The sequence below is a fragment of the Sinohyriopsis cumingii genome, chromosome 18, assembly GCF_028554795.1.
Source record: "Sinohyriopsis cumingii isolate HCF-2022 chromosome 18, ASM2855479v2, whole genome shotgun sequence".
Taxonomy (NCBI): domain Eukaryota; kingdom Metazoa; phylum Mollusca; class Bivalvia; order Unionida; family Unionidae; genus Sinohyriopsis; species Sinohyriopsis cumingii.
In genome coordinates, this window is record NC_142978.1 from 18,153,224 (window position 1) to 18,225,312 (window position 72,089).

The following is a 72,089-nucleotide window of genomic DNA, read 5'->3' on the forward strand; positions in this document are numbered from 1 at the left end:
CTGTCTCTTCTAAGACCAGTCTATCTATTCACAAATAGATGAGCTATTACTCACTTATATCTTTAAGAAATGTGTTCCAGATAACAAATACGATCTGCAACAAGTTAAAATTAATTAGTTGAAATATAATAAATTTAAAGGTTTAATTCCCATAGAAATAGCTTTGTAAAGTTTTGCAAACGCAACGGTTTTTTCGGTTTTATTTGTCTGTCTTGTTGTTTTTCTTGTATTTGTCTTTGAAAAACTCATTAAGTCATAAAGGTCATGCTAGTTAGATGCTAGTTTTACACTGTTCGTTGTCACTTTTTTGCGCGTATATATATATATATATATATATATATATATATATATATATATATATATATATGATGTGTTCTTACGCATGTAGAAAATGTGTGCGAGGTACTAACAGAAAGAAATTTTAAGAAAACAGGGAAACAGGGTTGTGTATTATTAACGTGTTTGGTGAGATTATAAAATTAAATGTGCATACATCAACCTACTCTTAGTGACATCGATATAATCGACATAAAGATAGAAAGTGAAAAGACATACTTCCCCAGGTCAGTCGTGCAAATATTACAAAGTTAAAGTATACGGGTACATACTTAAAAGAATGACAAACATTGTGTTTGATGCTGGCCACTTTCATGACATTGTATTGTGCATATATTATATTAGTAAACCAAACATTTGCTATGTATATACAGCAGAACATTACTATTTGGACAAAGTCTATAGAGTAAACGTGCTAAGAAACTGAAAAATGAGACATATCGTATAATGCATAACGTTTTTGAGGCTGCAACCACCGTAAACATGAATGTTATATACTGAGCACACTCAAACCTAAACTTTGTATTTACAGCAATATAACTGTTCGAACAAAATATATAAAGTAAAGGCGCTAACAACTGAAACACTGAAACAAGCGGCACTATAAAATAATGTGCATGTAGAAGCCGTAAAACCTTGCAAGAGATTACTGCAGTTGCAACCACCCTAAATCTGAACAAATAGAACGAGAAAAAAACTATATCATTAACAACAAGATAGCATGTAACAATTATATACAGGGAGGTGATGGGTGGAGGTGTTAAAAGATTCTACAGAAAATAATCACGTCTGCAGCCGGTGTGAAAGCATTGCGACTGGATTGGCAGAACTCGTGATTAAAAGCTTTAAATATATTGGCCCTTGACAGCAAGTTACATAAAAAATCTAGCCGGAAATTATAGACCCAAACACACCTCGAAAAAAATGTCCTAACGAAAGCATAAAGACATACATACATACATACATACTTATTGGTACACAGTACACATTACAAATGTTAGCATAACTTAGGTCGACTAACTCGTGGTTGTCCAACACAAAGCACATTGTGTAATTATATTCCAAAAAGACAGGTCAATTTGCAAAACATTTATATACTAATCTGTATGATGTTAGCTATTGAATACATTAAAATCTAAAGTATTATTTGTATCCTCCTCCATCACACATATCATCATAATGAGAACGTAATAATGTTGTTTTCATCAACATTAGCCAGAGTGAAAAATAGGTAAAAATAAGCAGTTTTCAATTGTATAGAATGCAATTTTCCTGTCAACGATATCGACAATGTTAAACACAATAGATCGTTGGCTAGGATTATAATGTTGAAGCCATGGTCAATGATACATTTCTTTCCGTCATTTTACATTCAAAATGATTGTAATCCCAATTTACATGTATTGGATAGTGATTGTTATACTGAATTGTTAATGACTGCAAATTAATTGAAAGTAGGTGAATAATATATCTCACTCATTCTCGTGTCAACATTTTTTAATCTTCAGTAAGTTGACATTTTTTAGGGTGTTTTCTTCCATTTCCTTCCATCTTTTTAAACTTATATTTGTATATATTTTAACTCGCTTACTAAATACAGTCACAGACTTAATACAAGTCACAAGCAACTATAGTTAGTCATTATGTCAACAGAGGTTTAAGATAAAGTAATCCTTTTCTGTGTGTTTCTTAGTTGGAGGCTTCTTCGAAACCAGTGTGGAAAATATATAAGTAAAATAAAATCATGCACTATTGCCATTCGTAACGTTACATCGGCAACTTTGATCTACCATTGGCAAACAGGGAATAACCAAGCCTACTTTGATTTACAATTTTTTCTCACACACAGGTATCATTTTGTGGTGAGTATCAGGCAGTTGTGACTTTGCGCTACAATCGTGCACATTCCCTTCCCACTGAATAGATACTCTGCACCTGTAATGTCATATTTGGATTGAAAAAGGCAGATAATGGGGACAAATAATTCTAGTCCCACATATGAATAGTAGACATAGTGTATTTAAACAAAATGTAGATTGCTTTGGCAGTTTATTGTGACTACGAAAGCTTGAAAAGTAATCAGAACTTTAGCAATACTTGTAAAATATTATGAACAAATGACGTGTATACGTTCTTGTTAAAACATCACTATATATTTTTCGTCTCATTTAGTACAAAGTTTCACTACGATGTCCTTATTTTTCATCTAACACGAATTTACACTTTGCCTACGCTCCAATGCCAACAGCATGAAAATGTGCTGATAAAATGTATCACTTGACTCTTCATTTTGTGTCTGTATGTATGTGTTCTTGTGTTTTATCTTCCACATACCTTCCCTTTTCTTAGACTTATAGCAACACATTTCTAATTATCTTTTTAAAGAGGAACAAATTTCTAATTATCTTTTCAAAGAGAAAGTCATTGCATATTAGTACACCCGTTTACGGAGGGAACATTTAAAAAAAACAGAATGTTAATTCACTAAAATGTTTCTTCATTGTGATAAGTTAGAAGAGCAGACTTAACTACTTTATAATGTAAAACTTGCAAATATTACTTTATTCACTTTAATGACTTATTTTAAAGAATACGTTTCTAAGGATCTGACTTAGGATTAGATTTAGGGGCTTTCGGGATAGGTAGACACATATTAGACACTTAAAGTTAAAAAAATAAATATTTTCCGGATCAGTTTTTCTGCATTTAAACTAAGACCAGAGAATGTGGAATATTGATACAATAAACGTTAAGCGGATATTTGAGATTTCTCTAAATCATTTAATGTTACGTGTCGTCAGCAATAACGAGAAAGAACATATGTTATTTTAACTATGTTAAGTACCACAATATGTTTATTTTTCTTATCATATGGGATAAAAGTCGCAACACATGATACAAATGTATAGGAGAGTGGATCTCCCTGTCTACATCATTTTTCGATATTGAACCAATTAGAGACTTCCGAAGAATAATTACAGTTGGCTTGATGTTTCGATAAAGTAAACATTTATCATCGGTTCATCAAAAATTAAAACATGCATAACTCTATCAATAAATGACCATGCAAAAGAGCTAAATGCTTTATCAAAATCAATCAGAACAAAGAGTCCAGGAATATTTTGTTTTGGAATTGTTTCTTTAAATAAAAAAAAAACATTAAATCAAATTAGTTTGTAACGTTTTCTCTAATGTATCTTCCGTTTAGCATCTTTGTATGGTAAATTTAACAGTAAAATGGGCCTCAAATTTGAAGTATAGTACTTAGTATTACCGACCTTTAATATACTCCTCCTTCTGCGTTATGATAATTCACCACGTTCATGTTCTAAGTTAATTGTTATCAATATGTACATTCGAATACCTTTCATAACAATGTATAACACTGTAGCGTGAATCGATCAGAGCCTTGGATTTTTTCATCATTCATTGTTTTGCAGAACATTTGTAGCTTCGTTAGATAGGACCATTTATGGAATGCTTCCGTGAATCATTCAGTATATAAATGTCTTGGTAATTGAGATAAGTTTCGAGATTGATTTAACAACTTTTATATAAAGTCATATATTAAATAGGTTTGCTTCCTCAACACCTTCTTGCAGACAGTTGCTCTAGACAAGTAGTAGCACGTTAATATTTGCACATGCATACATTGATGCCCGTAAATGAATTTATTGTGGAGATTCGTGTTCACTGCAGGAAACTATATCCCCAACATTCTCATCAGTGAGCGTCATGGTGAATTTATAAATAAAAATGTACCAGCTTGTTACTGTGTCAATAATGAGAAAATAAAGTTCAGCCTGGTCAATAACAAGTTTGTTACTACGACGTTTACAATTCATAGATGCCCCCGTGGTAAATTTACCTATGATTCTTCGACCCAGGTCGTTAGAGTAGGAAATTTTGTTACGCGTCACTCAGGAAATCCGACATGTTTTTGCAGCTTATATGCTGTGATAGCTTCAGGCGCGGATAAACTTGTTAGTATGCCGTTCGACTATGAAGCTTAAGACAAAAATAGGAGCCCATAACAAGTGCATTTCTGGAATTTTCATCGCTTGGCAATGTATCGCCGCTAAGTGCATTAAAGTGTCTTCTAAACCATGATAGAATAACAACATGAATAACTCCATTAAACTGGAAACTGTTGATCTCGGCAAATCCAATCAAGTTATTGTCATGTAGTGGCTGGGTAACACACGGCCCTCTCCACGGAAACAATGTCGTCGTGGCAGTAATCGGTATTCCAAAGACCGCCATGCCTGTATTACACATGGGATCGTTGCACGTCATCCAGAAAACATACTGCAGTTGGTTTCCATTTTTTTGTGCATACTAGTAGGATGTATCTGTACAAGGAGTCGTCCCCCCCCCTCCGGCAATTTATTTCCTATATGCAGTTTGGATGATTCATACCAGTTTTCATCACAGTTCGCTACCACCGTGATCGCTACACAATGGTGTTTTAACCCTCATACCAGCATGCATACTTCACAGGGAACAGGGCCACCGCCCTTTCTCAAACGACCTGCCTGTATCCAATTGTTTGCACTGAAACATTGCTGAACCCAATAAGTAGTCTACCCCATGTTGAGCCATTTGCATTGATTCATCCCAATCATCTGTATCTATCTATCTATATTGTAATGATTCGAAAATATTTACGCGAGTGAAGGGTCCCCTTCAATGTTTTCTTTTCACTGTACCATGACGGGGTGGGGTCCTTTGCAAAAAGATTTATTTCCCTGTCGTGGTTTAGTGTTGTTATACCCGGATCTATGACAACCATGAACAGCTTACCCAGGGATAGGTTCTTTCCTGAAGGATCAGTCCTTTTTGTCAATAGACCATTACAAAAATCATTTAGAGATGGTCTCCCCACCCTTCTGCTAACTGCCTTTTCATAGTTGCCATTTTTTATTGAAAGTTTCTAATATGCACTTTGTGTACACAGAATACTTTTCTGACTGAAGCTGTTGTTTCTGTTTTATCTTAAAATGATGTAAATATTTCAAAATTTGTATGCACACACCAAGACACACACACACACACACACACACACACACACATATATATATATATATATATATATATATATATATATATATATATATATATATATATATATATATAGTTAGAGAAATAGTCGACAGATATTCGAACATGGATCCGCAGGTAAAGGCACCAGTCGGCTTTCCAGCACGCACTCACACCTATACGCTCTTGACCATTCATACATCACCAAACAATTATGCTAAAAAGTGGCTAGCATAGGCATTCGTGCATAGCGGACACACCCACATATCTAGACAGTACTAATTCTAATCAAAGTCACTCCGGATTTTGGTCGATATGCGGATCTGTCTTCTTGATAGATCGATTGTTAGACATATGTACGGACCTGAACAGAAACATCCGGTTCTCTGTGTAGAGTCTATTCCACACAATCGTAGCTCAACAGAGCCTTGCTGAAGAACTCAACATACTATACAAATATTACGATATAAAGAGAAGGAAGTATTCCTTTTCGGAAATGATAAACAGAGCCATTTTTAACAATATCTCAGTCAGGTAAGAAACAAACCCGTTTTCTGTCTTTCATATCTTATGAAAAGAAACAGTTTTCTCTCAAGTAAACCAACTGTCAGGACTTTCTAACAATGTTCTCAGAGATAGGATTTTATTACTGATTTAATGTGATATGACTGGTATTCAAACATTTTTTCTGACCATAGTTTGAAACTGTAGAAAGAATTCTAACGGTAATTTAAAAATATGTCCTGCATCCCATCCCACAGAACTCTGACTTTCCACCTCGAAATAGAAAACAACCTCCTTGCATCAGATAAAGTATAGACTTTAGATGCAACTCATCAGTTTTTGTCTACGAGAGAAGCGAAGGTACAAACTCACCTTTGAAGTCGTCTGCTATCAACATAAAGCTCCATTTTCACCAACATGATTACATTTTCATGAAAAATGGAAAACTGAATCAGTAAAATGATTGGCATGTCAAACAGGATCCTTCTATGATCACCACCTTTCGATTCGCACCTACGCCCCGCCGATATTTGTCTCCAGAACTCGCGATTTGAACCGATTAATAATCATCTGCCAAAACAAAATTCGTAGTGATTAAATATTAAAGGCTGTAACAATCATGGCCCAAATATTACCTTAGTGGGGACGGAAGCGGACCATGAAAATCACTCATTTTAGAAAATCATAAACAGAGCTATGACAACTTTCAACTTTCGCTAAAAAGCATTGTAAGCTAAAACTGTCATGAACCGAGATATTCCAAATTTAATTCCGCATAAAAAAATGTCCCCTTGTGCATAGAGTCATCTATTCTTAACACCAGTGTAAATAATATGCGAGAAACATGATTATAATGAAAAAATTCTCTTACACTTAGATTTTACATCATTCTAAGCTGGTCCTGTTACCCTTTGATATGACTTCGATAAGACAATGGTTGACTGATCGGTTGGTTGTTGGGTTGTTCGGGTATTAACGGCACTTTCATCACGGCATTCAATATATATTGCAGTGTAAATGGGAGGCTAATACCTGTCGTAAGGACACACTGAGGCAGCCGATCTTGTCAGCTTAGACAAGTATCGAATCCGCGACACAAGAGTGTACCGCGCAAACAACTGAATTCCAGTTTCTCCCTCTCGGTAAGCTGAAAAATAGGCAGCATAAGTCATTATATATATATATATATATATATATATATATATATATATATATATATATATATATATATATAGCTATGTAACACGAACTGTAAAAACAATTATTAGTATCCTCAGTATTCATTTTCTTTTCTTTGTTCGTAATAGGGGCTTGAAACGGAAAACTGAGAAGCAATATAAGTACTTATATTATTCTAAAGATGAGTACTCCGGCGGACAAGCGAAATTCTGATTTTCAGTTTTAGATATTAAAGGGAAGGAGATGCAGACAAGTGGATATTCGTGAGTTTTTAGACCCAAATTTAACTGCAATACATATAGTTGTTTAAGTTGTAATTGTACATGACTGTATAATACAGCTCGGTAAGCATAGACATGTGAACAAGCAAGTAAATTGTGCTCAAACTCCTTTGAAGAATGTCAAAACAACTAAGTCTAATGGTTACCGATTAGAATATACCTTTGTTTATCTGTGTCAACCTTGCAGTCAGAGGTAATTCACAACAGAGTAATATTAAGGAACAGTACGCGGCAATTCTCTTGTCATTTCAGCACATGTTTACAACCTGACATTCCGTCGTACAACCACAAGCTTTTGTGGCGTCAAATGACATCAAATAAGAGTTACATGCTGGTGTGCTATAAATAAACATTGCCGATTAATTCAGCAAATAAGACAATTAAAGGCGTGTGTGATTTGGCAACTGAAAGTTTCTACCACAGCAAAAGACATTAAGCTCATCAGTCTGAACTAATTTATTGATGTCTTTCTCTTGTATTATCTCTCTAATCTTGTTCAATTGTCTTGAGTTAAAATTATAATAGGTGCACTTTTGGTTATATTGAGATGATAACTTTGGGATAAATAATTTTTCATAACCAAAGATATTCATAACACTTCTAATGCAAACACCCCTAAAAATAATGTATATAATACAAAAAATACTATCATACAGGTTAGATAATATTTAATTCGTACTCTACGGAGATTCGAACCCAGGTCCGTGGGTAAACGGCACCCATCGCCTTGCCTGCACACACGAGCCCATATGCCCTCACGACTAAGCACACATCACCAAAAAATGATGGTACTCAATCGGTGTTATATGTATTCGTGTGTAGTAGACACACTCGCATGAAGACCTAGTAATTAAGTCTCATGTATCTACACAGTCATTCCGGATTCCTATGAAAGAAATCAAGGTATTATAAATATACAACAGACAGAATGGAAAGTGCTATCCCTGGATTCCTAAAGAAGAATGCTTGATAATAGTAGGCAGAATAAATATTTAATACAAATAATGCTATCATACAGGTCTAACATGTATGATAGTATTATTTGTATTAAAATAGTAATTCTGACGAGTGGAGTTATATGCACTCGTGTGTAGCAGACACACTTGCATGACAACCTGTGTTGTATGCACCACGTTGCATGTGCAACGTATTTTCTTAAGTGACCGTCTCAATTACACACTTTCATTGCACATAGATAAAAAATATAAAGAAATATCGAGTAACGTGAATCAGTTATTTCATGTAAAACGTGGATTTCCTAATATGGGAAAGACAGATTTTCATTTCTTAATATTTATTAATATTTTAAAGGATACACATGACTAGTCTCTTTGTTAAAGACAGGAAGAATTCTTGAATGTGTAGAAACATTATTGAATTTGTACACTAGCAAATGCAAGTAGCAACTCACTTACTCACATAAACTAATGAGTGTTTTCGGTGACTCTTTCTGATACGACACATTTTCCTTCATCTCTTTTAAAAAAGTTTATACATCACATCTTCTTATCTATCCAACTAGAAAACTCAGATATGGTACATGAATGTGCTGCTACCTATATAATACACACGAGCATGCAGGCGCATAACTTCTTTAAATTCTAAGTTTATAGAATGAAAGGTAGATGTCAAATACCTTAAAATACTAAAGTGTACCTACATTAAAAGTATTATCAATTTCGAAGTCATTGTGTCTTTTTATCTATCAGTCTGTTCATTCGTTCATCCATACACGTACAAACCTAATGTAATATTTACATTTTCATCAATATCTCTATCAGTCTCGACTTAATATAAGATGCCATATAATTTGGAATTAGAAATGCACCAGAATTTGAAATCATTAACGGATGTGTAATTTTGATTAAAGAAAAGTAAAATTGCTTTCCAAGTCTGGGGTTGCATAGCTAAAAATCGAGTTGTATAAATATTTAGATTTAGATTAGATAAGATGACTGGTTGGTTATATGTTAAGAAGACTTTTTTAATCAATCTCTATCATCATTCTGTGTGTGTGTGTGTGTATATATATATATATATATATATATATATATATATATATATATATATATATATATATATAGATATATATAGATAGATAGATAGATATAGATATAAAACTTTTTCAATAACGTGCAAATTAGGCTTTGATAAGCTTGATTAAAATTAACATAAAGAAAAGATGTATATAATAAATAACTGGTGAAAATCGGAATTTGGTACTATATTGTGATGTTGTCTTTTTGCGGGTCTAATAAGTGTTTCCTGATGTGGAAAAGTACCAACTTGTTTGTATGTTTCTTTACACTGTTTCAATTTAATTTTCAAATCCTGCTGAGTGCACTGAAAAACGTCTATTACATCATTGTAAACGGCAGGTTTTCAAATGTAAGCAAATCAGTTTTACGTCATGTCATGCATTGGTACCTAGTGTCCTACTATGAGCCATAAAAAATAAGCCATAAAAATAAGCCCAACACCTCCCCATCCTATACTATACTTAGTCTGATCAATAGCATGTTACCGCGATAAAAATATTAGTGTAGTCTTCGATAAACAAAAAATAACATTTACTTTGCGCCTCTTTAATTAGGATACATTGTATGTGGTTTAAAATCACGTGTTTGCCTTCTTGATAAAGTATATATATATATATATATATATATATATATATATATATATATATATATATATATATATATATATTTACTGCATGCATAGAGAGAGAGAGATTATTTTATTATTTTGTATCACATTTGTCTAGTTAAGAGACGATCATACAAGGTACGAGATGCGAATGCATTGTTACATCAAAAAAATAAATCTGCACGGAAATTAGGTAAATAGCCAATAGGAAAGTGGCAGTATTTATCGAAATATCTCTTGCTTTATCTACGAGAAGTGTCTCTACTGAACGCCTAACAAGTGGATTTTAAAAGTGCATACACGGAAACTATGAAAAGACTGATAGGCTGTAATTGAAAGGTAAAGATGGTATTATATACTCTACAATGATTTTCAAGACAGATAACATTCCTCAGTAAACAAACATTATATATTTCCTCACTTGCCTTTTTGAGTCACTTGTTTGCAAGAGAAGTTTTTGCATAAAGAGCAGATGCGTTATTGATGCGTAAAATACATACATATAATATGTTTGTACCAATGTATTCGTTGGTTGCGTTCATCGTTATCAGCAAGCAGGTCCAAACGATTTCATACCCAGAATCAAATGACGGCACGAGGCTTGACTTTGAGTACAGGCTTTTAGAAAGAATCCAAAGGATGGAAGTCAAAGTTCAGAGACTTTTGGAGAGTACCACAAAAGGTGAGTTTCATAACTTTTACTATTCTCAACGTGCATTCAAATGAAAAGCACGAATGATTAATGTGGATGTTATCAGCCGCTGCGCGAACAATATGGACACACGAACACTGTTATCATTGCAGAATTTTATTTGGTATAGTTATGTTGTATTTTCACATGCTCCGTTTTTAATAGTCAATAACTTTACTTAAAGTACGCTCTTTCTTAGGCAATTTTGGGACTGCACATAAATTATTTGGCTGAGAAATTCGTGAAAGATAAACATAATTTCCTTCGTTGCATCTTTTGCAAGATGCAAAATTGTGTCTTTTATCATAAAACAATACTTTATTTAGATTTAGACATTATATATATATATATATATATATATATATATATATATATATATATATATATATATATATATATATATATAAGTAGAATAAAACCATTTCTGGAAGATTTGTAACTGAAACAAACTTTTACCTGCATTAAAAGGTTTACTATATGTGATATTTGCACAAGTGTACAAAATCTGGGTTCTGTGCATCAAGAAACGTATTGAGCTCGAAGTTTAAACCTTAGATTTTCACAAAGCCGAATGCAATGAGCAGTGCTTTCAAAACATCCATTTTGTCGCGCTGAGCTTTATGATTTCCAGTCCTGCATACCTGTCAAACTGTTTAAATTTGTTTTACATGCTTTTCCCAAATTCAAGAACTATGCTATTTCATAAACGAAACACACAAATATTATACAGAATTGTGTGATAAAACTACAGCAGTATTATTAAAAATTATAGAAGGCACTGCTTACTATGATAATTAAAAGGTTCAGAAGATTAGTATAAACTGATAATTTAGAAATAACGATCAAAAGCCCTTGCCCTTAAGGAATTAATTGTTTCTTGTGTGACTAAAATAGAACGAATTACCCACTTATCGTCAATCATATGCATCAAAAATGTTTTTGACCCCAACCTTGTAAGCGTTATACTGTTACTGAAGGTGTCTCAAGTATCTTGTTCATATAGAAATGATGAAAATTGGGCACAAAGAAGTATTCCTAACTGTCCCACTTAGTTCGTTCTTTACAAGATTGACCGTATAAATTATGCATGCCGTTCAAGATTAATTCTACTTCACCTACCAATTAGGATGAGCAGCAGAGGGGGCCAATCCCACAACTTTTAGAAGCCTCCAAACGTCGAAATAAGCCCTTTATAAAACCCACGCTTCATTGTAAACGCAATTGTCGCCGTTTTGTTGTCGTTTCCCCCAGAAGGGCTGAATCCCACAACTTCCAAACGCCGAAATAAAACCGCGAGGGTGCTTCGTTGTAAACGTAATTGTCGCCGTTGTTGCTGCGCGCTGTTGTCGTCGCCCCCTCTGCTGCTCTCTAGCTGAAAATCGTATCTAACCCGACTCGATACCGTGTTCGAGGATCATGTAAATTTATCGTTACAAACCCATGTGGTTTTGCCTGAGCACGACTAAAGAAATGTCTAAACTTATTTATATCCATATCGCCGCTTCATCAAGTCTGATGTATATTTCGTAACGTGTGTGTGTCAACGCCGTTGAACAGCGCAAGAATGTTACAGTTGTCCCTGATCACTTTCGGGATTTGTGTATATCGTTGAGTTACATAAATCACATCCACGCTTTTATGTCTGCCGCGTGAGAATATCCTGGCAGGATTTGATTGTTTTTCCAACATCACATCGTCGTACACGACTAAATAATTAATTCTCCCATCAATATCATCTATACTTGGTGATTCATCAATACTAGTAATAAATTCAACAACATCATCACCGTCGTTTAACGACTTTGCACGCTCATTAAAATCTTTTAACACGCTTTTGCATCGCTGATCGTCCACAGATGGAGCTACCATATACAACTTATCCCACTTCATCCACTTCATTATTAAATTAAGTAACAACTGCGTCTTACCACTCCCAGATGGGCCTATAATTATCATTCGAATTGAATTTGGTAGCACCGAGTTATGTTTGATTGGCTCTCGTCGTTTTGTAGCAGAAAAGTCAGTGATCTCCATTAGATATATTATAAAAGAATATGGATTTATATTGTGTGAAATGTAGAGCACGTACACCAACTACAGACATAAGAACCACTACAACAACAAATAATCGACAAGTGCTTACAGGCAAGTGTTGTCGATGCGGCACAAAAAAGTTTAAATTTATTCCGTCAGGTGGAGCGCCAAAACCAAAGTCGAAACCAAAGCCGAAACCAAAGTCAGCGCCAAAATCAAAGCCAAAATCAAAGTCAAGTAAAAAAAAGGAGGTGATATCGCAGCCAAGTTAGGAAAGTTACCAGGAGCTCCGTGGGTTAAATACCCAGGAGAAAAACATCTTCCAGGATATAATTAATGTGGTCCTGGAATCCGACTTGATATCAGACTTGATGACCAGAATCAACCAAACCCCAGAGAAGAACCAGTAAATGCCATCTATAGCGCATGCCATGTCCATGATGTAGCTTACCGAAGTAAGGATTTGCAACAGCGCCATCTCGCGGATGTGAAATTAATTCACTCGTTAAATTCCATTACTGATAAATCTTTCAAGGAGAGGTTAGCTAGCTGGTTAATAAAATCTGCAATGAAATCTAAGATTGTATTAGGCGCTGGTAATTAATTATAATGGAGTCGATTTATTATTCCCCAAGAGGATACTGGAGGGGTAACGCAGCAATTAGTAAACTTGCCAGTGCAGCAAAAGTCACACATGATGCTGCTAAAAATTGGTTATCCAAACAGGCAATATGACAAATTTACCAACCGCCGCCTAAACAAAATCACTTTGCACATTTTGATGTTAGTGTGCCAAATGAAATTCGTCAAGCTGATACATTATTTCTGCCACATGATACCATTCGTCGCCGAACATACAAGTACGCGTTAACTGTAGTTCATCTTGCAAGTAGATACAAAGATGCGGAACCTTTAGCGACTAAAACAGCATCCGAGGTTGCTTCTGCGTTTGAACGAATTTATTAACGAGGTGGTCTACGATGGCCAAATCTATTACAAGTTGATCCTGGCAAAGAATTTCAAGGCGCAGTATCATCACTGATGAAGCAACATAACGTCTCCATCAGACGAGGACATACTGCATTTCATCGTCATCAGGCAAGTGTTGAGCGATTTAATCGAACACTTGCTGAGCGGTTATTTGAATATCAGTACGCGAAGGAATTCATTCAGGACAAGAGATCGCGCGAATGGGTTGCAAGATTACCAAGCGTGATAGCTGCGCTAAATAATGAAATTACTCGAACAACCAACATGAAACCTGCCATCGCGGTCACTAAAAAATACATAAACTTGCAACGACGTGGTTTTTCAGCACAACCAATACTGGGTAATGTCACTGTGATATATTTATATGAACCAGGTGAACTTGAAGGTGGTAAAAAAGAGCGACTGATCCTATCTGGAGTATTACCGCACACAAGATATCCACCGTAACTAGATCCACTGGTAGACCAGCTATCTACAGGCTGGATTCAACTGCTCCTCAACGTGGATTCACACGTGAGCAATTACAGGTAATTACCACCCCGATGGCTTAACTAGTACCCAAGGCGCTGGCGCCTCTACGTCGATTACATTCAAGACAGGTCAACATGGTATTTTCTCGTGTATGACCGCGACTGTTATCTTTTCTATCTACGGTGAATTGTCTTCGATTTTTATTACACCACTACATTATACAATTACAGCTCGCACAGTGATTATTCTGCTGTTGTTTCAGCGCGTTAATAAATTCAACATCAAGGTCAAATTCTCTATTATTTTTATTGTCACTCTGTTTGTAACCGGCTAATTCTTTTCTTATTATGTCGCTGTTGTTATCATCGCTATCAGCTATTGACTCTTCCAAGACAATTCTTCGCAGCTGAGATATTCTTCTGACTCTGGACACAGATAAGTAAGCCAAGTTTGACCACTCGATTCGATCATCAACGATCCAGACAGTTGAATCACTGATAGTCAGTCCTTGAGATGAATGTATCGTCATTGCGTATCCCAGCGTCCACGGGGATTTATTCATTTTTAGTGCGTCTTTGACAGCATCAGTGTCAACTAGCACAATATCATTCAATACTAAATTCTGTTTCCTTGACTGTCCTGGTATATCAACATCTATATTCTGTAACCGAGCATCAGCTGGTCTATAACACAGCCGCGTTGGCAACATTGGAAACTGTTCTTGTTTAATTGAAATAACTGCTGTTAAAGTGTGTCTTTGACTATTTTTTCTACTTGCCACTATCAAATCGTCTGGTTTCCACGTTTTCCAAAAGTCGCTCATCGAAGTTTCAGGAATCATCTCGCGCATGATTTCACATTGAATTTTATTCGGTTGCAATCTGATTAATGTTTTAAATTCCTTCAACGTTGCATCAAGTGCTCTATGATCATCAGACACTTCATAATAATCAACAAAATCTTTTAACCATAAATGCGGAGATCGACCAACAAAAGGTGGTGGCTGACCGTGATCTCCGTACAATATCACAGCAGTATTTTTTGTTAACAGCCAATCCAGGAACAATTTTAATATCTCTAACGACACTGCGCATATCTCATCCCAAATTATTTTCCCAGGAATATATTTGGTTCCCATTCGATCTGAAGTCCATACACCGCCGCTGTATTTGAAAAAGCTGTGATAAGTACAAGAATTGACTCCTCGTTGTTTCATCTCCCTAGCGAGTCTGTGTGTAGGTGTTAGCACAATCATATCTGAATTTCGAAATAATTCAATCGCTCGATTTGTCTTACCAGACCCACCCGGTCCGTTCCAATAAACAGTTTTGTGTCTGTGATTGGATCATAAACAGATGGTGCATTCGACATTTCTAATAATTCTGCTTTGCAATAATTATCTTTGATAGCAACATCAGCGGATTCACAATATCCATGTAACATTTCCTTTTTTATTCTCCACGAACTCCATGATTCATCAGTGCTTGTAAAACGAGCCAGTGATTCTAAATATCTTTTATTGATATAAAATGAATCCGTTGCAACCCTAACTGCGGTGTTGGGAAATCGATTTATCATTAATAGTAAGTTTATAGAAACATAAGCCAGCATCGAAGATCTTAAATGTGTGTATTGAGGTGATTCTCCATTAATATAAGTTACAATTGTGCCTAACATTTTCCCGTCGGACAAGAGCGCGTCTTCCCGATTACAAAATATATTTCTCGCAGTGGCATCAGCAATTATAAAATTTAATTTAGCGTCATCGATAATCAATCGAGAGTGATGTAGTTTATGATCATATGCACTACCTTGAGTAAATTTACCGATTATTCTTCTCTCGAGATCCTTTGCTGTTTTTTCACTATTGCTGAGTTTAATCTTAAAAAAACTTTAGAAGCCTCACCGACAATAACTTCCATGGGAGTATTTGGACTCTCTCGTGCATATTCGTCAATGACTTGATCGAGACTGATACGCTCCGGTGTTGGCAACCAAACTGAGGCCTGCGGTCGATATGATACAATTGCTTCACTGACAGTCAACGATACTAGTATTCGGCTGTCAAGCATATATCGCATTAACACTGTTGGCGCCCAACGCTTTTCACTTAAGTGTCTGCCAAACCAAACATAACAGCACGGATGAAGTTCTTTAGCAAATTCAAACGACGTCACACGAGCAAATCCTGTCAGGGGAAAATCGGGTAAAGGACCGTTTATAGCAACTCGTGTCATCGAGTTCGTGGGATGTCCAAACCTTTTAAAGTATTCGTTACACTCGCCCATCCCGAGAAAGCTTCCCGGATAACACGCAATCATATCCACGGAAATCATCTCGCTGTGGTCATACCTAATATTCCACAAACCGCCGTGTCCATACTCGTCACAACTCAATTGTATATCCTCGAGAAACTCACTTCGTGTTGGTCTCCACGAATTTCTCTCTCTGGCGGTGTGAGCGGCAATACTCGGAACTGTTAAACAATTAGTTAATAACTGCTCAGTGTTTTTAAAATCTTCGATTTTCATATACTTCTCTGCGAGTTTTTTTCATTTGTTGTTGCAGAGATTACGTCCGATATAATTCACCGTTAGATTTTACAAATTGATCATACTCGCCATCTTCGTAACTTTTAAACAACCACATCGATACAAGGTCGTTTTTGCTTATCTGTTTAATAAAATCAAATATATTTCCCGAATAATATTTCACATCACGATCCCGCGGCAATATCGTGACTGCGTTAGTCCAAGCGTGAGCGTTATGATCAATGATATTTATTGGAGCTCCATATCGATTATATTTCGATTTGTAGAATACTTCCTCTGTTATCGTTGTTACGGTTATGGGAAATCTTAATGCTGTTTCTAGCTCGGCGACATCGTTTATTGATGCTACTGTATCCTTGACCTTTTCAGCCCACGCTGCTATCTTGGAATGTCTTAGATCAGTGAGACCGTTTCCGCGCATCGCATTTTTAAAATGTTCCATTACTCGCTCGGCTACACAATTCAGCCTTGACAATCTCATCGGGTTGAGTTTATTGATTTTTTTTTTTTTAATCGGATAGATTCCATAAATGACCGCGGTCACAGGATACGCTCGAGCGTAATATGGTTTATCAATCCCAGTCAGCATTCCTGGTTTGGAATCTTTACTTAAAAGAACAGTCTTTCCGCTAGCAAGGATAGGGTCATTTTTGTCACGGATAATCCAGGTATCGGAATCTGCTTGCACAATAAATTTTATTTTGAAAAAATATTTCTGACTAAGATAATCAATAATTGTTTTCGCTCGTGCATCATTCATTGTAGCGTCCTTGACAGAGTCAACATTGACAGAGTCAGTGTCGCGTATAATTTTAAATGTGGACCATACGTGAGATGCACCGTCGTTACGAAATTCCTTTTTGGCATTCCTGATAATATTAAACAGATCAGTCAGGGCCCATCTCCGCGAGTCAGGGGTTAGTCTGTCAAGATCGAATCTAGAAGCTTTCCCGGTGCCAATGGCATATAATCTTTCAAACTCCTCCATATTATATTTAAGACAAACATTTAAATAAGAAATATTATATATAATGAACCGGTGCAAGTGGCTTCAAGTTGGATCCGTAATTCCTTGTAATAAATCCTGCAGAAAAGAATTCTGCTGGAACCATTCCCAAAGCGTCCGAAGGGGAAGTTTAGGACCAATACCGTGTCTGCGATAGGTGTTGGGGTCAGGGATAAAACACAGTTATGTGCAAGTTGCGAAGGAAAGAGATACCGTGAACTCAAGCGATATTACAAAAAAAAAAAAATAACGATGTTGCACTGAGATGCGAGCGTGATTATATAACTAAGTTTTCAGACAAATTATAAATTAGACAAATACATTATTATATAAATGAGCCAAGAATTTGTCTCACATCCTGTCATTAAGAATTATGAAGCGAATCGTGATGGAATAGTCAGACATTGCAGGTTGAAAAAAACCAGTTGGTGTTGTTAATAATACTGGTTATCTTAGATCTACTGTTGGGAAAAAGAAGTATTATAATCACAGGTTCGTGTTTGAGGTATTTAACGGAGTGATCGAAGACGATCTTGTAATTGATCACATCAACGGTGTGACAACCGACAATAGTTTATCCAATCTGAGGGTTGTGACACAAAGCCAAAATTGTAGGTCTGGTAATACTGGCCGTAGTAATAAGAGCTCCAAGAAAGTTGTATCCATAAACTTAGATATGAATGAAGAAATAATATTTCAGTCGATGAACTCAGCTGGCAAATATTTTGATGTTTGCATACCCTCAGTACGAAAAGTCGCAGAACAAATATACAAGTCTGCCATCTCAAAAAAAATAATGAACCATTTTTGTTTTATTATTTACTTCATTAAAATTCGAAGATTTTTAATATAAATGGGACATAACTCCGTTAAGCATATCTCATGCAATTAGTTCCCTCCCTTTGTCAAGGTGATTGCGCAACACTCCTTGAGATTGTGCAATACCCAGAGCGGTATAACAATTGCGTCACAGTCTATAACACTTCCGCGTTTACGAGTACAGGTATTTTTCAAATTCAGAATTTAAAATCCGGTTTAGAATTTAAATTCAGTTCAGAATTTTTTAACGATATATACTACAAACGGGTAAACAGTTCTCCGTATTACCTATACGATTACAACACGGTCTCCAATTACTTCCCCTTTGACTTCGTCAAGGTGACTTTATCAAAAACTGTCAACACGGGCGGACGTACAATGAATAAAACTTTTTTCACAGATAAAATCCTTATTTTATTACATTTGTTCGGTTTTATGGTTCATCTGTATTTCTTCTGCGATTATATTTAAGAAAACAAGTACAAAATACCGAGTGAGCTATTTTTGAACTTCCAAGTATCAGTCGTATATACTATAGCGTCCGAATTATGTACGGGGTTTCGAAACCCAACGAAGCTGCACAACTTTCCGCGTTATCACCCTGACGGGGTGACATTTTGCCACTCTGCGGGATTGATTTTGAGGGAGGGTGTGCAACTTTGTAGAGCGTGAAATATAACCCCGTATCTGTCTGTGCCGTCCTTAGTTACTATATTATATCCTACTGTAAATATTATGTGTAATAGTGTCAATACTATGTCCTACCGTAAACTTGCTAAAATGCGGTGGCACTTTAGGAGTTTACAAATGTAAATACATGTAAATATGTTGTACATTCCTACTGTAAGCTTGCTAAGATGCGGTGGCACTTTAGAAACTTTACAAATGTAAATACTTTATGTTGTACTGTCCCTATATGAACCTGCTAGCATATCATTTGGGTAAGTTAGGGGCTCAACACGGGGAATGTCTCCTCTCTCGCAAACACGCCCTCTGGGCCTTCTAGATTGTTATTTGACAGGTTAGGGGTTCACATGGGGGTTGTGTTTCCGCTCCTGAGTTTGGTAGCCTATCATTTGATAAGCTAAAGACTCAAGGAGATGTGGTGTCAATTTTTTTTTCTTTTAAATATATAAAATTATATATATGAATTACGAAAATATCAATGATGTGATTGCTGCTATTAAAAATTAGAAGAGCGCGGATTTAATATATCACTATATTCTGAAACAATTATGTCTGATTTTGATTCACTACATGAAGCTAAATGCGCAGGGCATTATATTCTTCCTGCTTAGTATCGATTTATAAAAAGAATTTAGGTTAATTTGCATAAATCGCTGGCTACAGTAGAAGAAGCACAAATAAATGAATTTGTTTTATTGTTTCGTGAAATTGAAAAAATTAGGTTGGAATTAGCTCAAGAGTATGAAATAAAACAGATAATAAATACTCGTGTAAGGAGGTTAAATAATTGTATGTCCCTTGATGGAATCAAGGCTGACGAAGTCAAGGATGACGAGATCAAGGAAGTAAATACCTCACCTTGACAAAGTCAAGCATCAATGAAGTAAATATCTCACTTTGAATAGGATACCTAGAAGTCAAGTACTTGGAAATGAAATTGAAAGTAAAAAAAAAGGTATATTTTTTTTACTTGCATCAGTCCGAGTTAGAGAGTATTTTCCTCAGTCGGTGGGGTTTAATGCAGGAGTGTGCATAATTGAGAATTTGATCTCTGTCGCATACAATTGAAATAATATGCTCGCGTCTGAGACTATCTAACTGTTGCTGTGTTAGTAAGAAGTCTTCGTCTCTGTATTCGTCAATGATAAATTTAACGTTAATTTATTCTTGTGCAAATGCAACCCTAACTGCTTGCTCGAGCGCTTGTTTGTCATACACGAAAACATTTTTGTGGTGATACATATAAATCTAATCTAAGATCTAAATACGCATATATATTCTAAAATTTGATGTATACAGCAATGCGCGATCACAATATGATCTTTTTTTAGTCGTTGTAGTTGGGTATCACTCAAAAGAAATTCGTCATTACCGTATTCATCAACAATTATTTTTTTCAGGGTAACTTTTCCAACACTGACAGCTTCATCAAGAAGTTCTTTGTTATGTATGAAACATTTCACTCGGTGATACATTATATAATACTTGCTTGATTAATTGTGAAATCGCAAACGATTTTTCAGTAAAAATATATTTATTTTGCTTTTTACTAAATTCGCATGATTTTTACTAGTAAACACCCTATCAAAATTGAGAAATTTGATGATTTCTGTGGTATTTACTAGTAGACACCCTATCAAAATTGAAAAATTGGACGATTTCTGTGATTTTTACTAGTAATTACCCTATAAATTTCAGTGAATTTGCCAGCGTTGCAGAAAATATATATATTTTTAAGACTGAAAATCGTTTTACGATTTCACTAGCAGACTAATATGTAGTGTTTCACCTCGAAAATCAAAAAGGCGACCACGCTGGTCTGTCGGCGCGAAATTTATTCTGGTCAGCCACGGATTATGACATCGTAGATAGACCGGATTGATCGTCTCTTGCACAATCAGAAATCCAGGTGGTACATCTTTCGAAGTAAATGAGTAAAGAATAAATCCTTGCTGGGGTGGATTTGATACTGTCGTGTCCGTGCTGTAACTGCCATCAGTGACATCACACACAAGATTGACCGCGACCACTTCGGTTATGTTTACGATGCCCGGGGGATACATGCCAGCCGTCACCCGAAAGACTATTGTTGTGCCTGAGGATAGTTGGCTCCGGTTGTGTTTTTCTGTAATGTGCGAGTATGTCATCAAAGAACTTGTTGACGAGGTTGGTGACGGATTTTCTTAGTTCGGGCATGTTATATCCGGGAAATTTAAAATTCGGTAGAGTGGCTGTTGTCATCGAGTAGGCATCTAAAAATTGTTGTTTAGGGCGAGTGTAGTCGTCAATATGAATAATTGTTGCCTGAATTATTCGCTGATTAATATATTCCATGTCGGCTGCAAGTTGATTTAATATTTCGATTTGTGAAATGATTTCGCTGCGTGAACTTGTTATATCAAAAAGATGTTCTTGGAAGCTCTGCCGTAGTCGCGTTAGCTGTGTTTTATGTAACTCATTAATTTCTCTAAAATACTCAATAATATTTTTAGGTCAATTAAAACGACTTTAAGTCCTTGGTAGCCTCGTTCATAAATAAATTCCCACCAAAACTGGTCACTATCGAAGAGGGCAATCTTGCCACCCAACGTTGCCCCTTTTATAAGATCCAGACGTCGTTTGTATGACAGTGTAATTTCATGATATGATTGTTTGTCAGTGACATAGTCAGACTTTTTAGGTGTTGGTGGTATTGGTGGCGTCGGTGGAGCGACTTCAGGCCATCCTAGCACTGTTCTGATTGAACTATTGTATATATCCACGGCGTAGTCTGGGGTGTTTATTTCAATGGCAGAAGACAGCGTTGGCTCATGAACAGTTATTGCTATTTTGGATTCCTTTGTTGTAATATTTTTTATTCGACTTTGTAATTCCTCATTGATTTCTTCGATTTGATAAGACCGGGTTGGTAACCCAACGACATTCCAGTCTGGCGTGCCATCGGGTTTATTTTTATTTGAAAATACCAGTGAATTATTTGCTGGCAATCCACCAAACGATTTTGATTTGATATTGGGCCAACTGTGATATACTCGTAATTGTGCTAACGCGATCTCGCTTACTGGAATCGCAGTTGGAAAGTTAATATTGAATTCTGGTTTAGTTGAGGTTACTGTTAACAAAAAAGTTCGCGCTGGGCTTGTATATTCGACTATCTGTTGAAGCAATTCCGTCGATGTCGCTGACATTGTTATTTATCTTTTGTCGCTTCAAATGACCGGTGTTTGTTTGATCGTGTCAATGTTGGTCTTGATATCAGAAAGCTTCATATCGATGACGCAAGGAGTTCCAAAGAACTTATCTGAGGCCTCATCGGTTTTTCTAAGGTTTATTACGGAGATTTGTAAACGCGTCTACGTGTTTGTCATACTCGGCCCGCAACGTGGTTAGTTTATCGTCAATGGCGTCAACATATTGTTTGTTTGCGGAAAACCACTATTTTGTTGCCGTTCATGCTGAGTTCACCTGTCATTGTATCACCGGTCTTTTTTACGCGTTCCCCTGCAGCTTTTTGTGTATCATCTCGCAGCGCCGCGATTGATATCAGCGAATCTCTGATTTTTCCGCTGTCAGTGAACACAGGGATGTTACCCGGAGTGGCTCCAATAACCCTACGAATTATTTCATGCCATTTGATATCGCTGGTTTTTAGTTTTCCGTGTCGGTCCTGAAAAATAACAACCTCATCTGGGTCTATCCCGGTCAGACTTAAAAGATTATCGATTTCATCTTTGGTCGCATATTTTGATAAATCCACATCGGTGCGCTTTACTTTTCTGTTGAGAAGAGATCTTCCGTAAATGTCAACCATTATTTAATAGGAAACTATTTAAATCGACCCGTGGTATACTCGTGCACGAGGTGAGGTGGTTTGATTGAAGCTGATATCGCATCAAGAACATTCAATACTTGTTGGCCACATATCGGAGGATCGGTCAGTGTTTGTGTTGGCAGCGTTGAGTACCAAACTTTTGTCTTTGACCCTGTCAAGGACGCGGGGACGTCTTTTGTATATCGGAGAAATTCAAGTGGCGGTGCTAACCCATACGAATCAAAATAGATAATTCCACGTGGATCGATCGCGTAAGTAACCCAGTGAGTTCCTGGACCATCGCTTTATCAAGATTAATAATTCCGGTTTCTGGATTATTCGGTTGTTGTGGTAATTGGTCTCGCATTTTTATATTTAATTGTTTAACAGCATCGAGCAAATCAAAATTGGACATCGGAGTAAAAACGCTTAGAACCGTTTTGGGTACCATGATGGTTGAGTTCCTGGAAGTCTTAGCCCGCGTCCGTTTTTTGTATCCTTTCCCTGTGGCTTTCTTTAGTGAAATTTCAGCAGCGGTTCCAACAGCTCCTAACGCGGCGGATTTGGAAACAGCTGGGGCAGCAGCGGCTATCAACGCTGGTATTGCCGCGAGAAGAGGAAATATACCGCCAGTCTTAACCATGTTTTTGACCTCGGCTGGAGAGAAATCAAGCTGAGTCCCAGTTTTCGCTTGCTTTGCCTTATTGAAATGATTAAGTTGTGTTTTAGTTAATGACAGTTTGTTTGGACCACCATTAGCGATTTGATCATGTTTTAAAGTTATTTTTGTCCCACATGTGCTTGCGTTCTTCGATTGTAATTTTTTTAGCCTGACCAATTAGCACTGGCATCCACAGTGAAAGTTTCGTTATTGTTACCATACCAGTATCAGCAGCACCAACTCCTCGCTAGATCGCATCATTGGCGTGGTCTTTTCTGTGAAGCACAACTGTGTGTTTAGCTCCAAAGATGACCTTTCGGAAATCTCTGCAAAATCCGAAGATGTGAGTGAGTGGAATCGCGCATGAAAAATTTTTGGTAGGCCCTGACAGTATTGCTTGGCGTGTTGCAAATCCTAAGTTGCAAGTCCTGTTAGAACCAAAAACTACCGGCTCCACATCTGCGTCATCAGAAGCGGCAGTGACCTTTTCTGGCCGTTTCATATAATACTGAATATGATAGGCATTGTCGGTGATATCCTTGGCAAACATCATTGATGGACCGGATGATCTTGTAAAGTCGTCAGAATATCTCGCTAGACCAATTATTGTTGTGGCAACATCGAGATCGTTCTGAATTGTTTCGATATTTTTTCCATCAATCATGTACGCGGCGCTATCAAACAACGCCATGATCCCATTGTTGACAAAACCAACTCGGTCATTGGCGCCGTAGTTAGTATCATCCGCCTTTGAAAGGTTACCTTCTACTTCAATAAACACCACAGATGGTAAGAAATATCTACTTGTATCATGAACTTGAAGTTCAATACGCTCTAGCTGATTTGGAACTTTTGCATCATAGGAATAAAATTGATAATCACGCACCGATCTGTCTTGCTCGACCGACTCATCTATATTGAATGCTGTATCGGATATCGGTTTGAACATTTTATACTACTGCGTGTGATTTCAAATGGATGATCCCGCTATTAATTTTGCTGCAGTATTTCTTTGCGCGTCCAGCGCTGCTAGTTTTTGATTTGCGGCTCGATTTATTATTTTACTAACATCCTCGAGCATGGTTTCGGTGGTTGGTAATTTCACCGGTTTGCGTCTCATTAGTCGCGATAGTCTTTCTTTGATTGCTGAGAACGCCTTGCCAGCAGCGCAAACAATTGCACCAATAGCTTTTTCACCAACAATATTAATGGCTTTCATAGATAGTTGTTTTGCAAGTGGACCCAACTTTGGTGCTAATCCTGCAAATAATCGCTGAGCGGTATCGCCAAGTCCATCTCCGTAAGTTGCTTTATAGATTGGTAATTGTGAGTTTACTGCTCTGACCTGCGCAGGTGTATGTCTGTTATATATGACCATGTTATGCTATTGTCATGTATCTAATCGTTGTGACCCTAGTCACTATCAACAAGCTCATCGACGAGTTCTTGATATATGTGAGCATCCATGATACCACCTTGAAATAATCTCCGACAAATATCAGAGGCCTCATTAATTATTTCCGGTGAATTGTTTCCGGCGCGTCTTCCTCCGATAAGAACTTCTAGCCGGGACACATCATTGAAAATATTATCAGGACAAGGAATTCCAAAACCACTGCCAGTGGGTGGTGGCTGTTGCCCCCGCAAGGTAGAAGTAAGAATAGGTTGAGATTTTTTACCCCGAGTAGATATTTTAAACTGTTGAGGAGATTCAGACCCTAGCGAAGGAGGAGATGGCGGTGGAGGAGATGGCGGTTGCGGACCAAACAATACATCATATGGATCAGGTGAACTAGCTCCCAGTTCAGAGGAGCCTTGTGGAGCAGGCGGCGAAGATGCTTCTTTGGATGGGGGAGACGCGTTATGTTTTGCTGCTCTTGTTGTGCTTCATAATATCCTCTCAACCCATTAACAAAAAATGGATAATCAATATCTTCTTTATCTATGGTGTAGTCGTTTGTAGCTATTTTATACAACCAGTCACCCCAAGTATCTTTCTTTACATTTTTGACATACTCGGGTTTTAAATGATGATCTCTATGCTGATAATTTTCGGCAGCAAGCCTACCAAAAGTATACCTTCTACTGTGAGCAGCTGCTTATTCCTCAATCTTTTTAATACCCTCGGTGGTAAATCTCGATTTGAGATCAATTATTTTTCGTCTAGCAGGTTGCAGCGCGGATTCTTCTCGCAATATTTGAACAACACTTCTTTTTTCTTCGGGGTCCCTAATAGCTGTTAAAACCTTTTCAGTGGCCGCAGTGACGGGTTGAAATAATTCCTTTGCTTCAGTTGCATACTCAACTTGTGCTTGTTGTTGTAATTGCACATCCTTTTTAAACTTTTTCTTCACCGGGATATGTTTTTTAAGTGCTTCTGCTTGCTCCCTAGACAGCCTGGCTGTATAAGATTCTGAGTGTATCATTATTTGGTATAAGTAATTTTTAATTTATATCCTCGAGTCGGGTTAGATACGATTTTCAGCTAGAGAGTAGCAGAGGGGGCGACGACAACAGCGCGCAGCAACAACGGCGACAATTACGTTTACAACGAAGCGCCCTCGCGGTTTTATTTCGGCGTTTGGAAGTTGTGGGATTCAGCCCCTTCTGGGGGAAACGACAACAGTTGCGTTTAGAATGAAACATGGGTTTTATAAAGGGCTTATTTCGGCGTTTGGAGGCTTCTAAAAGTTTTGGGATTCGCCCCCTCTGCTGCTGGATGATATTTGCATTTAATCAGTACTAAAACACCGTTGCATTATCCCATAATAGCCGAGTGACTTACAAAGTTTTCGACTTAACCTCCCTACCACGAATGACAGAAGACGTAACGTACCAAAAACTAGCTTCCAAAAATATGAAGTACACAACATTTCATTCAGAAGCAAAATTGTCATAAGAACACTCGCGATTCGGCTAGTAAACATTTGGTGACAGATAATGATTTAATATACATGCCGGACATACAGATATCTGTAGTAATGAAACTTACGTTTCAGATAAAAATCATCAAAGAGATAATTGTGTGTGCTTGTGACAAATGAAATCCATATCATTAAATATATCCTTGTAATACTAAGCAGAACAATTTGGGGCATTAGCTCAAACTCAATATCAACTCTTGCAACTACTCATTACATATATGTTGCCTTATGGACAATAAGAGATTTGTCGGGATGGTTACGTTTCAAACATTATTCAGCTCTATATCAAAGAACCAAAACAAGTCGTGTAATTGTGCGATATTCTTAAACATGTCTAAAATTACAAGAAGGAAATTATTGCTGTTATTTTTCTGGATGTATTGTACTAGTCATAGTAGTATTGTATGGCATTTTAGCCACAGGAGAAATTCCATTATCAAATAGGGTATAAAGATTACAGCCTCTAACGGGAATTTAACATTAGACCGCCATGTTAAATTGGACAGGGAGGACGTAATGATATGAATGTTTACTTAAGCTTCATATGATGATTCTACATTTAGGTCCTTTCAGATCAAAATGTATTATGTAGTGTTTGTATAGCCCTTTGTGACAGAATATGTAGCATGCAGGTCTGTCTGCCCTCTGCCGTCTAGCAGAAAGAAATATTTCTTCGTAGGTTAGTGTAATACGTGCTTCCGTTTTCTGAAGTTTGCAAATAAATTCATTCTTAAACGTACTCCTGTATATGTTTTCCTGATTGTTTTTTTTAAATTTAAAGTTAACATATTTTAACTCTCGTAATTGTTATTGTCATATTCTTCAAGAATTTACCAATTTGGCGGAATTACCATACACTTTACTCATCAGTTTTAATAGCACATGCAGCAGATGTAACTGGCTGTCACTCATTCGTCAAGTGACACGGAGTGCATTGACACGTAGTACTACCCTAGTCATGGTACCGAATTCATCCACAAAAAATACATAGTTACTCTTTCAAGGCTATATGTCCTATGAATACATGTGTATCTTTGCCTTTGAACGGCCCGTTGAGCAAATAGTGATACTGATAACAATGAACATAATGCTTAAATCTGACATTTGACAGTGTAAAAAGCAAATACCAGATAATATAATCAACGTAAAGATATAACAACAAAGAAATTATAAGAAAAGACCTAAATAAAAATAACAGGAAAGGAGCCCAAAAACCAAATCTAGAAAAACAAGGCCTGCAAGTCAAATCAACAAATGCCAAAGTGAGAAAACCAAATGGCTTGAAAAAGATAAAATATATATCAACGCAAACGTAGACATATAATAATCCAAAAATGTTGTAATGAAATTACTGATATACAATGATAACAAAGATTACTAACAATGAAAACCAAGTACCATAAATCTAAACACAGAAAGATAAGCAACGGAATCAAACACACATACATCTGAAGAAGAATATTGGCATCGTCGTGGTCATTAGATTGGTTACTATCCTTTGTGTTATCCCCGCGGAATCATTACCATCTTTTTTAGCTTTTGGTCATCATCATCTCACGTTCTACACGAATAAAATCGACATGTCCATATACTGTGTCAATTTTAATTATAATAAAATCCCTGGGCAACAATCAGAAACGAGAATTTATACTGAATATTTACATGTATTGCTAAAGCACCCACTACCAAATGAGAACTGAATAAGAGTAAATCCAACCTCCAAATAGCATATCCGATGCCCAAAATGGAATCTCTCATCCATGCAACCACCATCCATGCACAGCAATTAAATTAAATTAGAAACAACATATATTTAAAAATCCTAAAGAAAAATACATTGCAAGCATCCTTCAATCTCTACAGCAACATCAAATAACATACGAAACTTAAATTAAAAGAACAAAGGCCTTACAAATAATTCAAAGATTAGAATTAAAGAATCAAATCAATAACACGAAAGCAACAACAATCTAACATTTGAAGTGCAGCAACATATTCCTTAATACAGCAACATTACACCAACACTTCCATGAAAAAGGCAATAAAAAACAACATGAACAGGAAGGAAAAGAGAAGAACAAAAACAGCTTAAACTATAAATTAAAAAAACAGCAACGATCAACTAAAAGCTCTCAAACACGAAAACATGAAGAGGCAGCCTGAAACACAGCCCATTGATGAAAATGCAATAACAGAATCCCAGCAAATAAAACTTCATCTAAACCCTAAAAATCACACAAGAAGAAAGACACATTCAATAAAAAAAAATATGTACATAACTTGTCATACGCATTAGCTCGTAAGTGATAATTTGTGAAAAAAGAATTGTGGTATGGTCACTAAAAACATCTGACTCGTAAAATATGATGGACCAAATAGATGAATGGTATATGGCTTGCTGCATATATATTTTGTATCAATGATATATAACTAGATGTATACATTTTCCATTTAAAGTAAGCCAGGCTTGCCAGGATGAACAATTTATACAACGAGTGATATACCATTGATACAGCGTACATACTATAAACATCCTCACATCATTGCCGAGTGTGTCCGCTACAAAATGTATTTATATGCCTTTAGTGGCTATTCACAATCACCTTTGCATATTGATAAGTTGATCGTTTTCTCTTTTGAGTTTATAGTGATGTCTAGCACTGGGGCATTTACGTGATTTGTAAACAAAATATACATAAAGAAGAGTTTCTCAATTCGAATTACACAATCATTCTTTGTATGTTTAAGTTAAAATGCCAAACAATGCTTACCTTCTGTATTCATAGTTTTATTTTCAATTTTTGGAACAACATTACTGTTCTTATCTAAAGACAAGATGAGGAGTATATGTACTCACCCTATCGATAGTCTTTGCTCCAGCAAGGAGTACAGAGATGCTCAGCTTTCCTCATGGGTTCGTTCACATTATTTTGGTGTTGTAAAAATCTAAACTAGCAATTATATCTTTTCCAAGCGCGATAAAGCCAGACCTAGTTTGATTGTGATACATGATCTGACTTGCAAGGTGTATACTGATGTGTTAGCTATGTCTCACTAATATTGGGATTTCAATAATTAATGGGTTTTGTGTCCAATAATTTAGGCCTACGACAACTCTTCTCTCCGATATTGCATAATAATCAAGAAAGATTTTTACCATAGATGTTGTCATACTATATCACGCGTTTTAAGCTGTTTAAACCTAACGTTTCTATGTGGCTTAGTATAAATTCAATTTTCACCAACAATACAATGTTTCGTGTCTACCGTGTCAGACTTGACCCTTTCGCACAATGGTTTATGTTGAATAGCAGTATTTGTCCCGAACGTGAAGAAAATGGGGTTGTCTGGAACGAAATATAAACTGTTCATGCCAGTTGCTTTATTGTGCCGGTAATGTTTGGCTGATTTCAACGTATCCAAATCCCTTGAATACGATTTTATAATACCTCTTGATGAAAGACCGTCAGTATAAGATCTACTGTCTGAATTACGTCCAGTATTTTTGGCACTGCTACAAAGACCTTCAAATTAACGCTTTGACATATCTGTCTTCTCCAGATTCGCAGTTGCCTTTAAATATCAATAGGTATCTCTGCAGATTTGTCATGTCATGATTCATGCAAAGACAAAACAAATTATTTTCGTACGTCCATATTCAAACCTTTGTGTTCCAAATGTTTTGATGCTTTGCTCTTTTCGTGAACTACGGAGATAACTTCCTGGACCTTTGCAAGAACAGCATGTTGATACCCTTGTTCACTTTCAGATGGAAACTATGCGTTGGCTGCTTTAGCTTATATCCGCTGTCGTTAGTGTCCCCAGTACTGTTTAAATGGCACAAGCCCATATTCATGCATTTCATTATAGTTCAAGTTTTGTTTTATTTTTCTTTCTATTCGCTCCTCCGCTTACACCTTATGGCTTTTTCGATAAACACTAGTAGGGCACGATGCGCTAAATGATATGTTTTGATAAAGACAGTCCCTATTTTGAAGGACAGATCAGAAATAGATCTGACATTACGTAGTTGCAATGAAACCACTGGCATTTAATAGTTAGGATCAATTTAGAATTTAGACTATAATGTCAATTCACCGTTGTCAATAGAAAATAAACAGACTTTGGTGCAAGTTTGAATTTCATGCACTTATTATATTTAGTGTACTAAGACAATCAACAAGGATATCCAGCCACCAGTTACTGTTACTAATGGCCCCCATATATATATATATATATATATATATATATATATATATATATATATATACATATATATATATATATACACATACATATATATATACATACATATATATATATACACACACATATATATATATATATATATATATATATATATATATATATATATATATATATATATATATATATATATATATATATATATATATATGTATATATATATATATATATATATATATATATATATTGTTATACTGTTTAATACTTATTTCCTTTTTAATGTCATATAAAAACTGAAAATTGCATTGGGAGAAAATGTTTGGAAAAGGAGACTTAGTGCAACTCTTGGCAAAGTACTACACTCCAATTCTCTCGATACTAAATAATGTAGTACACCACCAAACCTTTTAACTGATTATGTTATATTTCATTTCTAGGATACGCATCAACTTACGTGAGATGGGGAAAGTCGACCTGCCCAGGCAATGACACAGAACTTGTTTACAATGGTAAGTACAACTTCATTTGGTTTTAGAAAGGAATTTTGACAAACGTTTGTATTAAATATGTGACGCTAATTCACAAAACAGTATTCGCTCTCTCAGCAAATTAACTATGCTTAAATTCTAATCTTATTCGCAAATAATTTATACAGCCAAACGTGCGTTTCTGCACTTTCAGCAAGGTTTCAAGTTTGTAGAAACATTCAATATTTGAAATATTGAGTCCAGTTTAATGATGGAAAACTTTGACCATGCACCTTACCGATAATAGAAATTAAAGTCCTCTAGAAAAAGAGGCACATGTTAGGTATTAAGTTTTTCACGAAGACTAGAGTTTGCACTCGATATCGAGAATACATGCATTATCGCAACTGATATGATTTATTCTATGGAAGAAAACATAGTACAAACGTGTATTTCATTTATATTCATTACCTTAAATATTATAGCCTAGGTAAACACTTAAGAGTGTTAGCTGAAGCGTTCATGCATTATACATATCTGACTAGTAATCATCATTGAGGTTATGCCCAAACGTCACAGATTGGTTTATGACAATTAGTAACTATTGCCTCCAGTTATATTGAAAAGAAAGGCTTAAGTTTTGTTTAAAGTACGGCGTCCTTAAAGCACTGGGAAAAATCGAACGTCTTCAGTCTCGTTGTCAACCAAAAGTTTAGTTGACATTGTTCACAGTGCCTGAAATATAAAAAAGCAAAACCGCAAAGGTTATATGTGCCTTACATTGATCCTGATTTATGTGCTAAAGGTTCCGCTCTTCAGTTTGTACTTTCTACAGGGTTTGCTTCTTAGAGATGACTAATTTCACAGGTTTCCTCTCTAGCTATGCTGAATACATGCTACAAGACTTTAGATATCGCAGTCATTGCCCCTCAAAAGAATTTTAATTCCCTTTATCATGTTGATTGATTTATGTGTGTAGTTTGGTTTATAGAGTATGCATCTTGCCCTTACTTAAGATGTGCAGCTCTCAAAAGACAGTTACCTCCCATAGTTCTTTTCTCTTCCTAGACTTTAGAGATAAATTTAAACAAAGCAACCAAAACAATTGCCGATTCTTTTAATAAAGTATTTTAATATTTAATAATTTACTTATTGAAGTTAACAGTTAATATTGGTATTACCATCGTAAAATTAACTTTAGTTATTTTAATAATTGTTAAACGTAGTTTGATTTGGACACGTTTATGCTCATTCGTCGAGTAGATTGAGCAGTAAATCAGAGATCAGCAGGAAGCTTTAGACAGAGTGTTGTTTCCATCAAACTCATATAAAGAACTTTCACGACAGTACTGGAACTAATCATGGAGTTACGACAATATTCTCTTTACTGTGATTATCATAAATACACACTATTTCACTTTATAGCTGTCCCTCTTTCAGAAGTGTTACGAATACGTATAATTGTGCTTAACCTTTGTCCAGGTCAGTCATGTTGACAGTCTGACTTGGTTTTTCTGATCGGAAATAATTTATACTATTTTTCGTCTAGGTCAAATGGAAATGGGTATGCATAGGAACTTGATAAACACATAATTCATTCCTATATAAGATCAGTCTCTGGAATCGGTTTGTAGTCAGATTTTACAGTTGTGTTCAGATATGATTCGAGAGGAATCATTTATTTAAATTATTTATTGGAAGTACAAAGCGCTCTTTGACCTTTGGACTAACACATTATTTTTGAATTATTGAGAACTCGTTCAAATACATTCGCAATACCATCATTGCTTTACATCGGGACATTCAATACTAATGAAAGTAATTTGGAACATTCTATATTTTCGGAGCATTATATATATTTGGACTTCGCAAGCTGTAAGCAACTCTTAAGGTTTTACCTTGTATTGTAAAGAAAAAAACAACTTGCTGATTTGACTTAAATTGTTGATTTCACTTCCATTATGTTACTCGAGGCCTGGAGTCGTAACAGAAGTACATAACTGTTGTGGAGTAGAGACAAAATAAAGGGACAGGCAATGTAGTTTACATGCATTTCTAAAAGAATGTGTATCTGCCTGCATGAACATTTTAATTGTCTTTTAAAATATCTAAATATATGCAGAGTTGATTGTGAATGATTTTATGCACTTTGCATAGAAATATGAATTATAATCAGATATCCAGTTGTCCCATACCTAGATTTGCGTGTTATTTTACATCCAAAGCAGCTAAGGTGATGCATTGTCTTTAGACAGATCCAATAAAATGAAAATAAACGTATTCTCGTAAAAGATTAAATGTTCCGCCATTTTCCCATAATTATACTTGCAGCATTTCGATCATTAAACCAATTTCACGAATACTTCTGCCCTTGGGGAGTGAGTCAAGTTTCAATTTCTAATTAAAAGCATACTTATTAGAGAAAAAAGTGAACAACTTAATATACTACCACAAGTGGCACGGTTATTGTTCTTGCCTATCAGTGTGAAATGTGCGAGATAATCCGTCTAGAAATGACTTTACGCGTATTTCTGTACCTAAATTAATTGTCATCACTATTTTCTTGCTATTCAAACTAACTGAACTACTTATTAACAAGGACACTATTCAAGGATGTCATAAATTGAGCTTGTTCGTTATAATTTGTCAAAATGTAAAGCTTATTATTCAACGAAAGAATGATATTTCCAGAATTTTTGCAAAAATTATTGTTTAAATTATAAAGCAAACGCGTTTCTTAATTCACCCTTAGAAGACAATCCCACTCTTCGGCTCTACTCACATGCTTCGCCCAATAGCCCTATCACCATTTTGTAAGTTCACCTTAACTTCATTGAGAGTGTAATATATTTTGCAAAGCATAATTTCCATGCCTGAAAGGTAAAGCAGTTTCATTTCATCGCTCACGCTCACCTAATACTACTTTTCTTGCAATCAATGGATATATTGGCATACACAATCAAGAGTCGTAAGGCACGATTAGAAATTGTATATTTTTAAATATGTAATTATAGGAATGAAACCAATATCCAATTATTTGATCGATCTTATCGATAAATAGATAGAAAGTCAGATAGATAGATAGGTAAGTAGGTTGGTAGATAGATAGGTAGGCAAATAGATTGTCTGACTGATTGATTTACTGATTGACAGACCGATTGATTTATTGATTGATTTACTGACTGAATCACGACTGAGAGAAAAGTATGACGATTCGATTTTTTTTCTTCAGTTTAAGTCATACATGGATTTGGGTTGTATCCATCGTGCCGAAGTGAGGAATTCTCCTTTTAAAGGTACAAGATCCTTTGTAATATTCAAAATTATTAGAAGTACATTTGTTTTAAACACTCTGAGACGGCATTGTTTACTATGTTAAATTCTATTCACATTTAGGAAAAAGATTATTAAATATTTTATCAACCATATTTTTCACTATATACGAAAGCTGTAATGTATTATGTTTAAACCAGGTTATGCTGGTGGCTCTCACTACTCACACAGTGGAGGGGCTGCCGACTTTCTTTGTTTACCGGATGTTCCGACCTGGGGAAAGGATATCGGGGGTTCAACCACCGGATTGATATACGGCGCTGAGTACGAACTCTTCAGTGGCTTCAATCCTTTTTCAACTGTTTCTATGAATGACGATGTACCGTGTTGTGTATGTCGATCACCCCGAACAACCACCCTCATGATTCCAGCTAGAATTGACTGTTACCCAGGATGGAACCAGGAATATTCCGGTTATCTTATGTCAGGTTATTATGCTCACACAGGGCCCTCAAATTATGTGTGTGTTGATGAGAGTCCGGAAGCGGTTTTCCGAGGGAGACCAGACCACAACGGTCATCTTATGTATGTGGTTCAAGCCAGTTGTGGATCTTTGCCTTGTCCTCCATATGTTGAAGGACGAGTTATAGCATGTGTTGTCTGCTCAAAATAAAGACGGTATCGCTGTTTATATATTTTGAACAATACAGCTAACTGACCTTGAATAAAGCTTGAAGTCTCGAAGTTTGTTTCTACTGGTGACTGCTACTTCGTCATGACACTTCCATTCCTTCATTACTCCCACTACCTATATAATGGAAGCAAGAGACATAGGTTTCTAAGACAGCATTGCCGATAAACAAGTTATTCATGTATATATCTTAAAGCTAAAAAATTCTGCTCTGAATCCTGTTTAAAATCTTCTTTGACTTTTATTTCAAAGTAATGCAAGCGTACGTCATTATCTTTTGAAGCTGAAGTGCATAGAATCCATTAGATAGTTACAGGGACGTAGAAAAATAGTTTATGTACTGCAGCAAGTCTAATTACTTCGCTTGATGTATGTACGTCTATGTGTACTCATTTCATGTGTTTAAGTTATTATTTGTTTTGTCCTGGGGAGATGGTACTGAGAACACGTTTCTCTTTCGGACAAATTAATCACTTAAATTTATAAGAGGATATTTTTGTATATTAACTATAAGCTTTTGTTAATCTTGGATAAGAACAATTCTGTGTATTAGGTGTTTGTGTTCTGCTTCATAGAGTGTGGCTGATATCATGTCAAGGTGAATGAAGTAATGAATGAAGTCTTTTTCTTTTTCTTTCTTTTCTTTTCCTTTTTTTTTTTAAGGAAACCTGTTTTGAAGTAGTCTCGCCTTTACGAACCCTACCACTGACAACGACTGGTGTCCTGAGATCCCTGGCATTAGGAAGCAATCCTTTCAAGACAAATACGCGCATTATGGTCGACATCACTACTTTTATCCATCCGGTCTTGAGATAGGCTGATCCTATCTTCTTTAATACCTTCTTGTGTGATATAGTAAGGTGGACTATTCGGAACACTTCTTTACTTTTTAGGGCTCAAAGTTTGTATTCTATAGACAATACTATTTTTTCATTTTTATGAAAGTACACCAATTTATTACGTAATTTTGTAAACTTTTGACCTTCATTTTTAGCGTAACCTGTCTTTTATAAGAGCCTGTACATACCGGTCACTGTATGCCTATAAACGGTTGATCAAAGCTGATTACGTTTACAGGACAGTATTTTATTTCTATTTAAGTGAAATGGCTTTGTACACACGTTTATGAAACAGAAAAAAGAGTTTAATGATTTTTCTCAAAATTATTTCACTCAATTAATTCGGAGTCGATATTAACCCTTTTACTGTTAATGTCTTTGATTAATAAACAGTAATATATATTATTATTATCAAGGTTGTTTGTTTGGCTTTGTAATACAAAGCCAAACAAATAACCTTGATAAATTCCTCCAAGTCAAGGGAAAAGAAAACATGGAACGCTCACCTTTCCTCCTCACCTTCTACACAGAGAATCTACAAATAGGTCGCATCACTTACAAACATTTGTCAGCCATTGAACCGTGTAAACCACTTAACTTGATTTTCCCACACAAACCAGTTATAGCTTTTCGCAGACTTCAACATTTGAGTGACATGTTAGTCAGGGCATATTTAAAGACACTCTCTAATGAAATAACAGACTCAAATCCAGCGGCATACATCAGGAAGAAACAAAACGAGCATTTGTCGGTGCATACATAAAAAGGAACACACAGGTTACCGATATCATATTTTCCGACCATTTATTTGCTTTTCCAATCATAACTATGTTTATGTGAAAATGTGAAAAACCGCATTTATAAATTTATTAAAAAGCGTTCATAACAACGTTTTATAATAAAACTTATATTATGCAATAAATCTTGAGAACATAACTTCATGCACATGTAATGAAAACAGCCAGAACAGCATAATATTATATCCACAATGAAATATATCCGAGATTAAAATATTTCTTAACGATTCAATAGTTTCAATGATGACCCACTAAAGCAGACAATTGGCGTCAGTTGTTTCAGACATTCCTGCCCTGCTAACACTACAAAGTACCAAAACTCAACATGTTCAACCTTTATTTTGTATGTAATTGTAATTATGTACATCAAACAGAGTGTAGACTTGATATAGTAGTGGAGTTTTGTGCTTGTTATGTTGTTATTTGTGTAATTATGTTTGTTCCTATGTCCCTTGAGAGAGAGATTACGTTTTACTAATAAAAGTCATCATACATGGTTATTGATGTAACTCAGCATCATTGCGTAAGAATGTTTATAGAGAGGGTGATTAAACGATTGAACTGAGCGTCGACAAAATGGTAGTTTGAATTTGGTGCAAAGCGGGTGAAGAAAGAAAATCTGTATTGTGGTCATGTGATATAGGTAGCCAATTATCGCGGAGACACACCAGCAAAATGATTTAATGCTTAAAGCTTAGGGTCACTTTGAACACATTCTCTCTGCTGTTCATTCTTACTATTTTCATGCTAGAAATGCTTGCTGGTACAATTAAGTCTTCACTGGTAATTGTTTATTCCAAGTAGTAGCGAGTGGCACTGAAAAGGACAAAACATTTACGGGGACGAAAGCGTAATTACCATTAACACGCCATTTCTAAAAATAAATGTTATAACTCGAGTATCGTATCAATCATATTATCTCAATTTTGCTTTAAAACACCATGTCAGTCAGAAGCATTGGGTGTGCTTCAGATCTTAACTATGTTCCAATTGTTTATAGCGTTCTATTAGTTCTAGGCTTAATTTACCACTGTCAATGCAATGTACAATTTGCCCCTTCATTATCAATGGCAGATTGGTGAGAGAAAAAAAAAAAACAACACATTTTTCGACATTTTGTATCCTCCAAGTTTGATATACTTTCTTCAGTTGGAAAAAGGTTTTGCCAAACCTTAATCTGCTGAAGCTTATTTTGGTATCACATTATTGAAAACTAAATAAGATGAGTGTGTAGGTGTGTGTGTGAGAGAGAGAGAGAGAGAGAGAGAGTCGGATTGGATGACAGACAGAGAGCACCCATTAAAGATACGTTTTTGTTTTCTGATTTATTCGCATTAATAAGTACAATAAACAATTTGTCTTTTTAGCTTAAATGCGACCGATCCTGGACGGATGTAGCCTACATAAGAGATTCCTTTTAGTGCCAAATAAACAATAATATTCGTGACATTTATATATTTACCCCCCTTTAGACAATAGTTAAGGGAATTATTTGATGGTGAAACCCCAGTCACAATACGTCAAATAATATAATAACCAAACGTATCCAGTCTACATGAACGTTCCAAAGGTACTTGTGTGCTTTGATATGTGCAAATCCACCAACCCGGAAGCAAACATGTCACGAAGAGTATTTAAATGATGACATATAAGCAATACTTATTACATGACAGTCAGTCTATAAGAATGTTAATACATAGAAGCTAGACGTATATCGGTGTAATGTTGCTTTTTAACCAACTAGTATGCTTCGAATTGACGTAGGTCCTTAAAGAATAGTTTATTGACTAAAGATCGTGGTAAGAAGTGTCAAAAGTCTTCACTTGTGTGAGTACCTTAGTTTTCCAAAAGGAAAAACAAAACAGTCTTGTATCCCATTATGAAATGCTGCCTTTTCATATATATAGGGAAAGAGTATGAAATATAACATGTGAGTAGTGAATGGGGATACCCTAGCGACAATGGGACTTTAATGTTAAAATAGGGGGGTTGTACCCTGGCGACAATTGAAAATTTAACATTAAGAAAAAAGTTTGTACCCTGGCGACAAGGGGAATTTAACATGGGGAATAAATCGTGGGACTGTTGAGCGCCATGGGGAATTGAACATGGGGAATAGAGTTTGGGACTGTTGAGTGACAAGGGAAAATGGAACAGGGTCGGGACCCTATTTTAAAAAAAAAAATAAAAATAAAAAAATGGGGTAGGCAATTGAAAGTCTATCTCTTTTCGAGAGATTGGAGTGGCCCTGAAAAGGGCCTTTGGTTTTCTTCTTCTTCTAATTTCTTATATTTCTCCACCAGCTTCTTATTTTCTGTCCTACACTTTTTCTCTTCATTTCTTTCTTTTCTTCCTCCTTTTTCTTCTTTTTTTCTTCTTTCTGCTTCTCCTCCTCTTCTTTCTTCCTCTTCTCATTTTCTTCTTCTTTTTCAATTTTTCCGTTCCATTCTCTCATCCTTATCCTTTCCTCTTCATCCTCCTTCTCCTCCTTTATTTCTTTCATCAGAGCACTGATCATGTCCTTTACTTTTCTTAAATTGTTGATCTCCATCTTCACTCGATGGGGACTATAAGAATAGTGATCCTCGTTTAGCCTAACTAACATTTGCTCCATCATACCCAAATTGTCCAGGACCTCTTGTAATGTTTTCATTTTATCAAGTTGGTTTGAAGCCGTCTTCTTTTTTATAGAATGGTTTGAATGACGAAATCTGTGGGTTCTTATACGAAAAGCGCGGACGTGATGGAAAACATCCCCCTAAAGCCCAAAAGTTATATTACCTAGATTATCACTTAAAACCTGCGGACGTGAAGGAAAACATCCCCTACTTTTCTCATTTCATATGATCTACTATCCACATACCTGAAGCAACAATAAACAAACCCAAAATCTACTATCCACACACGCAAAGCATTAAAATCAAACCCCAAATTTACTATCCACACAAACATACGTGATCACTTACAAAGCCCAATAATCTACTATCCACACAAACGTACGTCAGCTCTTACAAATACATACACTCACACCACATAAGAGTCAGTGTTTATATTCACACTACTCTACATACACACATTGGCAAATGGATTACTATTTCGTTTCTAGAGATTGGGGTAGCCCTGAAAAGGGCTGTTTGTTTTTTAACTCCAGTGACACCTGGTTAATGATGGCACCTTCCAGGCCTGGCACCACACACACATCTTCTTGCCCAGTCTCTTTTACTTTTTTTCTTGAGAGCGCAGAGGGAGGATGATTGGCTTCAGCACCCCAATCCTCTGTCTCTGGTATCTTGTAAGCCATCCTCTCTCCTATTTTCTTTTCCACCTCTTCCCTCTGTCTTCTCTCCTCCTCTTCCTTCTTTATTCTTCCCTCTTCTACTATGGCCTCTGCTGCCAGTTCATTTAACAGGCGCCTGACATATTCCAGATGTATCTGGAGTTCAAGAAGTTTGCCTATTCTGGTATTCATTGTCTTGTTAACGAATGAACAGGGCAGCTAGACTGCCAAGCGAGTTTCAATTTATACTAAAAGCGCGGACGTGATGGAAAACATTCCCCTAAAACAAAATTGATATTACCTAGATCATGACCAAACAACGCGCGGACCTAAAAGAAACACTCACTCAATTTTTTATACTACCCATTACTATTCTAAAAAATTTATTAAACCAATGATATACTATCCACATACGCAAAGCAATCAAATCAAACCCCAAATCTACTCTCCCCACACGTCAGACAGCGAAAAAACATGATCTTAATCTACTATCCACACAAACGTACGTGAGCACTTACAAACACACAATCATATACACAAACACATACACTCACACTATAAAAAAGAGTCAGTGTTTATATTCACACTACTCTACATACACACATTGGTAAATGGATTACTATTTCTTTTCTAGAGTATTGGGTAGCCCTGAAAAGGGCTGTTTTTTTTTTGTTTGCTGTGGCAATCTTTTAGTTTTTAAGAATGCGACGTCCTCTGACGATAGACTTTCTGACGATAGGTCTGCTTCTTCGGAAAGAGAAGAAGAACTCTTTGGTGTCGATACGACAGTCAACAAAGCCTCTGTCAGGTTCAGGTTTCTGTTACTGCTGTTGTTCCTGCTCTCTCTCTGCTGTTTCTGAAGTCTGTACTTCTCTGTCCATTCTTCTTTCTCCCTGTTCACTTCTTCTCTGAAGAGTTCTTCTATCAGCTCTTCAGTGACTTTTAACATTCTCACATTCTCTGTCTCTGCAGGCTTCAGTATCAGACTGTGTCTGACGCTATGCAAATTCACGTAGGCTTCGTTTAGCTTAGCTAGTTTGGAGCACATCTTCGTAGGAGGATGAGTCGGCAATGGATGGTTAGACTGGAAACTGACCCGGTTTTTAAAGTCAAAGCGCGGACGTGAAATAAAACATCCTTTCACGGTTTTCGAGCCGGAACGTTCAATGAGTGTCATGAGAGGGATTGTAAGAAGTCAAAGAGCATGAATCAAGATGTCTATAGTTAAACAAACCAAAAAAGCCATTTTTCTTCAAAACACAACATTTTTTATTCAAAATCACTTAACACTAACAAACAACTATAACATTTTTAACAATATAACATCAAACATTTTTTCAAATCACAAACATTTTTTTTCCAACTAACACATTATTTTGGACAGGGCTGACAACGTTGTGAATGAAATTGTGATTTCCACTGTTGGAAGTCATTAGGCCATTGATGGACACTACGTTTCCTAGCTTGAGACAAAAGATAAGCATAATGGTCACAAAACCATTGATTTACTTTCACATCGTTTCTAGAAGAAGAACGAGGATCAAAATGAGTCACTAAATGTTCTAAAGAATAGCCCCGGCTGCGATGATGCAGAAAATACACACAATATTGTCCACACACCAAGGAATCTGTGCCTTGTAATTTCACATCATTGAATCGGGTGTTCTGAGCTTTTCTTCCCCTAAAGTCAATGATATCGTCCTCCAAAGCAGGCAATCCATACGAATCGAAATATTCCACACATCCTTCTTGAGGAAAGTAGACGGCTACCCAGTGGGTTCCTGGGAGATGACTGTCGTCCGTGTTTATCACATAAGCTTGATGGTCTTGAGGTTTGCGATGAGGGAGTTCATCTTTAGCACAGACGACAGGATTCCAAGAAGCCGTGTACGAGCTGTGGTTCAAAAGGTAATAAAGTTCCCAGGTATCCATTGAATTGTGTGGTTTTGTTCTTCACAGGTAATAATAAGTGATCAATTCGATCCTGACTTTTTGCTTGAAAATGTCTGACAAGTAAAAGGCGTTTAGCTTCGTCTCCCCACTCTGATTCAGGACAGCTTCGATACGATGAATCTCTTGAGTGGTTAATGGTGGACAAGAATGTTCACGCAAGCCTTTATACCACTGATGTAACATGACTTCGTCCGGGATGAGACTCCAAGCTTCGTCCAGATACTCGTCCAATTTTTCTTCTTGACTCAGCATCAGGCATTTATCGTGTTGAATTTGACTGGGATGATCGTTTTGACATCCATAGCAATCTTTCTTGATCAATTCCGTCATTTTTTCGACCAAGTGTTTGGCAAAACAGGAGACTAAATGGACTTCTTGTTCTGGCCATCTCGACTTCATCATGATAACTTCTTCTTCCACGGTCTCCTCACATTCCATCTCTAAAGTTTCTCCACTTTGTAAAGAGGGATAACAGTCTTCCATGGCTTCTAATAGTCTAGAATGACTTCTCTCAAACTGTTGATTTCTATGGTATTGCCAAATTCTGCATACAGGAGGACGTTCACTGTGTGATCTGGAGGTGGATTTGCAAACTGAAGTTCCACACGAATCTGATCCGATTTTATAGGGTGGAAATGTTCCTCGTCACTGCCTTGGTCTGGAGTGAAATCAAAACACCACAAAGCATAGCCTCCTGCATAATCGTCGTAGGAAATACCGTGACTGTTGTTGGTTCCTAACTGTCCCGTGGCTTCGTACAGGGACAAGTACGATCTCAAATAATTCTTCGCGACACCAAAGTTGGGCTCAAAGGGTCGGGTACACAAGGTCTTGTCGTCGCGACTGACTTCGATCTTGGACACATTGCAATGTTGAAACTCAAAAGGATTTTGATGGTGGGTTACGTTGAAGGCTGAATTCCTGACGATACCAAGAATCAAACGCTTGGGTAACTGTCCTTGGAACAGATGATCTTCGATCATAGATCGCTGTCCAGCGGGAATGGTGAACGTTTTCACTTCTATGCGTCGTATCGGATACTTGGAAGTCGTTCTGCTCAACGTCTGACTGACGTCGTTTCCAACTTTAGGTAACACTTCCACACGACGCACGTAAAGTCGGGCTTCTTGAATGATAGTTTTGTATTCATTGGCATGGGCCATCAAATGGAAAGCGGCACTGCTACGATTCTGTCTCAGACGGATATCCACCCCGTTGAGCAAATACTTTTCTTGTAACCACATGTCCAAATGCAAACGATCCATCAGTTCTAAACTTCGCCCTTGCAGAATTTTCTTACGACGGTCGTTAAACCCCACATTGTGAGGATTGTCATCTTCTGTCAGGACTGTGTCGCTAAACGTGGCTACACCTGCCGTGTCAGGTTTTCATTACCACGCAAGCATCCAGATGAGTATTCTTGGCTTCTTTTCCGTACGGCAAGAGATTTTCCAGGTAGGCACGATATGGGTAAGTATCCATGCTGCTGCTGACCAGTTTGTTATTCAAGTACAAGTCCACTTCGCTGAACAAGGAATGCATGAAATTGTTGGCAGGAGCTACTCTAGCATCGCCTCCTGGATTGGTATTGTCCGTTTTGATCACTTTCACTTTCAAGTACAGGTAACTGCTATTCAGATGGATGTAATCTTCGGGCTGTCCTTTGATTTCAAACTCGATGGGAGCGGAATCCGTCAAAGAGGACACGGGGTGAAATTCCACCCATTGGGATTCTTGCATGGTCATCATTTTGGAGGCATGGCAAACAGATCCAGTTCCGACTTGGAACAAGCGCAAGACTCTCGGTGCATCATTTTTTTCTCCTTTTCAATAATCGAAAACGTCTAAGTCTCGAACGGTTCTTCTTTTCTTTGCCTTTCTAGCTTTAGACGTGTGAAGTCTGGTGAAAGGATGTTTTCTTCGTCGTCTCTTTCTGCCTTGTCCTTGCTGAATGCCTGACTCGGTAGCGTGCAGGGCATTTATAGGTGTGTCTCGTCGACCCAAAAGGTCTTTGCCCGTTTGCAGCAAGACATTTTTGCCTGCCCTCATGAAGGCTTCTTTAGGATTTTGTTTGTCGATGATGACATTTTGGAGAAATTCTTTGCCTTGTGTCAGTGCCGCATCTTTCAAGGCGTGCAATCCGCGTGTCACCATCGGTTTCAACACCGGGGCCACCGAACGAAAGGCCGATTTCAGCATATCTCCTAAACCGTGTCCTGGCTGTCGAGCAACCCTCTCGGTACACTGGATACATGACTTACGAGTCGTGAGAGAACCGTTTTCGAAAATGGAGTTTCACCGTGACTTTTCCTTTGGTGAATGGAATATTTTGTCCCAGATCTCCTTTTATAGTAATGTTGACCGTGTCCAAATACGACTTGCTGACAGGCAAATAGTGAGGATGTACAAAGTCGCGGTGAACGTGATAAGTGTTTCCACCTTCCTCGTCAGTGACCGTGGCAGAATCTACTTTGAAAGGAATGACACGCAGTAACGGTGCGGAGGTGTGTCCCACCACGTTGTACTCCACCACATCGGAGTACACAAACATCAAATTCAGTCCTTGGTTCAGTTCTACCGGGGCGCGAAAGAACTTGCTAAAAGATTCGTTGTCGTAAATGATCGGCACTTCGTTTTTCTTGAGCATGACCATTCTCATGTCCATGTCTCCGCCCAACATGTCAAACAATTCAGGACAAAATAAAATGGACACGATTTTACTCCCGTCAAATTTCATCAAGAAGCGACGAACTGCTTTGTAGTATTCCATGGTGACACATTTTTTGACACTTTCCAAAGCTTTCAGAAACACGACATTAAACCTGGAGGCTATGGTGCTCACCAAATGTTGACCACTAAAATAATAGCCTGGGAGAACGAACAAGTGATAGGTGGTGTACTTTTGATTTTGTGTGCCAGGGGTTTTGATGTTATATTTGCCATGGGTATCCAAGTACAGTTGCGTTTGCTCGTCATAAACTTCCACATCAAAAGAATTTTGAGGGCTTGGGTCGGGTGAATGATTTCTACTAAAGCCACTTCCCAATGGGCTTCGTGATCTAATGGGATGGTCTGAGGTAATTTGGCCGTGTAACAGCACAACGTGTTCTTGAGAAACACCTCCATGGAACTGTCACTGGATAATGTTAAGTAAAATTGGTTTTGGTGACTCATAATTCCAGAGTTCTGTGGCTGTCCGAGGGGTTACTGGACGTCAGAGGTGTGTCTCCGCCCAAAATAGGGTTGTTATTGTTATTGGAGTAGTGAGTGACACTGGCACTGGACACAAGGTTCCTGTTGTTCCTGTTGGAAGAGAATTTCAGGGAGGGATTGGGAAGCAGGTAACCGATGCAACTGCTCAATAAAATGGTCCACAATTTTTTGTCTCCTTGTTGCAAACTCAAATTGGCAATGGCTGCCCCGATGACACAATACATCACGAAGATTTGGCAGAAAAGGACGATTTGCGTTTTAGGCACACGAACTCCACACCACACCCACAAGGGTTGTTTCTGTAAATCTTGCAGAGAAGAACTGGGTGAAGGAGTGGTCAACGTAGCTGCATCTGTGTGAAAGGGCATGATGGTCACTTCTTTTTATAGTCGATGACTTGCGAAGCGTCGATCCAAGAATCAAAACTGGGTGGATATCCTTTCCAACGTACTTTGACTTCTTTGACACGTCGTTTACCACTTTACGGGTTCTGCGTTCGAGAATGCTTTCGATGTCGTACACGTCGTCTTCTTTTTTGGTGACACGTTGTAACTCGGGTAAGTAAAACGTTCCTTTGAGCACTTCTCCGTTCATGTCTTCCAATTTATAGACGGCAGGATGACGGCCATGCACTCGTCCAGTGACACGAAACAGTTCGGTCGTCCAGATAGGTAAGTAACCTTTGTCGAAAGTGCGTTTGGTTTTGCCAATGCGTACCCAATCTCCTACGGTCAACACTCCACTTTTCTTGGCGGCAGCCCTCGTCGGGGACGTACCAAACAGGCGCTCAAACACCAACACTTCGTTCTCGGGAGTCACTTCTTGCGGGGCACGTCCGATGCTTTGATGGTAAGATTGGTTGTACGCTTGCACCAGGTGCGGTAAGATGTCGATGTACTTCAGAGTGTGGTGATGCGTAAAATATTTCCACATACGTTCTTTCAAAGAGCGTTGAAAACGTTCCACCATGCTGGCTTTGGTTTCGGGATTCTCGGTGGTAAAAAAATGAATGTCACGTTTCTTTAATTCTTTTTGGAAAGCTTGGTTCAGAAATTCGGTGCCTTTGTCCGTTTGCCATCGAAGAGGGTGAAGACCACTTTGTTTCAACACTCGTTGCAGAGCTCGCACTAACTCGCTGCTCGATTTGGAAGTCAAGGGTACGACCCAGGCAAATTTGGAAAAGACGTCGATGACACAAAACAAATATTTGTAGCCACGATTGTAGCTGGCCAAATGAGAGACATCGGCTAAATCGGCTTCCCATTGATGATCCATGCCTTCCACTTGGGTGCGACTTCTGGAAAACTTGCGTCGAATGGGTTTGTGTAAAGTGTAAGTAGCTTGTTCTTGTAACCATCGTTGCACTTGAGGTAAACGGAGACTTTTCAGTCGCATTTTGGCAGCACGATACAATTTTTGAACTCCTGCGTAACCTGCAGGATGCGAGGGATCGTTGTAAATGTTGGCTAGCACTTTTTCCATTTTGTGTTTGTGTGTTAATAAGGCACCCACTCTTGGAAGATGCTACTCTTTTTCTCTTGGGGTACTTTCTTGGATTGCAATGCTTTGCGTGTGCGACCAGCAATAGGTGTCGCAGAGGAGGATGTCGGAACAGGGGATATCGGTTCTTGTTTCACATCTGTCTTCACTTCTGTCTTCACTTTCTTTTTCTCTTGTGATGAAGAAGGGGTGGTCATCATCTTTTTAATCCATCCATTTTTTCTGGAGGTAGGTGGTGTTGTTAACTTGCGTACTTTTTCTGGTGGAGTTTGAAACCCTTCTTCTTCTTCTCCCTTTTCTGTCTTGGTCACTGGTGGTGGTGGTGGTGGTACTGGTGATGGTGCTGGACTTTTCATCAAGGTCTTAAAATCTTTCAGAGTGGGTAGAGCTGTTTCGTCTAAAGCTTTCTGGTGAAAGAGTTGTAGTCGTTGCAAGAGTTGACCGTACTTTTGCGATTTTTCTGTTTCGGACAAATCTTGGCGATCCATCAAGGACTGCAATTCGTGTTGTAACTGGGACATTTCGCTCAAATTGGGATTAGGAGGTAAATGCGGGGTGCGTTGTTCTTGCCACCGATGGTATTCCATCCATCGTTTGTAAGGCACTAAAACTAGTTTTCGTCCTTCCATGGGGTTGTCAAGGGTCGATTTTGAGATGTTGGGACTTCCGAGGGCCTTTTTATCTTACTGCCATCAGTCCTCCCAACATGGTTCCCAAGACTCCTTTCAATGGGCCTAACAAGAGGGGTAAAATGCGTCCACGTTGGACCAACATCTTCTTCTTTTGACGAAGGGGGATTTTCTTTTGAACCATTTGGCGATGAACGTGACGAAGTTTGCCTAAGCATTGTTTCTGGTGTTTGGACAAAGGGATCGTACCTTTCAAGACGTTCAAACAACATTCGCACACGGTATCGATGACCTCTTTGGAGGCTGATTGAATGAGTTTTTTTCGTAGGGGTGGAGAAGCTTTGGAGAGGACAGATAACATGTCCCCATGTTTGACTAAACGTGGTGGCAGTCCTATCCTTTTCTTTCCTTGGGGTTGTTTAGAAGAGCGATGTTTTCTGGAGGGTGACATCTTCAGGAGCACCAAAACACTGATACCCTACTTGGTCACACACCTTTTATATACTGGAACGCGTCGCCAATGATTGTCTTTACGACGTATCAACTTGAGGACAGGCATGACACGTCGTGCAGGGGTACGTAATGGACTAAATCGAGCCAGTTCTTGCTTGGACAAATCCAGTAAACTTTGTAACATGCCCGATCTTTCTTGGACTTTGATTTTGGGAGAAGGTACTTTGTGAGCAGCAGCCACTGCCACTAAATTGGAGGGTACTGCCACTGGGGAAGTTCTTGGGGTCATCAACGGAGAAGTTCTTGGTGTGATCAACGTCTCCAAGTACTCTTCAGTTCTTGGTGTCATCAACGGAGAAGTGGATGAACTTGAGGCTGCCGGAGACGCACTCACCACCGTTTCAGGTCGTGGTGTAAGGTTGCGTCCTGGCCGAAGCGCCTGTCTTGCGAGTAGTTTTCTTCTGTGGACTTTTCTTTTTCTGGGGACTTTTTCTCTGTTTCTTTTTCTGGGGGCTTCTTTTCTTTTTCCGGGGTGGTGCCTGGTAAGAGGAGGGTCCCGCCACTGGAGAAGTTCTCCTTGGGGACCTGGTCTTTTTCTTCTTCTTGGAGCTTCGTTTGACTTTTTTCTTGGGGAGAGATTTGGGGGCATTAGGATCCCATCTTAAGAGAGAGCGAATGATGACCCCTCCTAGAGTACCGCTCCATCCAGGTTTCAAAATGATTTGTTTTTTGGTTTGAGTGTCGATGCGGGGATCGGCCAGTTGCGTGAAAGCGACTTTGTTTCGATCAAAAAAGCGTTTGGTTTGATGAGGAATCTGTATGATCCCTTGTAGTAATTGACGTACTGTCACCGTGAACTAGCTTCTAAGACACGAGCTCGTGTTTGTGGATTTTTTTCTTGACTGATGCCATACAAGGCACGAATCAATTTGACGGGAAGATGCGATTGAAGGGACGTCATGTTGACGTTGTGTGAGACAGACGAAAAGTGTCTGAGGTTTTCATAGATTTTTGGATTGTGGAATGAAGTTAAGTCGAGGACGGAGACGTGGACAGGACAGGCCGTCCGTCTTGGCACCAGTGGTGAAACAAGTGGGTACGAAATCGCAAATCATCGGGGGTCGTAGGTTTCAAATCGACGAGTATATAGGCGTGTGGAGTTTCAGTGGTATAGTCCTACGCCTGAGTCAGCCAAGGCGTTCCTAACTGTTTGGCTAAGACTTGCACTTGCGATTTATCTCGAGGGCTTTTAAACAAGACCACGTAATGCGCATCGAGACTGATGGTGCGATGGGCTTTACTTTGTTGAAACAAACTTTGAGTGATGTAAATGACACTGGCATTACGATGATGTCCTTTGCGCGTGAACCACAGTTTAATTTCTTCTTCGTCTTCTCCTAACATGTCGTCGAAAATGACCAAATGGGTTTGACGGGAGTCAGAGACGATGCAGTCGTCTTCTTTCGGAATGCCTTCCACAAACACGATGGAATCGCCTTGACTTTCTCGCAAGACGTTGTACGCCGATTGCCACTCTTTGTAACACCACACGATCCGTTGAGGTTGCCGATCGATCAAATGATGTTTATGTTCGATCAAACGTTTGACGAATTCGGTTTTGCCTGAACCGCTAGGTCCAGCAATGAGCATGTTAAAGGGATGGCGAAGATACAAAGCCTCCCAACTGGCACGATCTAAGTGTTCGTCGATGACTTTGACAGTAAAGGAAGAGGGAGCAGAGACAGCAGAGGTAGCCATAGTGTTAGGAATGTCACTTGTGACACGAAAACAGACAAGACAAGAGTTTATATACTTTTTCAGGACAGGTTTATTGAATGTTTCAAATATGAAAAACACGAAAGAGAAAAATACATAAAAGCCAAATAGTTATGTACAAGAATAAAAAACACATCCAAACGATCAAAGTGGAATATACACAGGTCTCTGTACAACATGTTTCGGGTAACCAAGATGTCCTAGGGACAGTGTGTAATGTTCTTACAGTCTCTACATGAGGTATTGTCACACAAGTGTCCTCCCGGAATGACCTTTCAGGAACGTCCATGACAGTCCTGTCCTGAAACGAGTGGTTGTTCTCGGTGACGGGCTCTTCTGGCACTGTCACTAACACAGGTTGAAAAGTAACTTTTTTTCCTTGAACAACTCTTGTGCATACTGGGCCACTTCTTGGGTCCAAGCCTCAAAACCCCCCTTTTTCCAGTCACGAACATCTGTCCAATGGGGGTGTAAGTCACAAGCTACACACACATCGTCATACACGTCTTCGGTAGGTAAAAGTTGACGAATCTTTTTTTCCTGTTGAGGTCGAGAAGTATCCAGATGAAAACGCAAGGGTTTAAGCAAAAGGAGTCTTTCGTGACCATTTAAGGCCATTGGTTTGGTAAGTACTGTTCGTAAAGAGTCCACAAGGAATCGGCTCGTAAACGAAATCCCAGAAAACAAGTCAGTAAGACACACACCACTTGTCGACCCAAATTGAATGGATACAGTTCTTGTAATAATTGATGGTAATGATCCACGGTTTGAATATGGTCATTGAGTTCCTTCCACAGAATCTGTTCAATTACATGTGATAAAAGTCGTGGCATGGCAGCCGGTTTTTATACCCTCTTTGTTCCGGAAACAATACACGTACTTTCTACCCATAGATCTTCGTTCTCTAGTGGGGAATCTAAATCTTGCATACTGTAACCTAAACTTCAAAGTTTGTTTAGAAGTTTCCTCTTCCTCTAAGTAGAGTCCACGTAAAATATGTTGGTAATCCTTTAACTTGTCTTCCTCAATGCGTTGCACTAGGTGAATCTCGAAGTAACCAAAATGATCAACACGTGGATCATCGGGGGCCTGGAAGTATTGAACATGGTCTGACCACTGACACAATTTCTGACGAATCAGTTCTCTTATACCATTCAGGTACCAGTGGTTAAAGATCTGGTGACGTGACGGATGCAGCTGTTCTTTACGTTTCACTTGTATTTTGACCAGCTCTCGGTAAATGCGTTCTCTCAACTCCACAGGCAAAGCACGAATGTTCTCTTGTAAAGCATCCATGAATAGGTCAGTCCGTACAATTCACAATCTTCTCCTAGAGTAAAAGTAATCCACATAGTGAGCAATTTCTGACCACTGCCATTCAGGGTAACGTCCAAGAATGTCACTGAACCCTTTTGATCTAAACGGTCTAGAGTAATATAATAGGACGAATGCACACTTGACCCAAAGAAATCTGACACACTGGTTTACTTTTTTCACTTTCCTCTTATGAATTTCTCGAAACAAAAGTTCTACAGTTACCCATTGAGATTTCACTCTGGCAAACCCCTGTCAAACTTCCTTGTAAATCTTCTCTTGCAGTTCTTTAGGTAATGATTCAATATCGTTTTTGAAATGAAGTTTAAATACTGGTCTCGGTGATGTCCAACATTTGACTCCTAACCAATCTGGTTTCTTCTTCGTCGACGACATGGTAAGTTACTTCAATGTTTCGGTCCCACTAAGGGTAAGTAATGACAATTCGGTGACCATCGAGCATGTTCTACGTAGACCGAATCTTGCGGTTCCCGGTGGAGAAGTGACACACCGCAACTGAAACACATGACTTTATCCCCTTCGCCCAAGTAGAACAATCCGGCTCTGGCTAATTCTTCGGGGGTTGGTCCTGCCAGATACTTAGGCCATTTTCCTTTGAACGATTGAAGACGATTTTCAAAGTCGCAGTATTCCGACAAACGCACAGGAAACGAATATTTGTCTTTCACAGGTTCGTTTCGATGAGGGTTGGGTGACATGGACAGGAGTTTGCTCAGGGCTGGATGACATCTGTAGGGGGGTAGACGTGAAGGTGAACATCCACCGTTAAAATGAAACCCAGTAAAGTGTCCAAGAGGACGAGCGGCATCGCTTTCTCATCCCTCAGGTTTGGCACGCACAGCATCATTTTCCATGATAGGGGCAGTGAGAACAAAGTTCCCATGATGCTTTACGGCATCGCTAAGGTCACAGCGTACAGCATCATTCCCATCGCAAGTCTCACAATCACATTCCACTTCAGAAGTCCCACACTTGAAGTGTACCTGTCTGAACTTGTTTTGTGTTTCTCTGAAAGTATTCATCTTGTTCGCTCGGTCTTGGTAGTCACAATGAACTATCGATCTTGACCATAGCCCCTTTTTATACTAGTCGCAATGCAGTCTCAAGCTTGTACATCGTACCTTTTTTATGTCTTGTTTTGGAATGTACCGTTTCTAAGGTACCGTCATCATTGTACCGTAATGTCATGGGTGGAAAGGCTATAGAAAGGTAAGGGCAGTGCGGAGACCATCGAGCATGTTCCAGAATAGCTGAATCTTTATAGATACATAGATCCATTCGTAACTTCAGTCCGCAAGCGAAACACTGTACTTCGTATCCCAATCCTGACTCAGGTCCCAAGTAGACAAATCCTGTTCTAGCTAAAACATGCGAAGAAGGTAATCCTTTCCTATCCGTAGGCCATGCTTGAAACGTGTCCAATCGACGGTCACAATCACAATAGTCAGGCAAGAAAACCGGAAAATGGTAGGGTTTGAACTTGGAGTTCTCATCGGGTTTGTCACTCAATTCTTGCTGTGGCGAAGTCATCCTTCTGGTGGGTGGCTATCCTCTTACAACCAATGTTTTATACCAACATGTCCATACGGTAAAGTAAAGTGGTTGGGCAGTCGCACTCGCTTCTGGTACACGATTTGATAGACTTTTTCCAAGGGTCGACTGACGATGTGGTGAGTGGGTAAACGTACAATCTTGTTGGGTTGATAGGTTGCCACTTTAAAGTGTTCATCTTCTCTAGACTACAAAGCTTCTTTCAATACGCCAAAGTTCACCACTCGACTGGTACGATAATTCAGAGTCAATCCTTTCACTTTACACGTCGTGTGCACTTCTCCTTGTTTGTCCCGGTATTCGTAACCGTAATTTTTAGGACCACCACAGGCGAATCATAGAATCTTGTCGTCGGGGTGCTCGTCTGTCCAGGCTCTTAAACGGTCTCCTTCGATGTCAGGGTGCTGTTGACTCGGGTGATCGATGTAAATGCAACTGTCCGTGTCAAAGTACAGGACGCGTCCCTCTAACAGTTCTAAAGCTTCGTACAATTTTAAGCGAGCATGAGCTGTCACGTAAGCCGCAATTATGACATTTCCAAAGGGGTCGTCTTGTACAAAGTCCAGATCTTCTTCGTAATTCACTAAGATCAAATCCTCGCGAACGACGTCCACGTGTTTCATGAATTTGGTTTTGTCGTGAATCATCTGGAAGTAGCGGGAAGCGAGTAAACACGGTCCTTGTGCAATTTTACCCCACAGGCAATTCAACATCACTTTGGCAAACGATCGCCTGCCTTCGTTTCTCTCGATGTGATCTAAAGGGATGCCTTCTTGTTCATAGTATTTCTCCTTGAATGTCTTTTGGTCTTCGGGTGTGTGACACCAGGACCGATAGCCGCTGGCTTCTTGCTTCAGTTTCAAAAAGGCATCCACGTGGTCTGCGAAAATGCCTTTCTGCGTGGGGTCACCCTTGTGGTATTGTTCTGTCTTTGGAAAGTGACAAATTTCGTACACTTCTAACAGTTAGTATCCCATGTCCAGAGCTTTGAACAATTCTACGCTGACCCACGTCCCCGTCAAGGCTCGTTCTTCCTGGGTGTGATGACAAGGTTGATCTTGGTTGCACGTTTCGGCACAAGTACGGCACAAAGGAAACATCAGTTTGCCTTGACAATGGTGAGGTAAGACGGGATGGTATAGGTTCGTGGGAAGCAAAACTTTGCACTTGATCAAGCCTTCGTATTGTCGAATGTTTTTCAGGTCGATGTGTTCCGTGAACAATTGCGGGTGCCCTACAGGAAAGCGACAATATTTGCACACGTAAGGATACAGCGAACACACGTCCAAGTATTTGATTTCTTCTCCTTTCTCTTCGTCGGCTTGGTATAGAAAACAGGTGGCATTGGTCCTTCCTCCTTACAAACTATCCCTTGGGTTCAGGGGGGCCATTAACTGGTAACTTTCCACGAGGCGTTTAAATTGGGGATCAGTTTTCAAACGGTGATAGTATTCGTGTTCCCACATTTCCACCACTTGGTATCCTTCCTGTTCTAACTTTAGGCGCCGCTGACAAGTGTCCTGGTACAAGTCTTCCATGGTTCGTTGCAAAAACTGATTTTTAGTGCCACGGTCAGGGTAACAGACGGGACATCCGTGAAATAAGCAACCGTTAAACTCGTACACGATCTTGGGGTTTTCTAAGTCCTAGCCATCGACCGAATGCGTTCCAATGGTCTTTTCGCTCCCTCCGTTGCGGGCCTGCTGAATCCATTTGTCTTCCTAGTCACACAAGTAATGTAACCAGCGTAGGGCTTTTACCGAGTATTGACGTTTGACATAGTTGGTCGTATGAGGACTGATGACAGCCACGGTGTTTTCAGGCATGAATCGTTGTCGGTAGACTAAGAAACACGCTTTGGCACTGGTGCAAGCTTCTTTCAAAGGATCGACCCCTCCGTGTTCCATGAACAGTTCTCGAAATTTTCCACAGCAACGCCGTAAAATGTCCACGTCGGAACGACAATAATTTAGCATTTCTTCCTGAAAGTCAAAAGGGTTCGAGGCATGGGTCTGGTACCAAGCGTAGAAAGCGTCTCGTTGTTCGGTACGCATGTTGTCGGGGTCGTAATAGAGAGCCTCAGGCAAATGGGGTAGAACGGCATGTTGATTTGCTTCCGTATTGAAAAAGTGTGGAAAGTACCCTTTAGCCATTTCTGTCATTCCAAACGTTTTAGGCATTCGACTCAAAGGCATGGCCAAGTAACTCATTGAATCTTTAAACTGCACTTGTCCCACTTGCATGAAAATGATTTTGGCTCCGTTCAAAGTCACTTTAGGACGCTCGGTGCCTTGTTCCGTATAGTATCTCAAAAGAAACTGTCCATCGTATCCGGAGAAATTGTGAGCCATCACTGTGGCATGACGATGACAATCTCCGTAACGTTCGATGTCCTCTTGGCTCCACGTCTTGTCGATAGGGTCTAAGACATATCGGGCGAAATCGGCTAGCGTGTTCGGTCCCCGAAAGATTTTTTTACGCCCTCCAGGAATCTTGCTGCAGTAAGGGCAATGACTCACGATAGGTTCTTGAATGCACTTTTCGCACGCTCGATGAGCCACGCAGAAATTAGGAATGTGAATGCCGGTCTCTTGCATGCATTCGAAATCGATAAAGATGAAATTGTCTTTCTTCTTGTGTCCATCCTCTTTCTCTGGTTGGGGTTGGTATTTTTTCACGTAACATTGATGTTCCAAGTCCACGATGTGGTGACAAATGTGACATTTTTTTTTCCTGAACATACGTGTGCCTTGGCACTATTGGCACGTATGCCTTGTCCACACGCGCGGGCACAATTTCAGCAGTTGACAAGCGCATTTCTTCTGTGAACCTTGCGCCTTCAAATGTTGTTGATAACAGACAGGGCTGACAAACGTGCGCTGACAAGTTGAACAATGCACTGGTTCTTGCCCTTCGCTCAGACAGGGTGGAGAGGCCAAACATCATGAGCATTTCAAGCCACAAGCCTTGTGTTACTCTCGATTGTTATAGCCATAGTCACATTTCTCACAGTAATATTTGTATCCCAGGAATCCGGTGATATTGGTAATGGTATCGAAATGGTCATCGTGATGATAGACATGAATGTATTTTCCGTCCTTAAAGTCTTTCCCTCGAAACAACAGAGGTCCACGCATTTCTTGAGGGTGCACTTTCAAGGTGTAGCGTGGAGCTAAAATATCTTGCAATGTTTGCATCTCAGGAATGCCACATGGTGTGTCTGTGGACAGGCAGGCTTGTTGCAACAGCAGTTCTGCTTCACTTCGTTGTTTGGCTCGGTCGGTTCGTTGAATAGTTTTCCAGGTTCTTTTCCATTCTACCATGTCGTTATTGTTGGCATAGGTTCGTCCCACCACGATGGCACGGGCTAAACACATCTGTCTTGAGGGTTGTGAATTTGGACGAGACTCTTTTTGGTGCTGCGAAGGTCGTTCACCAATAAGATGTTTTTGCGGCCAGTCCCTTGAGGAGGAGAGACGTGGATCATGTCCAGTGTGGCTTTTCCATCGGTGATGTCAAACTGGTCATTGGATTGTTGTACGTGTTGAATCTTGTCCATGACTTTGGAAGCAGTCAATTCTGCAGGGCTGCTAAACTCGATCCAAACAGGGGATTTCAAACCGTCGTGTTGTATGGAAAGTCTCAAGCGATCGTCTTCTTTGGGTTGACATTGTCGCTTGAGTGTGGTGAGCAAAGAATCCCACACCCCCGGTGATGAAACCTTCTGCTTTCTCTAACGGTACTTCAGCCTTGAAATCTTTAGACTTCACCGTGTATTTGTAAGCCGTGGTTCTAAATTTTCTAGAGGAGCGCTTTTCCGTCTCTCGAATGGAATAGTACTTTTCAGGGTTGACTAAGGGTGGTGAACTTTGTTTAGAGGGTTTGGATTCTGGTTCACTCATGTCCTCTTCAAAATCACTGGCATGAATTTGTGACAAGACTTCAGCCCTGGTACGAGGCGATAGATCACGTTTCTGCCTCTTACTTTCTTCTTCTTTCTTCTCAAATGAATTGGATCGTTTCATCTTGAGTGCAAAACGTCAAATGACTAAAGTTTAAACACCATAGACTAATTTATAGTCATGGCAGACCAGCGTATATAAAAGGGTGTGTGTCTTGTCCTTTCACTATTCATTTCACTCTCAAACCGAGCGCAACGATGGAAGAGACTACACAAATCGAACATTTCATCAGAGCTTTGCGAGAGGTCATTAGAAAATTCTCTTCAGACCAGCCTACTGACTACTTTCCTTCCTTGCGAGATAAAAGTCAAGATACTTACTATATCTGTCAGAAGAAAGGGCATTGGTCTTCAGAGTGTTCAGACCGTCAAAAAAGAAAAAAAGGGGCTAGAAAAGACAAAAGTCAAGATACCTGTTATTATTGTCAAGAAAAAGGACATTGGTCTCTAGATTGCCCAAGAAAGAAACAAGAGGAGTCAGAAGAAAAGAGGGATTCTTCAGAAGAAGAGAGGGATTTGTCAGAGGAAGAAAGCAGCCAGGTAAAGAAAAAGAAACAGGAGAAGAAAAGAAGAAGGGAAGTAAGGAGGAAGAGGAGAAAAAGAATGTGACGGTGAAGAAATTTAAAAAACAGAGAAACTAAACAATGATACAAAAGAAGTGTATGAACTTTTTAAAGTGCTCTGTTGTGAATTGTGAATTGGATTGTAAATATTTATAAAAGAATAGATTAGGTATAAAAGGTAAGTGTCTTTGGGTTTTGATTTTAAAATAAGAACGTACACTCACGCACTCATACACAGACACGTACTATCGGGGTAAAATGGTTTTTTTTTTTTGAGTTAATGGCAATTGAAAGTCTATCTCTTTTCGAGAAATGTGGGTGGCCCTGAAAAGGGCCTTTTTTGGTGTAGGGGTGAGTTTAAGCAATCAACTTTAACTGCCTTAAGCCTTTGCCACGACCAAGGCCTACTTCTGGACTGCGTACTGTTGAAGATGATGATGATGATCTGGTTGAAATCATTAAGGGTGGCAGGGTAGGCTTAGTCACAGGGTTGGAGTGTTTAGCTCGGGAAGGTCGTATTCTCTTCGGTCGTAATAAAGAAGTCTGATACATTTGTTTCAGACTTCTTAACTCCGCTAAAATGTCTAACAATACCGTGACCGTTTGATTTTCACACCATTGTTTCTTTGCTGCTCCTTCTTGTTGTTGTTTTTTTTCTTACCTCTTCTTCTTGCTGTTGTTGCTGTAGGAGAAAAGCTTGTTCCACTTCCTTTTGCTGTTGCATAAATTTCTCCAATTCTTCTTTCTGTCTCTGTCTAAAATTCTCCACGTGCGGTAATGAAGAAGGTGACGAAGGTTCCGGAACAAATTCTTGCGAGCTAAGAAAATCCACAAAATCCCAATTCACCTCTTCTGAAAATAAGTCCGGGTTCCCTTGGGTGGTCTCCACTGCTGCTGCACCCCAATTGATCGTTTTCTGAGTTTCCGTCATGTTGAATAACTGTCGCATAGATTGACTGCACACAGGCCCTAGCGAATCTGTATAGACCACGTGACGTCACAGACTGCTCTCTTCGGATTGGACGTGGGCTGACTGAATTTTGTAACGCGTGTTTGGATTGGTCAACAAACTCATTCCGTTTCAATCCTACCTCTACCTATAAATAAGCGCAGTTCACTGCGTTGATTCACCTGTTCTCGGCGCCTCAACATGTGGACCGACGTACACTCTTCCACCCTTGTGTCAACGATGATGTTCCATGTATGTCCGATCCAACTGGACAGTTGTCCATAGGACAGATACCAGTCTGTGGATACGTAGCATCTACGTAGAAAGACAAGGATGGCTCAAAAGAGTCCTGATTTACGGTCCTACAGTGAAACTCAGCCTAAGGACAAGAAGAAGACCAATGCGGTGCCCCTTATGTTAATGGATACATTAACATAAACCCAAAGGCCCTTTTTAGGGCCACTCCAATGTCTCGAAAAGAGATAGGCTTTCAATTGCCTACCCCTTTTTTATTTTTTTATGTTTTTAAAATAGTGTCCCGACTCTGTTCCATTTTCCCTTGTCACTCAACAGTTCCAAACTCTATTCCCCATGTTCAATTCCCCTTGGCGCTCAACAGTCCCACGATTTATTCCCCATGTTAAATTCCCCTTGTCGCCAGGGTACAAATTTTTTTTCTCTAATGTTAAATTTTCCATTGTCTCTAGGGTACAACCCCCCTATTTTAACATTAAAGTCCCATTATCGCTAGGGTATCCCCATTCACTACTCATGTGTAAGGAAATAAAAGTGAAGATTACATACAAGTCAACCGTTAAATTTCTCAGTTTTATTTTATTGGCATATGCTTCTAAATGATGTCGTGTGTAGTGTTTGCACAAGGATGAACGCATTAAAGGCTTTAATTGAAAGTTGCTACAAAAAGATGGGTAAATGTTTCATAATGAAAACTAAATGTACATTTACTCTTTGTCTCTTAGACCGGACAAAAATACATACAGTTTAAATATATATGTTTGTCTTTTCAGTGAAAAGGAATTGGGCTACAAGTACCCCTATTTACAAAAAACCTTTATATACAGTAATAACAAAAACATATTGACCTGGTCTGCTCTCACTGGAAACTATGGATATATATATTGTTCCCTCAGATATGAACAGAGTGATCTTCAAGCGTACAGTGCACGCCTGGCTTATGTTTTCAGTTCTGTGTTTACTATTTGCCGTTTTTGCTGTCGTCATGAAAGTTCAAACAGTTTTATTGCCTGAAGCAAGCTACCGCATATAGCTTTACTATAAGTAGAAGGTCTTAAAAACACACTGATGGTATAAAAAAAATTTCCGCTTTTGGTGTAGGACCCATCAAAAGTGTCAATATAATTCGTTTTAATTTTATACAGCCTTTCAAATCAAAAGCATGTCAGAAATGAATCGCTTTAATCTGCCAATAGTATCATACTGTATTTAATGTACAGTTAGTGATTGAGAGCGTGTGGTGATGTTGGTTCATTGCTTCAAGTATTTATCTTTTCTATTTTATAAGAAAAAAAAAATATCAATTTTATTGGGTAATTCCTCAATATTTTCTCTTTTTTTCATCACATCTGTTGCCTTTGTAGCTCATTTTCGTAACTTGCAGGTAGATTTTTAATATTTCCTCAGAACATCGTTTAAATATACTTAAAGACTAAACGTAAACAATTTATACTAAGCTTTTAACATTATACCCAACTTTTAAAGTACAGAAAAATCGGGCCTCGAGTGAACACCTCTGGGAAAGACAGTTCTTCTTTCTCTAAGCCATAGGAATGACAAGTAATAAAAAGCTCAGAAAATAAAAAGAAACGAGGAACAAGTGGCAGAAAATTGAGTGTTTGCTACTACTTGAAAACGGAAAACATATGTTGCACCGATATTCTTGCGAATGATGCAAGTTAGAATACGGTCTGTGTAGCATGACGCGGACGAACATGACGTAGCAAGATTCCAATATAGTAGGATTTCATCTTACGTCGTCTTTGCTTATCTCAGCTCCTATTGAACTTGAAAAGAAAGGACAAACCGAATATTAAACGAGCTGAATTGCAGTTACTGGCATACGAAAGTCAAAGTTCTTCCAGTGCACAACACATATCTTGGCGCCAATGCGAAGCAGTTTCCGTCAATAATTGCATGCATTCACTTTTTTGGATTTTGTACTTGAATAACAAAATATTCACCAGCACCATGAACGCGTACCTTTCAGGGACATAAATGGAAAATCTTTTGACGTACAGAAATAATGTCAAGAACTCACATATGCATGCTTCCTTGGTATGGAAACCGAACACAATGTACAAATTTAATGAAAGAGAATTGATATAATCTAATGATTATCACAATATAGCAACCATTAAAAGAAAGGCAAACAAGGGAGCAGGTTAATGCTGATGGAAATATGATTGAACGAAAAGTATTTGTTGAATGGCGTGGATGTAAGGCTGAGATTGAACTGAATCTGTACCTTCCTCTTTTTGATGATCAACGCTAACGAGTACAAATCTGTCATTGAGGAAGTCATAGTGTATCTGCACCATGTAGAAGTCTTACCAAGAGTGGGAAACGACATCAGACAAACATTGAAGAGAAGGACAGTCAAGTATCCAAAACAAGTGTAATTGAAGATTATCTTTCCCAAATATAGTTAAATAACCATTTACTCACTAGCAATGCAACCCTTAACGGAGGCACAGATCACAATAGTAGTGAATGGGGCCACCCTAGGGACAATGGGACTTAGCATTAAAAACACCCCTTGGCCACTCTAGGGACAATGGAAATTTAACATGGAGAAAAACGCTGGGTCACTTTAGGGACAATGGGAATTTAACATAGAGTTTGGGCTTGTCTAGGGACAAGGGGAATTGAACATGGGAATAGAGTTTGGGTTTGTCTAGGGACAAGGGGAATCGAATATGGGATTTTTTTTTTAAAAGTTTTTTTAAATTTAAATTTAAATTTAAATTTAAAAAAGGGTAGGCAATTGAAAGGCTATCTCTTTTCGAGAAATATGGCTGGCCCTGAAAAGGGCCTTTGGCTTTCTTCTGCTTCTTCTTCTATTTCCTCCATTTTCTCATCCACCCCTAATCTTTCCCAAAATTCCTTTGTTCTTCCTTTTTTCTTTTTCTGGTAACCAGTCTGGGTGAGCCATAGCCCTGAACTTCTCTTGTATCTTGATCCAATTGTTGTTGAGTTTGTCAAAGGCCTCTTTTTTCTTTAAGTTTTCTTTCTCCTTTCGTTCTTTATTCCACTTGTCTTTGATCTTTTTCACTTCTTCGTCCATTACTTTTATCATAAGTTGTTCCGATTTCTTAAGCTGGTCTAGGCCTTTTTTGACAAATGACCACTCTGTCCATTCCATTACATCTTCCAAAAAGCACCTGACTTCTATCACATTATCCATGGCTTCCTTTAAGTGACCAATCTTTACATACTCTGGATCTGCAAAGCCTCTTAGTCTTTTTACTTCTTCTTCTATCATCTCTGCCACCAGATCCATGGCTAATTTTAGGTTTGTCACTTGCCTTCTTACAAAATCGCTGGTTACTTCATACTTCCATTCTTGTTCAATCCTTTCCACTGCATAAGGTCCATCCACCATCCAGTACCAAATGTCTTTCAACTGGTTAAACAATTCTGTTACAGCTACCATCTTCCTTGTATCTTATTCCGTAGAATGGTTTGAACGACGAATACTGTGGGTTCTTATACGAAAAGCGCGGACGTGAAGGAAAACATCCTCCTAAAACATAAAATTGATATCACCTAGATCATGACCTAACATCGTGCAGACGTGAAAGAAAACATCCCTACTTTTCTCATTTCATATAATATACTATCCACATAAGTGAAGCAACAATAAACAAACCCCAAATCTACTATTTACACACGCAAATCATTAAAACAAAATCCATAATCTACTATCCACACAATCGTACGTGAGCGCTTACAAAACCCAAACTATACTCTCCACATACGCTAAGAAACAATAAACAAAATCCATAATCTACTATCCACACAATCGTACGTGAGCGCTTACAAAACCCAAACTATACTCTCCACATACCCTAAGAAACAATAAACAAAATCCATAATCTACTATCCACACAATCGTACGTGAGCGCTTACAAAACCCAAACTATACTCTCCACATACGCTAAGAAACAATAAACAAAATCCATAATCTACTATCCACACAATCGTACGTGAGCGCTTACAAAACCCAAACTATACTCTTCAAATACGCTAAGAAACAATAAAGAAACCCATAATCTACCATTCACACAAACTTACGTGAGCAGTTGCAAACACAAACACACAAACACATACACTCGCACTATGAAAAAAGAGTTAGTGTTTATAATCACACTACTCTACCTACACACACACACACACACACACACACACACATTGGCAAATCGATAGTTATTTCTTTTCTAGAGTATTGGGTAGCCCTGAAAAGGGCTGTTTTTTTTTAAACTCCAGATACAACTATCTAATGATTGCACCTTCCTGGCCTGGCGCCACACACGCATCTTCTTCCCCAGTCTCCTTTCACCTTTCTTCTGGGGAGCGCAGAGGGAGGATGATTCGCTTCAACACCCCAATCCTCTGTCTCGGGAATATTGTACGACATCCTCTCTTCTAGTTTCTTTTCCTCCTCTTCCCTCTGTCTTCTCTCCTCCTCTTCGTTCTTCATTCTTTCCTTTTCTACTATAGCCTCCGCGGCCAGTTCATTTAACAGGCGCCTGACATATTCCAGATGTATCTGGAGTTCAAGAAGTTTGCTTATTCTGCTATTCATTCTTGTGTTGATCAATCAACAAGGGTAGCTAGACTGCCCAGCGAGTTTCAATTTATAGTGAAAGCGCGGACGTGATGGAAAACATCCCCTTAAAAACATAAAATTGATCTTACCTAGATCATGACCAAAAAAAAACAACAACGCGCGGACCTAAAAGAAACACTCACTCACTTTTTTATGCTACCCATCACTATTTTAAAATTTTTTATAAATCACTTCAATAGACTATCCACATACGCAAAGCAATCCAATCTAACCCCAAATTTACACCTCAAACACCAAAAAAAAGACATCATTTTAATCTACTATCCATACCAACTTACTTAACCACTTACAAACACAAACACACAAACACATACCCTCACATTTTTTTAAAAAAGAGTTAGTGTTTATTTTCACACTACTCTACCTACACACATTGGCAAATGGATTGTTATTTCTTTTCTAGAGTATTGGGTAGCCCTGAAAAGGGCTGTTTTTTTTTTTGTTTGCTATGGCATTCTTTTTTAGTTTCTAAGAATGCGATGTCCTCTGAGGATAGACTTTCTGGCGATAGGTCTGCTTCTTCGAAAAGAGAAGAAGAACTCTTTGGTGTCGATACGACAATCGACAAAGCCTCTGTCAGCTTCAGGTTGCTGCTGCTGTTGTTGTTGTTGCTGCTGTTGCTGCTGTCTCTGAAGTCTGTACTTCTCTGTCCATTCTTCTTTTTCCCTGTTCATTTCTTCTCTGAAGAGCTCTTCTATCAGGTCTTCAGTGATTTTTAACATTCTCACATTCTCTATTTCTTCTGGCTTCGGTATCAGACTGTGTCTGACCCTATGCAAATTCACGTAGGCTTCGTTGAGCTTAGCTAGTTTGGAGCACATGTTCGTAGGAGGATGAGTCGACAATGGATGGTTAGACTGGAAACAACCCGGTTCTTAAAGTCAAAGCGCGGACGTGAAGGAAAACATCCCCCACACGGTTTTTAAGTCGCAACGTTTAGTGAGTGTCATGAGAGGGATAGTAAGAAATGAAAGAGCATCAATCCAACATTATTATAGCTAAACAAACGACAAAGGCATTTTTTTCAAAACACAACATTTTTTATTCAAAAATCACTTAACACTAAACAACAACTCTAACATTTTTAACAATAATCCAACAATATAACATCAAACAATTTTTTCAAAACACAACATTTTTTATTCAAAAATCACTTAACACTAAACAACAACAACTCTAACATTTTTTAACAATAATCCAACACTAAAAGTTTCTCCACTAGGTAAAGAGGGATAACAGTCTTCCATGGTTTCTAGTAATCTAGGATGACTTCCCTCAAACTGTTGATTTCTATGGTATTATCGAATTCTGCATACAGGATGACGTTCACCGTTTCATCAGGGTCTCGGTCTTTAAACTGAATTTCCACACGAATCTGGCCGGATTTTATAGGGTGGAAATGTCCCTCGTCGCTGCCTTGGTCTGGAGTGAAATCGAAAGCCCACAAAGCGTAGCCGCCTGCATAATCCTCGTACGTAATACCGTGACTGGTATTGGTTCCTAACTGTCCGGTGGCTTCGTACAGGGACAAGTATGATCTCAAGTAATTCTTCTTGGTAAAGTCAGGTTCGAAAGGTCGGGTACACAAGGTCTTGCCATCGCGACTGACTTCGATTTTGGACACGCCAAAGTGTTGAAAGTAGAAAGGATTTTTTTCGGCAGCTCCGTTGAAGGCTATATTCTCGACGATACCAACGATCAAACGTTTGGGTAACTGTCCTTGGAACAGATGATCTTCGATCATGGATCGCTGTCCCTTGGGAATGGTGAAGGTTTTCACTTCCACGCGTCATATGGGGTACTTGGCAGTCGTTCTGCTCAACGTCTGACTGATGTTTCCCACTTTAGGTAACACTTCCACACGGCGTACGTAGAGTCTGGCTTCTAAGATTTTGGTTTTGTAACCGTCACTATCAGCCATCAAATGGAAAGCGGCACTGCTACGATTCAGTCTCAGGCGGACATCCACCCGGTTCAGCAAATACTTTTCTTGCAACCACATGTCCAAATGCAAACGATCCATTAGTTCTAAAGTTGTGTCGGCTCCCGTGATTCTCTTTCTTCGTTCTACAAATCCATCATTGTTGTCTTTCTTTTCATCAGTTTCCAATATTTCAAACTTGGTAGGTTCGTCAGCTTCCCATACGACACAGGCATTGAGATGAGTGTTCTTGGCATCTATTCCGTACGTCAAGAGATTTTCCAGGTAGGCACGATAAGGGTAAGTATCCATGCTGCTACTGACCAGTTTGTTATTCAAGTACAAGTCCACTCCACTGAACAAGGAATGCATGAAATTGTTGACGGGAGCTACTGCTTCATCGTCTATAGCACCTCCAGTCTTATCTAGAATTTTGACTTTCAGGTACAAGTAACTGCTATTCAGATCGATGTAATCTTCGGGCTGTCCTTTGATTTCAAACTCGATGGGAGCGGAATCCGTCAAAGAGGACACGGGGTGAAATTCCACCCACTGGGATTCTTGCATCGTCATCATCGTGGGGGGCATGGCAAACAGATCCAGTTCCGTCTTGGAACAAGCGCAAGAGTCTCGGTGCATCATTTTTTTGTCTCTTTTCTCAATAATCGAAAACGTCTAAGTCTCGAACGGTTCTTCTTTTCTTGGCCTTTCTAGCTTGAAGTCTGGTGAAAGGGTGTTTTCTTCGTCGTCTCTTTCTGCCTTGTCCTTGCTGAATGCCTGACTCGGTAGCGTGCAGGGCATTTATAGGTGTTTCTCGGTGACCAAAATGTCTTTGCCCGTTTGCAGCAAGACATTTTTGCCTGCCCTCATGAAGGCTTCTTTAGGGTTTTGTTTGTCGATGATGACATTTTGGAGAAATTCTTTGCCTTGCGTCAGTGCTGCATCTTTCAAGGCGTGCAATCCGCGTGTCACCATCGGTTTCAACACCGGGGCCACCGAACGAAAGGCCGATTTTAACATATCTCCTAAGCCGTGTCCTCGCTGTCGAGCAACCCCTCGGTACACTGGATACATGACTTAAGAGTCGTGAGAGAACCGTTTTCGAAAATGGAGTTTCACCGTGACTTTTCCTTTGGTGAATGGAATATTTTGTCCCAGATCTCCTTTTATAGTAATGTTGACCGTGTCCAAATACGACTTACTGACAGGCAAATAGTGAGGATGTACAAATTCGCGGTGGACGTGGTAAGTGTTTCCACCTTCCTCGTCAGTGTTCGTGGCAGAATCCACTTTGAAAGGAATGACACTCAGTAACGGTACGGAGGTGTGTCCCACCACGTTATACTCCACCACATCGGAGTACACAAACATCAAATTCAGTCCTTGGTTCAGTTCTACCGGGGCACGAAATAACTTGCTAAAAGACTCGTTGTCGTAAACGATGGGTAATTCGCTTTTCTTCATCATGCTCATTCTCAGGTTCATGTCTCCGCCCAACATGTCATACAATTCAGTACAAAATAAAATGGACAGGATTTTACTCCGTTCAAATTTCATCAAGAAGCGACGAGCTGTTTTGTGGTACTCCATGGTAACACTTTTGTTAACATGCTCCAAAGCTTTCAGAAACACGACATTAAACCTGGAGGCTATGGTGCTGACCAAATGTTGACCACTAAAATAATAGCCTGGGGAAATGAACAAGTGATAGGTGGTGTACTTTTGTGTACGGGTTTTCTTGTCATATTTGACATTGCTATCCATCCACTGTTGCAATTGTTCGTCATGAACTTCCACATCAAAAAATTTTGATTGGGAAGGACATTGAGGACTTGGGTCGGGTGAATCATTTCTACTAAAGCCACTTTCCAATGGGCTTCGTGATCTAAGGGGATGACTTGAGGTAATTTGGCCGTGTAACAGCACAACGTGTTCTTGGGAAACACCTCCATGGAACTGTCACTGGGTAAGGTTAAGTAAAATTGGTTTTGGTGACTCATAATTCCAGAGTTCTGTGGCTGTCCGAGGGGTTAGTGGACGTCAGAGGCGTGTCTCCGCCCAAAATGGGGTTCTGATTGTGGTTGGAGTGGTGACTGGCACTGGCACTGGACACAAGGTTCCCGTGGTTCCCGTTCGAGGTGAATTTCAGGGAGGGATTAGGAAGCAGGTAACCGATGCAACTGCTCAATAAAATGGTCCACAATTGTTTGTCTCCTTGTTGCAAACTCAAATTGGCGATGGCTGCCCCGATGACACAATACACCACGAAGATTTGGCAGAAAAAGACGATTTGCGTTTTAGGCACACGTTCTCCACACCACACCCACAAGGGTTGTTTTTGTAAATCTTGCACAGAAGAACTGGGTGAAGGAGGAGTGGTCGACGTAGCTGCGTCTGTGTGAAAAGGCATGATGGTCACTTCTTTTTATAGTCGATGACTTGCGAAGCGTCGATCCAAGAATCAAAACTGGGCGGATATCCTTTCCAACGTACTTTGACTTCTTTGACACGTCGTTTGCCCACTTTATGGGTTCTGCGTTCGAGAATGCTTTCGATGTCGTACACGTCGTCTTCTTTTTTGGTGACACGTTGTAACTCGGGCAAATAAAACGTTCCTTTGAGCACTTCTCCGTTCATGTCTTCCAATTTATAGACGGCAGGATGACGGCCATGCACTCGTCCAGTGACACGAAACAGTTCGGTCGTCCAGTTAGGTAAGTAACCTTTGTCAAAGGTGCGTTTGGTTTTGCCAATGCGCACCCAATCTCCTACGGCCAACTCTCCACTTTTCTTGGGGACAGCCCTCGTCGGGGACGTACCAAACAGACGCTCAAACACCAGCACTTCGTTGTCGGGAGTCACGTCTTGCGGGGTACGTCCGATGCTTCGATGGTAAGATTGGTTGTACGCTTGCACCAGGTGCGGTAAGATGTCGATGTACTTCAGAGTGTGGTGATGCGTAAAATATTTCCACATGCGTTCTTTCAAAGTGCGTTGAAAACGTTCCACGATGCTGGCTTTGGTTTCGGGATTCTCGGTGGTAAAAAAATGAATGTCACGTTTCTTTAATTCTTTTTGGAAAGCTTGGTTCAGAAATTCGGTACCTTTGTCCGTTTGCTATCGAAGAGGGAGACTGCCGCTTTGTTTCAACACCCGTTGCAGGGCTCGCACTAACTCGCTGCTCGATTTGGAAGTCAAGGGTACGACCCAAGCAAATTTGGAAAAGACGTCGATGACACAAAACAAATATTTGTAGCCACGATTGAAACTGGCCAAATGAGAGACATCGGCTAAATCGGCTTGCCATTGATGATCGACGCCTTCCACTCGGGTGCGACTTCTGGTAAACTTGCGTCGAATGGGTTTGTGTAAAGTGTAAGTAGCTTGTTCTTCTAACCATCGTTGCACTTGAGGTAAACGGAGACTTTTCAGTCGCGTTTTGGCAGCACGATACAATTTTTGAACTCCTGCGTAACCTGCAGGATGGGAGGGATCGTAGTAAATCCTGGCTAAGACTTTTTCCATTTTTTTTGTGTTAATAAGACACCCACTCTTGGAGGATGCTACTCTTTTTCTCTTGGGGTATTTTCTTGGATTGCAATGCTTTGCGTGTGCAGCCGGCAATAGGTGTTGAAGAGGAGGATGTCTGAGCGGGGGATATCGGTTCTTGTTTCACTTCTGTCTTCACTTTCTTTTTCTCTTGTGATGAAGAAGGGGTGGCCATCATCTTTTTAATCCATCCAATTCTGGAGGTAGGTGGTGTTGTTAACTTGCGTACTTTTTCTGGTGGAGTTTGAAACCCTTCCTCTTCTTCTTCTCCTTTTTCTGTCTTGGTCACCGGTACTGGTTGTACTGATACTGGTACTGGTACTGGTGATGGTGCTGGACTTTTCATCAAGGTCTTAAAATCTTTCAGAGTGGGTAGAGCTGTTTCATCTAAAGCTTTCTGGTGAAAGAGTTTCAGTCGTTGCAAGAGTTGACCGTACTTTTGCAATTTTTCTGTTTCGGACAAATCTTGGCGATCCATCAAGGACTGCAATTCGTGTTGTAACTGGGACATCTCGCTCAAATTGGGATTGGGAGGTAAATGCGGGGTGCGTTGTTCTTGCCACCGATGGTATTCCATCCATCGTTTGTAAGGTACTAAAGTTAGTTTTCGTCCTTCCATGGGGTTGTCAGGGGTCGATTCTGAGATCTTGGGACTTCCGAGGGCCTTTTTATCTTGCTCCCACCAGTCTTCCCAACATGGTTCCCAAGACTCCTTTCAGTATGGGACCTAACAAGAGAGGCAAAATGCCTCCACGTTGGACCAACATCTTCTTTTTTTGACGAATGGGAATTTTCTTTCGAACCATTTGGCGAAGAACGTGGCGATGCTTGCTCAAGCATTGTTTCTGGTGTTTGGACAAAGGGATCGTGCCTTTCAAAACGTTCAAACAACATTCGCACACGGTATCGATGACCTCTCTGGAGGCTGTTTGAATGAGTTTTTTTCGTAGGGGTGGAGAAGCTTTGGACAGGACAGATAACATGTTCCCATGTTTGGCTAAACGTGGTGGCAGTCCTTTCCTTTTCTTTCCTTGGGGTTTTCTGGAGGGTGACATCTTTGAGTCTTCAGGAGCACCAAAAAACACTGATACCCCCGACTTGGTCACAGGTCTTTTTTATACTGGAACGCGTCGCCACTGATTGTCTTTACGTCGTATCAGTTTGAGGACAGGCATGACACGTCGTGCAGGGGTACGCAACGGACTAAATCGAGCCAGTTCTTGCTTGGACAAATCCAGTGAACTTTGTAACATGCCCGATCTTTCATGGACTTTGATTTTGGGAGAAGGTACTTTGTGAGCAGCAGCCACTGCCACTAAATTGGAGGGTCCTGCCACTGGGGAAGTTCTTTTGGGGGTCATCAACGGAGAAGTTCTTGGTGTAATCAATGTCTCCAAGTACTCTTCAGTTCCTGGTGTCATCAACGGAGAAGTGGACAAACGTGAGGATGCCGGAGACGCAGTCACTGCCGTGGCAGATCGTGGTTTGCGAGTGTAAGGTTGCGTCCTGGCCGAAGTGCCTCTCTTGCGACTAGTTTTCTGTGGACTTTTCTTTTTCTGGGGACTTTTTCTCTGTTTCTTTTTCTGGGGGCTTCTTTTCTTTTTCCGGGGTGGTGGTGTCTGCTTAGAGGAGGGTCCTGCCACTGGAGAAGTTCTCCTTGGGGACCTGGTCTTTTTCTTCTTGGGGCTTCGTTGGACTTTTGTCTTGAGTATAACTTTGGGGGCATTAGGATCCCATCTTAAGAGTGAGCGAATGATGACCCCTCCTAGAGTACCGCTCCCTCCAGGTTTCAAAATGATTTGTTTTTTGGTTTGAGTGTCGATGAGGGGATCGGCCAGTTTGACAAAAGCGACTTTGTTTCGATCAAAAAAGCGTTTGGTTTGATGAGGAATCTGAATGATTCCTTGGAGTAATTGACGTGCCGTCACCGTGAACCATCGTAAGACTTCTTTGAGACTAGCTTCTAAGACACGAGCTCGTGTTTGTGGATCTTTTTCTCGACTGATGCCATACAAGGCACGAATCAATTTGACGGGAAGATGCGACTGAAGGGACGTCATGTTCACACTGTGTGAGACAGACGAAAAAGGGTCTGAGGTTTTTATAGATTTTTTTATGGGGAGTGAAATGAAGTCGAGGACGGAGACGTGTACAGGACAGGCCCTCCTTATTGGCACCAGTGGTGAAACAAGTAGGTACGAAATCGCAAATCCTCGGGAGTCGTAGGTTTCAAATCGACGAGTAAATAGGCGTGTGGCGTTTGAGTGGCATCGTCGTACGCCTGAGTCAGCCAAGGCGTTCCTAACTGTTTGGCTAAGACTTGCACTTGCGATTTATCTCGAGGGCTTTTAAACAAGACAACGTAATGCGCATTGAGACTGATGGTGCGATGGGCTTTACTTTGTTGAAACAAATTTTGGGTGATGTAAACGACACTGGCATTACGGTGATGTCCTTTGCGCGTGAACCACAGTTTAATTTCCTCTTCGTCTTCTCCTAACATGTCGTCGAAAATGACCAAATGGGTTTGACGGGAGTCAGAGACGATGCCGTCGTCTTCTTTAGGAATGCCTTCCACAAACACGATGGAATCGCCTTGACTTTCTCGCAAGACGTTGTACGCCGATTGCCACTCTTTGTAACACCACACGATCCGTTGAGGTTGCCGATCGATCAAATGATGTTTATGTTCGATCAAACGTTTGACGAATTCGGTTTTGCCTGAACCGCTAGGTCCAGCAATGAGCATGTTAAAGGGATGGCGAAGATACAAAGCCTCCCAACTGGCACGATCTAAGTGTTCGTCGATGACTTTGACAGTAGAGAAAGAGGGAGCAGAGACAGCAGAGGTCGCCATGGTGTGAGAAATTTCACTTGTGACACGAAAAACAAACAAGACAAGAGTTTATATACTTTTTCAGAACACGTTTATTGAATGTTTTTTTCAGACATGAATACGAAAGACAAAAATACATAAAAGTCAATGGCTTAAGTACAAGAATAAAAGGCACATGATAACCATGAACGTGGAATAAAAACAAGTGTCTGTACAACAACCACATGTTTTGGGTAAAGTTCTAACCAGTTCTATATTAGGGGGTAAGGTCACACAAGTGTCCTCCCGAAAGGGTCTTTCAGACCTGTCCACGACAGTCCTGTCCTGGGTGACGGGTTCTTCTGGCACCGTCACTAACACAGGTTGAAAAGTAACTTTTTTCCGTGAATAACTCTCGTGCATACTGGGCCACCTCTTGTGTCCAAGCCTCAAAACCCTGGTCTCGGTGATGTCCAACATTTGACTCCTAACCAATTTGGTTTCTTCTTCGTCAACAACATGGTAAGTTACTTCAATAAACAATGAACTATCGATCTTGCCTAGGGTTCCTTTTTATATACAGACCAATACCGACGTGACCGTACGGCAACGTAAAGTGATTGGGAAGTCGCACTCGGTTCTGGTATACAATTTGATAGACTTTTTCCAAGGGTCGACTGACGATGTGGTGAGTGGGTAAACGTACAATCTTGTTCGGTTGCTAGGTGGTCACTTTAAAGTTTCCATCCTCTCCCGATTGCATGGCTTCTTTCAATACCCCAAAGTTGACCACTCGACTGGTACCATAATTCAGAGTCAGTCCTTTCACTTTGCACGTCGTGTGCACTTCT

General features: G+C 39.2%; 1 protein-coding gene across 1 annotated transcript; it reads left to right on the plus strand.

Annotated features, from left to right (window-relative positions):
* Positions 1–10,399: 10,399 nt before the first annotated feature.
* On the plus strand, positions 10,400–37,482 carry LOC149776170 (uncharacterized). The gene is made up of 3 exons (XM_089942471.1): positions 10,400–10,668; positions 31,276–31,347; positions 34,779–37,482. The coding sequence occupies exons 1-3, from the start codon at positions 10,470–10,472 to the stop codon at positions 35,249–35,251; spliced, it is 744 nt and encodes a 247-aa protein (XP_089798597.1). The 5' UTR covers positions 10,400–10,469; the 3' UTR covers positions 35,252–37,482.
* Positions 37,483–72,089: the final 34,607 nt, after the last annotated feature.

What these genes read in the sequence shown, in the direction of transcription:
- LOC149776170 (XM_089942471.1), top strand. Translation starts at nt 10,470, where the DNA reads ATGCGTAAAATACATACATATAATATGTTTGTACCAATGTATTCGTTG. An exon ending in TTTGGAGAGTACCACAAAAG is followed by an intron (nt 10,669 to 31,275) that starts GTGAGTTTCATA and finishes TTTCATTTCTAG; the next exon opens with GATACGCATCAACTTACGTG. An exon ending in CACAGAACTTGTTTACAATG is followed by an intron (nt 31,348 to 34,778) that starts GTAAGTACAACT and finishes TGTTTAAACCAG; the next exon opens with GTTATGCTGGTGGCTCTCAC.